Source organism: Apium graveolens, chromosome 8 (genome assembly GCF_009905375.1).
Source record: "Apium graveolens cultivar Ventura chromosome 8, ASM990537v1, whole genome shotgun sequence".
Classification (NCBI taxonomy): domain Eukaryota; kingdom Viridiplantae; phylum Streptophyta; class Magnoliopsida; order Apiales; family Apiaceae; genus Apium; species Apium graveolens.
In genome coordinates, this window is record NC_133654.1 from 241,317,746 (window position 1) to 241,389,834 (window position 72,089).

Below are 72,089 nucleotides of genomic sequence, written 5' to 3' on the forward strand. Positions count from 1 at the left end.
GTTAAATCTACTAAGGTGATTTGATTAATTTATCATCATGTTTACAACATATTCCTAACAATCTCCCCCAATTTATGTCTACTGGAATTGTAGCCATAAATTAAGAGAAACTCGATGATAATAAAACACTCTAAAAATATAAATTGAAAATAGTAGATAAAACTGATAAGTGCTGCAAATTTTACTGAAAATTGAACAATGCAAATTATACAAAGAATAGCTCACAATCATTATCAAGGTGCTCCTCTAGTCTGAGCATATAAGTCTATTTCCTTGATTGTCTAGGTTTCTTCCCAAGCCTCCTGTTGTTCTCTTCTATCTGGTTTTGGAGTTGTCTGTGGAATTTAAGTTCATCAGCTTCTGAGAGATTTAGCATTCCTCGCATTTCCAATAGAGTCTCATTGCTTGAGATACTCAACTGGTCCTCCAATCTGAAAAATCTTCTAACTCCCTTTTCATCCCTAAATTCCATCAACCAATAAGGCCTCAAATGCACTCTCTTTCCTGTGAAGGGAATTGACAGAGTTTTTGGAAGTGCATCTTTGGCTCTATTACTCCTCAGCTCCTCAATCTTCTTTAGAACTAACCTTCTAGCAGTCACATGGTATCCAAATTTCTGTTTAAAAGATGAGTAGATCTTTATTAGCACAGATTGGCTTTCTAAAAGAATCCTGTGAAGTGGCCATATGATCTCTTTTCCTCTCTTATATTTGAATACCAGTCTTTCAGGAAGATGTCTGTGAGAATCAATTCCTCTAACTTCTTCCATTTCATCTAAGTAGAGGTTAATGTCAGAAACTCTTTGATATCACAAATGTACAACATATCTCATTTGTTGACTGTGGATTGAGATTTGACTAGGGTCTTGGATTTGAGAGTCACTGGTTTCACTTTCTTTCTAGCTCTTGTCTTTGTCTTATTTATCTTGAAGATAGGAAAGTTTAACTCAGGAATTGGCAAACTATCCTAGTCTACTGGCTCATCCTTAGGAATAATGGGTTCACCATGAATGTTCCTAGTTGGATCCACCACCTTGAATTCTTTAAATACCACTGAGGGTTTTGATGTCTGAGTTAAAGTTGTAGACATTTTGGGAATGTGGTCTTCCTTTTCCTCATCACTAAAGTCCAATTTCCTCTTGGAATGGAGTTTGTATCTGAATCTTCTTTTCTGCTGTGGTTCTTCTTGCACTTTCAGATCCTTAGGTTCATTAATTACAGTTGGTTGTCCAGGAATTTCTGTTGTGGTTTTTACAGCTTAAAGCTTGGCCAAGATAGCAGCTTGCTTCTTCTTTTGTTTAAGCTTTTTAGCATCTAGAGCATCTTGCTTCTTTTCTTACCTGATTCTTTCTTTCTCTTCATTCTTAGCTTCCACAAACATGGGGTGTCCAGCCACCACATAAATTTCCTTACCATTTCTGTAAATCTTGGCTAGTCTTCTTTTGAGTGCTGAATCGGATGAATCTTTATAAAAGGCAATTGACCTAGCCAACAGTTTCTTCTCATCTGGCCTAGGTGTCTCATACACAGTATCCATAGGATTCCTGTCTGAAAACTTTGAGTAGTTTCTTTTAGGATTTATGATGAAATCTACTTTTGGAGATTTGATGCAAGATGTTTTGCCTTTTTTCAGATAATTCATATTCATTTCATTCACATAAATGTTGTTGACTTGAGAGTGATGAATGAATGTTTTGTCTGGCTTCTGAATTGGCCCAAAATTTTGTTGAATTTCTGCATCTATCTTTCTCCATTTTTCTTTCAACTCCTTCTCAGCTGTTGCTACATCAATCTTTAGCAGTTTGTCATCTGTGTTTAGTTTTACTGCCGCCAGATTTATGATGTCAATGTTGTCCATGGCTGGTGGCTTTGTGAAAATAATTGTTGGCACAATTACTTTGCTGACTTGGATGTTTAGTACTTTCTGCTCCCCCTCACTCCTTGATCCCTCTTGACTGATTGGGACAATAGCACTTTCTTTCTCCCCTTTTTCTTATCAGCAAGTTGAGTAGAGGAAGAGGTTTGTGCTACCACTAGCTTTTGAAGCAAGTCTGTTTGTTATTCTTGATGTAGATGAATAGCTGTTAGAGAAACTTCCATAGCAGTCATTCTTTTATCCAAGGAATCCATCATGGTTACAAGATAAGTGTTCCTCCTTAGCTGTCTTTTAATATCAATCGTTGTAGCTTCTGGAAGTTTAGCATCCAATCTTTCAGAAATATCCTTTTTCATTTGATCAAGCTCACTTTTGATAGAAGTGACATCCTGATTATGTTGAAAGCTTTGGATTTGTTGTAATTGAAGAGAAGCAAGGTGTGCTTGTAGGAGCTTCTTGGTCACATCCTTTTGGGAGGATGCAACTAGTAATGAGCTTAAATCCTTTTTAAGCACTGCAGTTTGTTGAGAAACTGCAGTGTGGCTAGGCTGGGAAACACTCACCTCTCCAACCTTATTCTTACGGCTTCTTTGATTTTCACCCTGTCCCTCACCTTTTTTACCTTCCTTCACACTCCCCTTATTAGGTTTAGTAGATTTTACAATTGATTTCTTTTGAAAGAAATCAGAGGGGGCTTTCTTAGCTTTGGATTTTGGAATTTTTGTTTTGGCAGCTTGGGTAGGCATCTGTCTAGTCATTGGCACAGATGCCATAGCTACACTAGAAGGCAAAGAAATGTGTGAGGTTGGAAGAGTAGAGATAGTAGAAATTACCTCACTTACCTGAGGTCCCTCCATTACTGGAAAATAGTATAAGGGTACCTCCTTATGATGATTTGCTCTATTAAGATATGCAATTATTCTTCTTTCTTGAACCTAACAATTCAGCTTGTTGGTTGGATTCTCAATCACAATATCCTCAATAAGTTGGTTGGCAAGCATCATAAAGAATCTAGCATAATAGACACTTTTACCTCTCTTATTAAGTTCTCCTAACTTAAAGACTAACTTAAACAAAACCGAGTCACTTAAAGACTAACTCAAACAAAACTGAGTCACTGAAATTGAAATACTTATCAGTAAGTAGCATGTAAAGCATGTTAAGCATGGATATATTGATAGAGTCAAAATTGCTAACCTTACCAGAAAACACTTTAGTTACCACATCACACAGATAACTTCATTCTTTCCTAAGACCCAACCTTCTAATTTCACTTAATTTAAAGGTAGTGAGTACATAGCCCATAGAGTTAAGCATGTTAACAATGTCAGTGTTTGTGTGTGAAGTAGTAACATTGTTATCAGGGATTTTAAAGCATGCTTTGACAATATCACTATTTATGCAAAATTGTTTACCTTTTAGAGTGAAAGTGATGGTCTTGTCTGTTGAGTTGTACACTGTGGTTGTCCATATCTCCTCTACAACCTCACAGTAAATAATGGGTGATTCCAGCATGGTATAGTTGAGTTTGCAGTTCTTCACAAAGTCCATCATTTTGTGATAGTCACCAGACTGTTGAATCTCCTTGTTTACTAAAGCTGAGAAGTTATTTTTCTCATAGATGTAACCGGTATGAGAGATGATTTTCACTACAGGTGCCATTGCTAAAGATTTAAAAGTTTGCAGAGGGAGAATTTGATTTTGAGAAGAAAGAAGTTAGAGCAATTGAATCTTGAGAATGATAAAAGAAAAGATTGAAAATGAATTTAGATTTTATACAATCTCAGAAATAAACTGACAAAAATAATAAAGCAAAATAAAGTGACTAATAAAAATTACCTAAAATAGCCGTTTAAAAATGAATAAACTATAAAAATTCTGTCACTAATCCGTCGTGTCATGCTTACAAACTGTAAGTATACTCGATGGATAATGTTCAGAGAATTAACGACTAAGATTGAGACAATTCGACGGATGAGGATAAATCAGTTATCCGTCGAGTTATAAAATATTCCAGAAAAATAATTGATTTTTATTTACAAATTGAATTCCGACGGATGATCAAACTCGATGGATAATGATCATCCGTCGGGATGTAAATTTTGACTTAGCCAAAATTTCATCCAAAACAGAAAAATCAATTAACTTGCTTGGAAATGGTAAAGCTTCTTTGTTCTCATTTTCCTGCTAAACAGGCTGCCACATTCCTTTTGCAAACACCCAACGCATGTGACTGTGTTATCACTGTCAATAGATATTTGAATTGATCATCGGTCGGGTACTTTCTTGACATCCATCGGGTAGCTTTGTTGCTCATCCGTTGTGTAGCTTTATTGATCATCCGTCGGGTAGATATTTGACACTTGACTCCATTTCACTTATGCAGAATTACAAAACATCTTATATTTATAATTAATCAACCTATTCTGCATATCTACTAGTAGTCAACATGACTCATATGCTACTATAGAATCTACACAAAGTTGTTTGCAGAAATGTGCTGCATTACTTTTTGTTATATAAGCTACTCACCCGGTGGATATCAATTAGTCATCCGTCGGCACTATATTGAATCATCCATCAGGACTATAATTGATCATTCATTGGATGCTAAAAAATTCACTAAGTTAAATCTACTAAGGTGTTTTGTTTAGCTTATCATCAAGTACACAACATATTCCTAACACCTACTTTCCCATTTCTATTGTTTTTCTTTTTAGTTTCTGTTTTAACCTCAATCTTTTCTAATCTGTCATTCAATTGCTTGATGGACAGATGACCAACATTCACTTTCTTCTCCTTCTTCACTTGACTTGATTATCCTGAAACAAAGTTTTTGGAAGCTGATCCATATTTTTCATTCAACTTGGAAATTTGGCTTTGCTCACAGGTTTGCTCACAGCCGACGGTTGTGGCTCTTTGTCAATCGATGGATAATCCTTTTGATTATTCGACGGATAATTCTCATCATCCGTCAAGTCCACATCTATTAGAAATCCTTCAACCAAATTGGATTCCAGCTTCTCATTACTCTTTTTCCAGGCTGCATCACAAAAGTATTCAATATCTTGAACTTTAGTGATTTGAGCATGGACATCTCTGGATGATTTCCATGCTTTAATCACTTCCTGTTCTCGTTCAAGCTACTTCTTTAAAATATCTTCTTTCTTCAAGGACTCAGTTAATTCATCCTTAGCAATCTTACACTCAATTCTCAATTTTTCAAATTTAATAAACTGAGACTCTAGCACATTATTCCTCTCACTTAAAAATAAATTGTTTTCTTTAATTTTATCATTTTCCTTAGTGAGGGACTTAAATGTAACAAGCAAGTGATATAATTCTGTAGACATGTCATTGATTGCATCATTACACTCAGCTTTAGATAAAAGTGCTAGGTTAGTTGTGATTACCTGATTACTTGAAGAACTTGTTTATGTTTCATCAGACTTGGTCGTCAAGGCTAGATTGACATAGCTTACATCCTCATCTGCATCCAATCCATCAGCTGCCCAGTCATTTTCCTGTGTAATAAAAGCCCTTTCCTTTTGCTTGAGCAACTCAAAATATTTATGTTTGTAATCAACAGGCTCAAACTTCTTTTTGCTGGAATCTGACTTTCTACACTCAATGGCAAAATGCCCTGCCAAGCCACATTTGAAACATTTGAATTTGGATTTATCCACCATGTTTCTACTTGGCTTGGCTGCTCCAAAGTTCTTTTTGAACTTGAGCTTGGAAAATCTTCTGGAAAGGAATGATAAATGCTCATCAATATCATCCATGTCATCTTAGCTCAAATGATTTCATTTTCAGCTACCATCCCTTTGCCCTTGTTGTAATATTTGGGATATATCGTGTAATTATGTTGTTAATAAATGATTAATATATGTGTTCAGTATCCATTATGTGAATTAATTGTTAAGTGTTATCTGTGTTTGGATTTTTAAAAATAATATTAATTGAGTAATTTAATTTTTATATGTCCAAAATAAAATATAGATAATTGTCATATCTTCCTAATTATTTTTATGTTGATTTATGGATTTATAAGGATCATATGAAATTTATAAAATCTTTTTCTGAGTATTTAAAATCTATTTTATAAAAACGGGAACCAACCGACGTCACCCGTTGTTACGTTTTTGGAGCCCGAAACTCTTCCGAGAACTCCTTCCTAACCTAATTGTAATATTCCGAGCATATTCCATGTTTCGACTTTTTCGATCCGGCGTACGGTTTGTTCTGCGCGGGTCCCGGCGCAACATTTTCGATACAATATTTGTTTCGGTAAATCAATAAAACCCGTATTTTCGATAAACGGGAGCTTTTTATTAAACTATCCCAATTATCACCTCGTAGTACGTGTAACCAGGCGCTGAGACCAAGACCGCAGTACAAATTGTACTGGTTTGGATAATTATCCCGAAAACCGAAACTGTTTGGATCAGTTTTTATCAATAAACGTACCGTTTTATATCCGGAATGATCCAACGGGATACTAATTTTTTGTAATTATAAATAGCCCTTTTCCCGTATTTTATTTCGTATCAAAATCATTTGCGGATAGTTAATTTTATAATTTTTAGAGAAAAACCCTAATTTCATAAACTGTTCTAAGAATCAAACAGCAAAACGAAGGCGTTACCGATCTCTGTTTTCAAAGCTTGAGTAACCAAAACGAAGGATTTGAAGTGTTCTACCAGATTCTGAGCTTCGTTTTACTGCAGAAATCAAGGGTATTTTTCTATATTTTTATTTATTTTCGAATTAATTTTATTAAAAATATGAATTTTTGTTTGGATGATTGTTTGTATGATTTGATGATTGCATGTTGTAGAGCTTGTTTTTCTGATGATTTTGATATATTATACGTCTGATTTGGAGTTCAGTAACATGTTCAAATTTGAGTTTGATTTTCGAATTTTAAAATTAGGGTTTATAACCCGTATGAATGTTCGTAATTGAAATTTGGGGGTTTCTTATTTTGGAATAGATTGATGTTGTGGTATAGTGGGTTGTGTTCTCTGTGAAATTTTCAATCCAGTCGTACAAGTTTCATGAATCAACGAGGTCTGTAGAGAAGGGAGTTGTGTTTTGAAGTTTACGTCGAGCTCGCCGGAAACCGGAGAACTTCTCGGCCAAATTTCGGCCAACTCAGGGATTGTTAGGTTGATTTGATGGTATGGTTAGATTCCTGGTAAATTGTAGATTAAATCTGGAGTTTTTGGTGGTGGAAGGATGCCGAAGTTGAGTTCTCCGGCGAACCCGACTGTTTTCCGGCGATGGGCTGGAAAATTGCAGTTTAGTACCCCAACTTTTGAAAACGATGAAGTTCAGTCCCTGAACTTTCCAGAGTTTGCAAAAGTTAGATTCCTGTTTTAAAAATATTTAAAAATCATATTTCCTATTTATTTTTATTATAAAAATTCAATTTTTAATTTTTGAAAATTCTAAAAATTATTATTTTAATTCCAAAAATTATTTTTAATCCAAAATAAATCTGAATTAATTAGTGAATTAATTTCAGTTAATTTTTAATTGATTAATTGGTCAATTAATTCGAAAATTAATTGATTAATTGATTTAATTAATTATTAATTGATTTTAATTAATTATTTAATTAGATTTAATTATTTAAAATGATTTAAAAATTCCAAAAAAATAGTTTCGAGCTTTAAAATATTATTCTAAATTATTTCCAAGGCTCGATAATTATTATAAAATTGTTTCGGAGCCAGAATTGACCAACCGAACCCTGTTTATTATTCCGAAATTAATCCAACGACCCGTTTTAATTCCGAAAAATGTTTTAAAAATCATTTTAAATACCTGAAAGCCTGTTTATGACCCGAGACTTATTTATAAATGATATATCATTGATTATGTGACATGTTATGTGTTATATGTGACTTGTTGGTTGACTGTCGGCCTTTATATTCGATGTTTACTGGTTTATTGTGTAACTTTCAATCCGTTAATCGGATTTGGGTGAAACGAAGGGTAGATAGAAGTATGTATTGAATAGAATCATATGAGTTAAATATTGATAGATGCTTATGACATGTGAGCAGAAGAGGCAAGGTGTATGAAAGGGAAACAGGTAGTTGAGGAGTAAGACGGTTGAGATTGGAAACGAGTGCAGTGTAGTAAGCTAATACCAGGCAAGTGTTCTGAACTTTCTCGAGATATTGTCGTGATTGATATTCCTGTTTTATATTGTAAGTGCTTTGAAGCACTGGACCCTAAACCTTGATTCCAGTTATTGATCTTGAGCCGTAACCTGATTCTTTCTAGACCATCGATTGTTGTATACCCCAAACACGAACCTCAAATATACGATACTACTCCACAAATATATACAAACTAAATATTAAACACTGAACCAGATTGCTTACACATTCAAACCTTTGTATTTTACGCTTTGAAAGACCAAATCCTTAAAACCCTGAAACATTAATTCATTGTTAGCCAATTCTTTCATTACCTAACATCCAAACTTTGAAAATGCTCTTTTGATCCTTATGCAAATTAAAACCTTTTCATTATGGAACATCAAATGTTGTTAATAATTCTGGATATTGTTTATTATTGCTTATTCTGTTATTATGTTAGAATTGGATTGTTTTTATAAAATTATGGACCAGATTCGTGGTCAGACCATATAATGTTCAAGTTAGGCCAATGTGTGCCTTGGATCCAGTAGTTAGAGCAGTGTTGTGTGCTTTGCTCGGAGTTAGTGCGTGACTGATCAGCAGCCTAACCTTGGTTTTTAAAATGAAAATATAATATCCAATTCTAAATCATAATCCATTGTTCACTTGATATCATAACCATGTTCACCTGATGATCATTATTCTCAGTTTTGTCATTGTGATTTGCTGAGCTAGTTAGCTCATTTGTGCGATATTGTTTCTGTTCTTTTCCAGTTAAAAAGGAACCGATTGGTACTGAGGATCCCCAGTCCAGCATGAGAGCTAGGGGTTCAGGTTGATTGAGCTGAGCTAGTAGGCTTCTTTTGGGATAATTTAAGTTTGTAAAAGTTTGTAATAATGTTTAATACTCAGTTATGAGTTGGATAGTTGGGATTTGAACGGTTTGTAATATAAGTAGATGTGTTTGGCTTGTGTGCATACTTTAACCTGTTGCGGTCCGTGGTAGTTGGTAAGTAGGGTCACTGCATATTATTATTATCTTTATTATTGTTATAAGCAGGTTATGAATAAGGTGTGTGTGGACCCCAAACTTCTGACCCGGGTTTGGAGGGCGCCACAGATTTGGTATCAGAGCTATAGGTTATAAGTCACTGACACAAGCCTAGGTTGACGGGAGTGGGTAGAGGATTAGGATTAGAAGTAAGGAATAGAAAGATAGAACGTCGAGAGGTTGAGTGCTTTGGTATAACAGGTATTAGTGTAATTCGCGTTATGGTTCGAGATTCTTATATTGCGATATGATTTCAGATAGCAGCGATGGCCGACTCTTTTGTTCCCGTATCAGCTGATCACTCAGAGCCTTCAGTTGGAGTGCCGTCTTCGGATCCACATCCTATTGTTCCACCAGTATTGGCTATTCTACCTCCACCTGTGTTGCAGCCCGTACCACTGCAGGCTATTCCACCTCCAGGCATGAGGCCACCTATCAGAGGACCCCCACCTGCTGATTCAGGCTTTACTAGTCATTCAGTTACAGGAGTACCTTTCTAATTCTCTTCCTATCCTGTCCCATATCATCAGTTTGAGGCTTGCCTTATGGAGCATCGATTCCTACAGGGTCAGATCCAGGAGTTATTGCATATCATGCATACCAGAGAGGTTGGGAGTGGTGAGAGGCGACTTAGAGAGAGGCTCCAGGCGTTTCGTAGAGCAGCTGCTGTGAGGATTGCTGAGGCTACACATGAGGACATCACTCTTGATTTCCTAGTAGAGTGGGCTAAGTGGGTTCTAGAGGAGCTTGAGGAGATTGGAGGTCCAGATTTGCCATGAGCCAGAGATTCAGAGATGGAGATACTGAGCAGTGTTATTATGGTCGTGTAGTATGTGTAGTAGTGTGTAGTGTGTATCAGTAGACTTTTGAGTTATATTTATAGACTAGCTATGCTGACTAGTGAGTAGGTTGTTGTACCTTTTTTGCTTTTACTTTTGAAGCGTCTTTACGCTTGTACTACCTAAAACTTTTGGATCTATATATATCAGTACCTTCTTCTTTTCCAGCACTGTCATTTACTTTATTACACCTGTTTTACTTTACCTTATTTATTGCACCAGCTATACCCTGCGATACCATGTACCATGTTTTCCATAACTGTTTATATTCTGTAAAGAAGCATGCAATTTACTTAGTTACAACTGTTTTCAAAAAAGAGATATTTCTGTTTTACAAAACTGTTCTTTTATGCAAAAGATTTGATTCAAAAGCTAAATAAGTTGTTTGATTCTTTACAGAAAAATGCCTCCTAGAAGAAATACCCGCACCAACACCCAGAATGAAGAAACCAACAACAATAACAACCAAGATGATACAAATCCAAATGTGAACCCAGGACCCATGGACCCAGCAATAGCCCAGATTCTTCAAATCTTGGCCCAACAAACAGTTCACCTGGCACAACAACAACAAAGACAGACCAATCCCCAGGTAACTTTCAAAACTTTTCAGGCAGTAAACCCACCAGAATTCAAGGGTTCCTTTGAGCCGATTAAAGCAAATGTTTGGTTAAAGGAAATAGAGAAGGTGTTTGCCTTAGTAAAAGTAAAGGAAGAACAGAAGGTTGAGTTTGCAAGTTACTATCTGAAGAACGAGGCCACCTATTGGTGGGAGATGGTGAAGACATTAGAAGGTACAGATGTTATTACTTGGGAGAGGTTTAAGGAATCGTTTTTAGAAAAGTATTTTCCTCAGTTTGTCCAAGATCAAATGGAGCTGAAGTTTTTAGAATTAAAGCAAGGGAACCTATCGGTAACAGATTATGAGGGTAAGTTTGAGGAATTGTCAAGGTATGTGCCGTCGTATGTGGATACTGACAGGATGAAAGCTAAGAGATTCCAGCAAGGCTTGAAGCCATGGATCAGAACAAAGGTAGCTATTTTTGAATTGGAGACCTATGCAGGAGTGGTACAGAAGGCCATGATCGCGGAGACAGAGAGTGAGATGTCACAGAAGGAGAAGGAAAGCAAGAAAATGAAATTTGAAGGGAGTGAAGGTCAGTCACAATCAGGGAAGTTTCCAAATTTTAAGAAAGGCAAGTTTCAGCCAGGGAGAAATTTTAATTTTAAGAGACAGAAGGCAGGCGACGGAGGCCAGGGCAACCGTCCAGTTAATGCGAATCAGCCGAATCAGTTGAGACTAACTTTTCCAGATTGTCAAGTATATGGAAAGAAGCATGGAGGAGTCTGTAATAAGTTAAATGTGGTATGTTTCAAATGCAACCAGAAAGGGCACTATTCGAGGGAGTGCCAAAATCAGCCAGCAAGAGAGCCAGCAAATAAGGATCAGCCTATCCGGAATCCAGCAGTAAAGGTTCCAGCCATTGGATTTACGTGCTTCAAATGTGGAAAGCCAGGACATATGGCCAGGGATTGCAAGACACCAGCCCCAGTCAGTAATGTATTGAGGATTATGGGATCTACCCCAACAGTGAATAAGACTCCAAGAGCTAGAGTTTTTGACATGTCTGTGAAGGATGCTATCCAGGATACGGATGTCGTGGCAGGTACGCTTAATGTGAATTCTTTATGTGCCAAAGTGTTAATAGATTCGGGAGCAACTCGATCGTTTGTTTCACACGATTTTGTTAGTAAGTTAAATTGTCCAGTTGAGTAATTAAATGAAATAATGACTGTGGAATTGGTAAATCAAGAACAAATATCTGTTAATCAAGTTTGTGGGAATTGTGAGATTGAGATTTCTGGTAGTAAATTTTGTGTAGATTTGATACCATTTAAGTTAGGGGAGTTTGACGTTATATTAGGGATGAATTGGTTATCTAAGCACGATGCCCATATAGATTGTCGAAATAAGAAGGTAATAGTGAAAACGCCAGATGAAAGAATAGTAACGTTCAAGGGTCAGAAACAAGTAAAGAAGTTCTTAACGATGATTCAAGCCAAGAAGTTACTACGACAAGGATGCGAGCATTTCGTGGCATATGTGATTGACAGAAGTCAAGAACCAACAAAACTTGAAGATATTCCAGTTGTGAATGAATTTCCAGACGTGTTTCCCGATGAGTTACCAGGACTTCCTCCAGATAGAGAAATTGAGTTTGCAATTGACTTAGCACCTGGAACAGAACCAGTATCCAAGGCCCCGTACAGAATGGCGCATGTTGAGATGAAAGAGCTAGCGAAGCAATTGCAGGAGTTGTTAGAGAAAGGAGTAATCAGACCCAGTGTATCCCCGTGGGGAGCTCCGGTATTATTTGTCAAGAAGAAAGATGGAAGCATGAGACTGTGTATCGACTATAGGGAGCTCAACAAGCTTACAATCAAGAACAAGTATCCGTTACCCAGAATTGACGATTTGTTTGATCAATTGAAGGGAGCCAAGTTTTTCTCCAAGATTGATTTAAGATCGAGATATCATCAACTGAAGATCAAGCCAGAAGATATACCAAAGACAGCTTTCAGAACGAGGTATGGACATTATGAATTTCTAGTAATGTCTTTTGGATTGACTAATGCCCCGACAGCGTTTATGGATTTAATGAACAGAATTTTTAAGGAATATTTGGACAAGTTCGTTATTGTGTTTATAGACGATATTTTAATTTATTCAAAAACGGAAGAGGATCATGCGAAACATTTGAGAACAGCTTTGGAGATTTTAAGGAAAAGGAAGTTATATGCTAAATTCTCGAAGTGTGAGTTTTGGTTACAGGAAGTTCAGTTCTTAGGACACATAGTCAGTAACGAAGGGATCAAAGTAGACCTGGCAAAGATCGAAGCAATAACGAATTGGGAGAGACCGAGAACACCCACCGAGGTAAGAAGTTTCTTGGGATTGGCGGGATATTATCGTCGATTCGTCCAGAATTTCTTAAGGATTGCAACACCACTGATAAAGCTTACACGCAAGAATGAAAAGTTTATATGGAATGACAAGTGCGAAGGAAGTTTTCAGGAATTGAAGCAAAGATTAATCACGACACCTGTTTTGTCACTTCCAGACGATCAAGGGAATTTCGTAATTTATAGCGATGCTTCTCACAAAGGACTAGGATGTGTTTTAATGCAGCACGAAAAGGTGATTACGTATGCGTCAAGGCAATTGAAACCACACGAACAAAAGTATCCTACTCATGATTTGGAGCTAGCAGCCATAGTTTTCGCTTTGAAGATTTGGAGACATTATCTGTATGGAGAAAAGTGCGAGATTTTCACGGATCACAAAAGCTTAAAGTACATATTCACACAGAAGGAACTTAATATGAGGCAAAGGAGATGGTTAGAATTGATCAAGGATTACGACTGCTCGATTAATTATCATCCCGGTAAAGCAAACGTTGTAGCAGATGCATTGAGTCGGAAGGAAAGGTTAAATGAGTTATCAGTACCTGAAGAGATATATAAGGAATTTCAGAAATTGGAATTGGAGATTAGAGTTTGCAAGCCTGAGGAAGCGAAAGTGTACAGTATGACTTTCCAACCGGAGTTATTGGAAAAAATAAAGAAATGTCATGAAGATGTAATGGATCAAGATATAAATCATTTGGTAGGTGAAGAATTATGCACGCAAAAGGATGATCAAGGTATTCTGAGGTTTTCATCTAGAATTTGGATTCCACCGGTGACGGAGTTAAAGAATGAAATTTTACAAGAGGCACATAGTTCAAGATATTCCATCCATCCACGGAGTACCAAAATATACAGGGATTTAAAGGAGAATTATTGGTGGCCAGATATAAAGAGGTAAATTGCGGAATGGGTTAGCAAATGTTATACCTGTCAGAGAGTTAAAGCAGAGCATCAGAGACCAAGTGGATTGTTACAGCCATTGGAGATTCCAGAGTGGAAGTGGGAACATATTACCATGGATTTCATAGTTGGATTACCAAGGACAAGGGCTAATCATGATTCCATTTGGGTTATAGTGGATAGATTTACCAAGTCAGCTCATTTTCTGCCTATAAATGAAAGATTTTCGCTCGACAAGTTAGTCCATATGTACCTGAAGGAAATCGTAGTTCGTCATGGAGTTCTAGTATCTATTGTATCTGATCGAGATCCAAGGTTCAATTCAAGATTTTGGAAGAGTTTTCAAGAATGTTTGGGAACAAGATTGAATATGTGTACAGCCTATCACCCGCAGACGGACGGCCAAAGTGAAAGAACGATCTAGACAATCGAGGATATGTTACGTGTTTGTGCTATTGATTTCAAAGGAAGTTGGGACGAGCATTTACCTCTGGTAGAGTTTGCTTATAACAACAGTTATCATGCCAGTATTGGGATGCCACCCTATGAAGCCCTTTATGGATGCAAATGCAGATCTCCAGTGCATTGGGATGAAGTAGGAGAACGCAAAATACTTGGACCTGAATTGGTACAGCAAACAAAGGAAGTTGTTGAAGTAATTCAGAAAAGATTGATAGTAGCACAAGACCGTCAAAGGAAATATGCAGACCAGTTAAGGAAGGACATGGAATTTGAAGAAGGAAGCTTGGTATTACTGAAAGTATCACCATGGAAAGGACTAACGAGATTTGGAAAGAAAGAGAAGCTAAGCCCAAGATATGTAGGGCCTTTTGAAATCCTAAAGCGCGTGGGCAAAGTAGCTTACGAGTTGGCGTTACCACCGCACATGGAGCACATTCACAATGTTTTTCACGTATCGATGCTCAAGAAATATAATCCAAACTCCAGGCATGTAATAGAATATGAGCCAATAGAGCTTCAGGCAGACTTGTTATATATAGAGAGTCCGATAGAAATTCAAGAGGAAAGAGAGAAAGTATTGAGGAATAAAGATGTTACAACCGGTATTTTCGTGTAATATTATTTGTGGATTTGGTATAATATTAAAGCCGAATGAAAATATATTCAATGATTGTACATTTGTGTGAGTGAAAATTTCTGCATTATAAATTTGCTTTATGTAGTATATGATTTTTCAAAGCAAGAGTTTATTTAATTGCTTTATTTTTTATTTATAAGGAATATTCTAAGCCTTGGAAAATTTTTCTTTTAAAAGGTATTTTGTTCACAAATTTTGAAAAATGATTTTATAAAGTCTCTAAAAATCCAAGTTATTTTATGGTATAAATTTTATAATTTTTGAACTTGTATTTTATTTTATAAAAATAAATCATTATAAATTTTAGTTGTCATATTTAGCAAATTACAAGAAAGCCCTTGCATGCAAACCACCCTCTCATTCTTTTCAAGGACAAAGAGGATATTTCCAACCCCACTAACTCTTATTTCTCTAGCCAATTTCCTTCTTTACCCTTGCATGCAAAATGCACCAAGTATAAGTGGAGGGATAGACTTGTCAATTCTCCTTTCCACTCAAATTTTTTCAAATCAAATACCATAAAAACAAGCAAATGTCATGATCATTCTCATACTCCACCCACACCTCACTCTCTCCTCCCTCCCTTTTCCCTCCTCTCGGCTCTCCCCTCTCACTATCGGCTAAAAGCCGAAACCCCCCTCCCCATTTTTTTTCTTCAATCCTCAACCAAGCTTTCACTCTTTACACAAGTAAATGTTACTTCCCATACCATGATCACTCATATTTCAAAGGGTTTTGAGTAGAAAGTTTAAGTTTAAAGGTTGCATGTAAAGGTTTTAGTGAAACTCAAAATACAATCTTGATTCTTATGGATTTAAGGTTGTTTTTGAGAGGACTACAAGGAATGGATAAGTGCCAAGTCTTGAGAAGGAAACTCTTGATGATTAAATGGCCATTCCCTTCCAATTCATTCGGCCATGACCATATGGGAGCCGAATGAATGGTCCTTGAGATCATTCTTGTTGTTTTGTTCAATTTTTGCATATTTATGTGATAATGACTTGAATTTTATGGTGAAAATTTGATAAAACTCCTTTCATGCTAAGTGATCATCTAGGTATATCTTATGTTAGGCTTGCATGTCAATTTTATGATAGAACATATGTAGAAAATGTGTTGTTTTGGTTTGCAAAACCCGAGGACATGCATGCATGTGGATTTCTCTTAGAATATTGGAAGATTTTGATCATTTGGAAAGATTTTGTTAGAGAGCCTTAATTTCAGTAGGAATAATGTGTTAATATTGATTTATGCTTCTTGTTGCATGGTAATAATTCGTAGTTATCTTTTATAAAAAAATATATATACCTTGTTGTTACAAAAGCATGAAGATTTGTGAGTTGTGAAGTGTAGCTTCTTTTGTTTTGCCATAATTGTACCTTAGGTAAGGATGATCTCACCCAAGGGTATTTTGAGAATAAGGGAGTTAGTTCAGTAGATTACCATGTATAAGTTTTGGTTTAAGTATTGAGTTGTTGTTAGTTGAGTTTGTCAAGTCAAAAAAACCTTGGAGAAAGGAGAGTTATAGTTTCTGCAGAAAATCAGTTTAGTACCCTAAGGTTTAGAGTGAGTTTTGACCATGTCATTGATGTGCACTTTGAGGCCCAAGCCACCAGAAGTTAGTATTGGGAGTATATAAAAGGTTTTAGATGTTGGTTGGAGGTTTGCATGTCATTTGGTTAGGTGCACAAGTAGAATAACAAAATCTGTCCAGCAGGGGACAGTTTTTTTGCAACTTAGAAATAGGAAGATTTGACCATGTCATGGGTAGGCCCTCATTAGGCCCTATTGGGCCTTAGTTATAGGGAGTGTCAGAGAAGTTTTTCCAACCATAGTTCATAGGATATGAGTTAGAACCATGTGTCACAAGTTAATTCAAGTCAGGGCGTTTTTTGCCCAGAAAAACAGGGGAACCTTGGACTTTTATCTTAGGCCCAAGAAGGTCCAAGCCAGGCCCTTGAGCCACATCAAGCTTGTGAGATGCCCTTAGGTCAGGAGAGTCTTGTGTAAAATTTTTGAAGGAAAACTTGTAGTTTAAGAGTGTCTAATGTACTCAAGAAACTATAGTTGTCATTCTGAAATTTGCACCAGTGAGCACCTTCACTTATCACATAGTTTTAGAACACTTAGAGGTGAGTATTAGGTCGACCACCATAGTTGTAAGATGGTATAAGGTCAGTAGAGCTAAAGGCACAAGTGAGGGTCAATAGGTTTTGGATAATTTAGGAAAGACACATCGAGTTAGGAAGCAAAAATAAGAAGACCTTGTCTAGTTTAGCGACCAAGTGACTTAAGTGGTGAGTCGAGATCATTCAAGCCTAGTGTTGCATTATGGTATATATGGTGTTATTTGGTGTTAATATATGATATGTGAATATGTGGCTATGTGTGTACTTTTGTAATTTAAAAGTGAATATAAAATTAAGTGTGTAAAGGCCTAAGTGTCATCCGTGTTTAATTTCAAGTTGTAAATAGGTTAAGATGGTAAGAATATATTATAATGAGGATTATTATTATATTGTAGGATCGCGAGACGAGGGAAAACTTGCCATAAAGGTCGAGTGAAGCTCCAGTTGCTCCTACCAGTCAGACCAGACCAGCCTTTCTCAAGGCAAGTGATTCAACTTGACCTTCATATTTACTGTTAATGGTTCATACATTGCTACAACTATCCTGTGTCATTTGATATATTAAATCAAGTGTATCTTATGTTTATCTTTGAATCATATAGAAATGCCATGAACCCTCGAGTACGTATTGCAAGTAGTTCAAAAGTCTTATCATGACAGTATATTAAAGTAATTTGAATGCCATGATAAAATAAAGAGTTGTTATAATACTTGATTGATCCTCTTGATTAACATGCTAATGATTCTTAAGTAATGATATCTCATCCTGATACTTGAATCCCTATAGAACCTTACCTTGATACCTGAAAGCCAGATATTTATCAAAGTTGTCCCTAATTGATTGATACCCCTCTTTCTTATCCTAAAGCTTATCAATTATGATATATCCTGAGCTAAAAATCATTTCTTCATACCTTAACACCCTTAGTATTCATGAAGCTTACATTCTTGATGATCCAGCACTTGAACCTTGATGAGAAACCATTGCTTTAAGCCCAATTTGGAACTTCCTTTCATGATATCCAATAGCCTCACTAAATTTCCTTGTCCAAACTTTGATACATGAAAACCATTCAGTTACCCTAATAGAGTTTAGTTTTGTGATTCATGGCTCTGAGAGTTCGCACCATTTCCCCGTGTTTCGAGTTGATCTATAATCCTTTGATAAAGATGTTTATTGTAAAAAAGAGATTTTGTCATAATTCGGCATCAGTTTTTGAAATAAATAAAATGTGGGTTTTTCAGTCTCAAAGGGGGATAAATGTTTTCTTTGAACGGTGGATCTGGACTGAGACGCGAGTCTTTTCCACACTTATATTAGGCTTAAAAGTTGCCTAGGGATTCCCATTAATGTTTTAGAACCCAGCGAGGTTCGGGATTACTTCGCGGCTGATCACCGGCTGTAATCCGTAGCGTCATAAAATGATTTTGATTAAGATATGATTTTGAAATTGTTTTGATACAAGCAAATGATGCCATCACTCATAGTTTTATCCCTCGTTATCACTAGTTATGTCTTTCCATTGTCATTCTTTAATGAATATCTCGATTTATGTTTTGTATCGTACTGTTAGCACTTGTTGAGCATTTGGCTCACTCCTTGCTTTACCCTGATATTACAGCTAGCAGCTATGGTTAGATTCAAGCAGACTGCCCGTAAGACCTGTGATGCTGATGCTTATGTTCGAGCTCAGGTAGAATAAGTGATAGTAGTTTGTGTGAGGACTCGGTATTCAAAATCAGATGTAATAGTCGGTAGTGTTGGGTTGTTCCAAACCCTAAACTGTAAGATCTTGGATTTGGTTGTGTTATCTCTTTTAAAATTTTGTAATAGCTATATTTAATTTGCTGTTTAAGTTGGGGGCGTGACAAAAGTGGTAAAGTTAGTAAGAGTATTGTAGAGAAACCCAAAGGTTGAAGAGTCAACCTGGGAGTTAGAAAGTGATATGAGAGAAAAGTATCCTCATTTATTTTCTTAGGAGATTCTGAGGACAGAATCCTTTTAAGGGGGGAAGGATGTAATATCCGGGATATATCGTGTAATTATGTTGTTAATAAATGATTAATATATGTGTTCAGTATCCATTATGTGAATTAATTGTTAAGTGTTATCTGTGTTTGGATTTTTAAAAATAATATTAATTGAGTATTTTAATTTTTATATGTCCAAAATAAAATATAGATAATTTTCATATCTTCCTAATTATTTTTATGTTGATTTATGGATTTCTAAGGATCATATAAAATTTATAAAATCTTTTTTCTGAGTATTTAAAATCTATTTTATAAAAACGGGAACCAACCGACGTCATCCGTTGTTACGTTTTTGGAGCCCGAAACTCTTCCGAGAACTCCTTCCTAACCTAATTGTAATATTCCGAGCATATTCCATGTTTTGACTTTTTCGATCCGGCGTACGGTTTGTTCTGCGCGGGTCCCGGCGCAACATTTTCGATACAATATTCGTTTCGGTAAATCAATAAAACCCGTATTTTCGATAAACGGGAGCTTTTTATTAAATTATCCCAATTATCACCTCATAGTACGTGTAACCAGGTGCTGAGACCAAGACCGCAGTACAAATTGTACTGGTTTGGATAATTATCCCGAAAACCGATACCGTTTGGATCAGTTTTTATAAATAAACGTACCGTTTTATATCCGGAATGATCCAACGGGATACTAATTTTCCGTAATTATAAATAGCCTTTTTCCCGTATTTTATTTCGTATCAAAATCATTTGCAGATAGTTAATTTATAATTTTCAGAAAAAAACCCTAATTTCATAAACTGTTCTAAGAATCAAACAACAAAACGAAGGCGTTACCGATCTCTGTTTTCAAAGCTTGAGTAACCAAAACGAAGGATTTGAAGTGTTCTACCAGATTCTGAGCTTCGTTTTACTACAGAAATCAAGGGTATTTTTCTATATTTTTATTTATTTTTGAATTAATTTTATTAAAAATATGAATTTTTGTTCGGATGATTGTTTGTATGATTTGATGATTACATGTTGTAGAGCTTGTTTTCCTGATGATTTTGATATATTATACGTCTGATTTGGAGTTCAATAACATGTTCAAATTTGAGTTTGATTTTCAAATTTTAAAATTAGGGTTTATAACCCGTATGAATGTTCTTAATTGAAATTTGGGGGTTTCTTATTTTGGAATAGATTGATGTTGTGGTATAGTGGGTTGTGTTCTCTGTGAAATTTGCAATCCAGTCGTACAAGTTTCATGAATCAACGAGGTATGTAGAGAAGGGAGTTGTGTTTTGAAGTTTACGTCGAGCTCGCCGGAAACCGGCGAACTTCTCGGCCAAATTCCGGCCAACTCAAGGATTGTTAGGTTGATTTGATGGTATGGTTAGATTCATGGTAAATTGTAGATTAAATCTGGAGTTTGTAGTGGTGGAAGGATGCCGTAGTTGAGTTCTCCGGCGAACCCGACTGTTTTCCGGCGAAGGGCTGGAAAATTGCAGTTTAGTACCCCAACTTTTGAAAACGATGAAGTTCAGTCCCTGAACTTTCCAAAGTTTGCAAAAGTGGGATTCCTGTTTTAAAAATATTTAAAAATCATATTTCCTATTTATTTTTATTATAAAAATTCGATTTTTAATTTCTGAAAATTCTAAAAATAATTATTTTAATTCCAAAAATTATTTTTAATCCAAGATAAATCTGAATTAATTAGTTAGTTAATTTCAGTTAATTTTTAATTGATTAATTGGTCAATTAATTCGAAAATTAATTGATTAATTGATTTAATTAATTATTAATTGATTTTAATTAATTATTTAATTATTTAATTATTTAAAAATGATTTAAAAATTCCAAAAAAATAGTTTCGAGCTTTAAAATATTATTCTAAATTATTTCCAAGGCTCGATAATTATTATAAAATTGTTTCGGAGCCAGAATTGGCCAACCGAACCCTGTTTATTATTCCGAAATTAATCCAACGACCCGTTTTAATTCCGAAAAATGTTTTAAAAATTATTTTAAATACATGAAAGCCTATTTATGACCCGAGACTTATTTATAAATGATATATCATTGATTATGTGACGTGTTATGTGTTATATGTGACTTGTTGGTTGACTGTCGGCCTGTATATTCGATGTTTACTGGTTTATTGCGTAACTTTCAATCCGTTAATCGGATTTGGGTGAAACGAAGGGTAGATAGAAGTATGTGTTGAATAGAATCCTATGTGTTAAATATTGATAGATGCTTATGATATGTGGGCAGAAGAGGCAAGGCGTGGGAAAGGGAAACAGGTAGTTGAGGAGTAAGACGGTTGAGATTGGAAACGAGTGCAGTGTAGTAAGCTAATACCAGGCAAGTGTTCTGAACTTTCTCGAGATATTGTCGTGATTGATATTCTTGTTTTATATTGTAAGTGCTTTGAAGCACTGAACCCTAAACCTTGATTCCAGTTATTGATCTTGATCCGTAACCTGATTCTTTCTAGACCATCGATTGTTGTATACCCCAAACACGAACCTCAAATATACGATACTACTCCACAAATACATACAAACTAAATATTAAACACTGAACCAGATTGCTTACACATTCAAACCTTTGTATTTTACGCTTTGATAGACCAAATCCTTGAAACCCTGAAACATTGATTCATTGTTAGCCAATTCTTTCATTACCTAGCATCCAAACTTTGAAAATGCTCTTTTGATCCTTATGCAGATTAAAACCTTTTCATTATGGAACATCAAATATTGTTAATAATTCTGGATATTGTTTATTATTGCTTATTCTGTTATTATGTTAGAATTGGATTGTTTTTATAAAATTGTGGACCAGATTCGTGGTCAGACCATATAATGGTCAAGTTAGGCCAATGTGTGCCTTGGATCCAGTAGTTAGAGCAGTGCTGTGTGCTTTGCTCGGGATTAGTGCGTGACTAATCAGCAGCCTAAACTTGGTTTTTAAAATGAAAATATAATATCCAATTCTAAATCATAATCCATTGTTCACTTGATATCATAACCATGTTCACCTGATGATCATTATTCTCAGTTTTGTCATTGTGACTTGCTGAGCTAGTTAGCTCATTTGTGCGATATTGTTTCTGTTCTTTTCCAGTTAAAAAGGAACCGGTTGGTATCGAGGATCCCCAGTCCAGCGTGAGAGCTAGGGGTTCAGGTTGATTGAGCTGAGCTAGTAGGCTTCTTTTGGGATAATTTAAGTTTGTAAAAGTTTGTAATAATGTTTAATACTCAGTTATGAGTTAGATAGTTGGGATTTGAACGGTTTGTAATATAAGTAGATGTGTTTGGCTTGTGTGCATACTTTAACCTGTTGCGGTCTGTGGTAGTTGGTAAGTAGGGTCACTGCATATTATTATTATCTTTATTATTGTTATAAGCAGGTTATGAATAAGGTGTGTGTGGACCCCAAACTTCTGACCCGGGTTTGGAGGGCGCCACACTTGTTCTCACAGACCTTTGAAGTAGACTCAACAGCTTCTACCTTCATCTCTTTCTCTTTCTCTAACTCAGCAACCAGTGTTATGGACCCTCCTTTCTTCCTTCCTTTCTCCATCCTCTCATCTTGCACTATTTCAAGCTTATAAGTCTTCAGGATGCCATACAGTCTCTCCAAGATAAATTCCTTATAATCCTGAGAATTTCTGAATGAGACTGTCATTGGTTTCCACTCCTTTGGAAGAGATCTAAGGAACTTGAGGTTAGAGTCTTTTGTCTAATAGACTCTTCCATTCAACTTCAGAGCATTTAGTAGTTTTTGGAATCTACTAAAAATATCAATGAGAGACTCACTATCTTCACAATGGAAGTGCTCATATTGCTGAATTAGCAGCTGCATCTTATTCTCCCTTACTTGCTCAGTACCATCACAAATAATCTGGATAGTGTCCCAAACCTCCTTGGCTGTTTTGCAGTTAATGATGTTATCAAACATGTCACCATCAACTCCATTGAACAATATATTCATGGCCTTCTTGTCTATCCTGACTTGCTCAATATCAGGATCTGACCATTCATGCCTAGGCTTGGGAACAGATGGTTCATTGCCAGTTGCAGCTCTCATTGGTATATGAGGTCCTCTCTCTATGCAATCCACATAGGCCTCATCTTGAGAAAGAAGATGTAGATGCATTTTCACCTTCCAGTGGTGATAATTGTCTTTGTCCAGAAAATGAATTTTAACTCCAACATCCTTCTTGTTCATCTTGCCGTTTGTTGTGATCTTTACACTCTTTGTACTTCAAGAGATTGCTCTAATACCAATTATTATTCCCTAACAATACAACAAGAATTACAGAAGGGGGGTTAAATGCAATTCTGGCTTCTTTTTCAAGATTTAAAAACAGTTCTTAACTCGACAAATATATATGTGTCTTGATTTGCAAAGTGCGGAATGAAATGATTAAATAAATCAAACACAAAGTAATAAAAACTCAAGTCTTTAAAACTTTCTGGTGGATTTGAATGTATCCACCATATATATATATCAATTTGAGAACTCTGTGAAGCTCAAATTGGCTCACAGCTGCTTTACAAGTTGAACAAAATAAACTGCTGAGAAATTCTTGACAGATACAGCTTTTTCTATTTCTCTTCTAAAATGTGCTTGCTTAGTAGTTTGTTCTACTAGCTACACTTAATTTATATATCACCAAAACCTATCAAATCTAACTCCGAAGCTGCTAAACAGGCTGCCACATTTCTTTTGCAAACACCCAACGCATGTGACTGTGTTCTCACTGTCAACAGATATTTGAATTTGATCATCCGCCGGGTACATGCTTGTCATCCGTCGGGTGGCTTTGTTGAACATCCGTCGGGGAGCTTTGTTGATCATCCGTCGGGTAGCTATTTGATACTTGACTCCATTTCATTTATGCAGAATTATAAGATATCTTATATTTACAATTAATCAACCTATTCTGCATATCTACTAGTAGTCAACATGACTTATATGCTCCTACAAAATCTACACAAAGTTGCTTGCAAAAATGTGCTACAATACCTATTATTACATAAGCTACTCACTCGATTGATGTCAAATCATCATCCGTCGGGACTATATTGAATCATCCGTCAGGACTATATTTGATCATCCGTTGAGTGCTACAAAATTCACTAAGTTAATCTACTAAGGTGATTTGATTAATTTATCATCAAGTTCACAACATATTCCTAACATAATTCATCCTAATTAAGACGAATTAGCCCCGACTAGAGCAGATTAGCCTCGATTAAGGCCAATTAGGGCATTCTAGCTTAAACCTAGGCTATTTTAAACCTAATTAGCAGCTTATACAGGGAAATTAGCCCCGTTTAGGGCCGATTAGCCCCGGTTCGGGCCACTTAGCAGCTTTCACCCTATAATTAACCTTGACAAAGGTTAAAGGGTGATAAACGCTCGCTTTTTAGTCCCGATTAGGATGGTTTAGTGTCAAACACTATCCAATTAGCCTGTACAAAAGCCTTAAGTGTGTATACTCGCACTATATAATTCGTTATAAACGTGTCGATCACTCCACACTTTACGATAAAATAACGATACCCATGAAGAGCCGATACACATAAAGGGCCGATACCCGAGATGGGTCGAAAGTAACTGAGTAGCAAATAGACTATTGGAACTTCCACGAAAACTCAGGTAGTTTCCCCGGAAGTTGGGGGAAAACGATATGGATATAAAATACATCCTAAAGATATATTAAATGTCACATTACTTAAACTTGGAGTTCTTGTCCACAGCCCAGTACAGACCAGGCTGGTCTAAGCTCATATCAGGCTAGAGACGACCCAAACGGTCAAAGCCCACTAGCAGAGGTCGTCAAGGTCTACGAATATGAGCTATTCACGGACTAGGCCCAATACGGCCAGAAGAGCAGAGACGTGTGTCCAAAATGAAAATAAATCCGTACAAGGAAGGATCTGGAATTCCTTACCTTACAGGAGTCCTAATTACCATCTAAGTAGGAGACTTGTCCACCAAGTCTCCCAACACAAGTCTAACCCTAAACTTATCTCTATATAAAGGGCTCTACCCCTCAACATAGAACTACGTTTTGGCTTGATTCTCTACAACGCAGAGATACGTAGGCATCTTGCGAGGACAGCTAGTCCCCACCGCGAGAACAGCCATTAAAGTTCGAAGCTCACAAACCATAGCACCCTAGTTTTTATTCCACAATAGAGTCCATTCAAATTTCTCACCTGTACGAGTGAGTCTAGTTAATGTTGTGGCTATTTTTAAAAAGTCCTTCACAAATCTCCTGTAATACCCTCTTAACCCAAGAAAGTTACGTATTTGAGAGGGAGTCTTTGGTGTGTCCCAATTTGATACCACTTCAACTTTAGATGTGTCGACTAAAATTCCTGCGTGACTGATGATGTTTCCCAAAAATTGTATTTCTCCGACCAGAATTCACATTTTGAATATTTTACATACAACTTTTTTTCTTCTAAATATATCAAGTATTAATCTCAAATATTTTGCATGCTCTTCCCGAGTCTTCGAGTATATTAACATATCATCAATGAAAATAATTATAAAGTTATCCTAAAATATCTTATAAACTCGATTCATTCAATCAAATGATCAGAAGTAATAAATTAAATACTAAAAATACAAACAAACAATATATTAATATTCGAATTTCGTCAATAATATAATGCAATAAATATTTACTTAAAAATAGTGCTCGATATTCCGAACACGTTCTCAAACTTTTTTAAAACCCGGATAAAATCCGGTCCCTTTCATTTCTAAAAAAACTAGGTTATTTACGGTACCGAGAAACCCGACGCTGACGGATTTTTTTTAGTGCTCTAGTTAGAGCCGGCCACACGGTCGGGCCGACCGTGCCGGGCCGAATTTCCGGCGGTCCGGTTCACCAGCAGCTTAAGTCGTGAACGACCTGTATAGCTACACGAATCGTGCCGTGCCGTACCGATTTGATAGAACTGGAAGCCGTGAACGGCTCGCGAATTAAACGATTTTAACGGTTCCGGCGAGTCTGACGGTTCGGGCCGGTTACCAAATAAAACTACTAAGCAAACACAATTCTAAACAAACACAGAAAGATGGTTGCTCAACAAATTCCTAAAATCACTTCTAACAAATTTGCCGGAAAACTTGTTAGCTCGCCGGAAAATTTGTAAGCTCGCCGGAAAATCTGTTACTTGCTTGGCTTGTTGTGCCTTGTGAGTGTGACTGTGATTTGTGAACTGTGTGTGGATGTGCGTAATTAAAAGTGAATTGTGATAAAGAAACAGAGAGATCAAGAGTTGAGAGTTGTATACATGAGTGTGGATTGGAAATACAGGAGTTGAACGAATAGGTGGGCCGTGCCGAGCCGATTCAGTTCGTCTGAATCATCTCGGTTAGGCGGGCCGTACCGAGCCGGCTACGGTTTACCAGAATACAACTCGTATTCGGTTCGTATGTACAAGCGGTTAGTGCCGAATTCAGAACCGGCACGTGACGAGGCGAATAACACGAATTTTAGGCGAGTCGAATTCCGATCGGGCCGAGCCAAACCGCTCGTTTGGCCGGCTCTAGCTCTAGTTAGTGCATGCATGATGATGATCTTGAAATTTTAAGATTGGATTGGATTGCGCACAGAGTTTGGGCAGTGTATATTAGTTCTCACCAGACTCAGAGTCACATACCTGAGTCACCCATACCTGCAAACTTGAAAATTAATTAGGAATCTTTAAAAGATACTATTGAAGACGAGGAAAATGAAAATGATAATACACAACTCATTTAGCTCATTTAAGATATTGTAATAGTTACTTGAAAATATATGAGAAAAGGTGTAAATATATGTTAAATTTAAAAAATTATATAAAATTTTCAAACAATAATTTATTTATCTAAAACATTTGTTTTCAACTTCAAAAATAAAGTTAAAACAAAAATAATTTATTTAAATATATTAAATCAGATATCTAATATAACTACAAACTCTTTGAACTATAATCAACTTAACTTCTAATTAGCCTAGACTTTTTCCTAACCTCTTTCACATGAAACCAACCACTTCCAAACTTAATTTTAATAAATCATATTTTAATATTAGAAATAATTCATATTTTTAATTCTTATTTTAAATTCGTCAGTATCACCATACCTTCAAAAGTTAATTTCTTTAATTTCAATAGTACAGTATTATTTTATTTTATAATTTACATTTATATAATAAACAAATTGTAAATATTATAATTAGCCCAATAGGCTAGTATTTGTAACACACACCCAACTTATTTATTTCGGGTTAACCAGATAATAACTCATCTATCATTCAGTTTGCATTGAGTTGGGTTTTTTGAGTTAAAAAATAGTTGGGTTGGATTGGTATAGTAGATTTACTCGATCCATGTACAACCCTGGTTAGTGCCCGACGATGAAATTGTAAGATTGGATATTCCTTCATTTGGTGATGTGCACAGAGTTAAGGTTTAAAAAATGGGTTAGGCCCAATCCAAAAAAGCCCGGAAAAACAAAACTAGGTCCGATTAAGTAGTGTCCTGTAGTTCTCGCCAGACTGAGAGTCAAGTCAACCATACCCGCAAACAACCTAAGCACAACCAATAACAAGCTGCCACGTTAGCCAAATGCTCTGTATAAAACGTGTCATCAACCAAATTTACAAATAAATAAACACACACACATACATTGTCAAAATCTGTAACTACTTTTCATCTCCTTCTCACACACTATCCCATTCATTTACACACACATATACTTACATACATATCACATGGCGGACGACAAGTACAACCGTAAAAATCCAGCAGTAAAAAGGATTTTACAGGAGGTTAAAGAGATGCAATCCAATCCCTCTCATGATTTCATGAGCCTCCCTCTTGAGGTACTTATAATACATACACATCTATGTATCTATACTCATCCTCATATATTTCTAATTGTATCATTGATTTGATTTTGTTATTGTGTTTTGCTTATGTAATTGTTGTATTTGAATTCATTAATTGCGATTTTTGTGTTTCGAGTTGATAATTAGTAGGATTGTTTGTTAATTTGTGTGTTTGTGATATGTTTTTTTTGTAAATGAAGACGGTTTGTTAATTGGATTTTTTTTGTGATATGTGAGGTTTATGTATATTGTATGATGTATGATTTGTAGGAGAATATATTTGAGTGGCAATTTGCGATTAGAGGACCGAGTGAAACTGAGTTTGAGGGAGGTATTTATCATGGAAGAATTCAGTTGCCTTCGGACTACCCGTTCAAGCCGCCTTCATTTATGTTATTAACGGTAATATTACGGTTTTATACATAAGTGTTTGGGGATTTTTGTTTAGGAAGTTGTTTTTGGTGGCTTTGGTTTGCTGATTGGCTTAACTGTTGTGTTGTTGTAGCCAAATGGAAGGTTTGAAACCCAAACGAAGGTATGTTTGAGTATATCGAATCATCATCCCGAGCACTGGCAACCATCATGGAGTGGTAATAATTTTCCCAATTTAATGATATATCAAATTTATTGTGTTGATAGTGTAACTGTTGGAGTACAGTATGTATGCCTGATGCATTTGCCAGTTGAATTTGGTTGTTTGAGGTGTCTTTCTACTTTCTATCAGCTATAACCAAGTTGCTTTTTCGGAAATTAAGGAAGTTAGTTGGTTTTGAAGATAAATACTCCTTAGACAGTGTCTTGGATTCAGTTCAATGGATTAGTGAGTCTGGCCAGTAGTATTTACAATCTTACTTGTGTTAAAAAATTTGCTTAAAACAATTTATCTACTTATACATTATTTATCTTGTCTAGCCAAAGGGCCTGTCAGCTGGTCTCTGGCTTAGTATTTTGTTTTCCAAGTTTGTTCTAGTTTGGTATGTTGGTAAGGCCTGAAGATGCTAATTGCCAAGGAATTATGCAGTTTTGTTTACTGAGTTGAGAACAGAATTAACTTAACGTATTACCTTCCAAGTTTAGGCATTTCTTATATATTTTTTGATTTTTTTTAGTCCAGCTTTCTTTATTCTCTCAGATCATATCAATCAGACTCTGTAATCTGTAATCATCCTCAATATTGACATTTAAGCGCATGGTCAGATCAATATATATTTTGTAATCACAAGTCGCAACATTGGAGGTTCATATTAATATACTTCTAAATACTGCTAATATTAAATAAGGACTCTTTGGTTGAATATGCATCTCATTTACCTACCCAAGGAAATGATCAGGAAATCAGATAGTTATCAACTATTGTGTGCCTGCAGCTGGCATGCTTGTATTGCATCTCGAATAGAATTATATTGTTAAGTTTGTACTTGCTTCCTTGATATTTATAACAATATGTCCCTTTGTTATGGCAGTTCGGACAGCTTTAGTAGCACTTATTGCATTTATGCCAACCAATCCAGGTGGGGCATTGGGCTCACTAGATTATAAGAAAGAAGAACGTCGTGTTCTTGCTGTTAAATCCCGTGAAGCTGCTCCAAAATTTGGAAGTCCTGAACGTCAACAGTTGATTGATGAGGTTTGTTGTTAATTTTTGATTGTCAGATACATTGTTATATATAGGGCTGTCATTTAACATTCATATAATTTGCGTAGATTCATGCCTATATGCTGAGCAAGGCACCCTCGGTCCCTCAAATAAGCTCTGGGGAGGCTGGTGAAGAAAACTCAATGAATGGAGAGGGGGAAGCACAGGTCAGTATGGAAGATGCTGGTACACAAGTTGCTGATGGTGGAACTTCTAGTCCTATGGCAGATGATAGGATAGTTGAAGACAGGCATGAAGCTCCTCTGAATGCAAACCCTATCCCTGAGAGAATGGCTGTTCCTGGGCAGGTTTTTGATGTGCCCTTAGGTGGACAGCAGCAGCAGCAGCAGCTACAAAGGCCAGATACTAGGCTGCAAAAACCTGCTGATGATCGCCTTTTTACGTTGGCTGCAGTAGGGCTGACTATCGCTATTGCTTTTCTTCTTTTGAAGAAGTTTCTGAAAGCAAGTGAATATGGTGCTGTCTTCATGGATGGATCATAATTATTTTGCTGATTAGAAGGTGAATCTTCCTATTGCATCTTGAAGCTTTTAAATGTACTTGTAAAAATAAAAACTGTAAATTACATACACAGGTCCTCATGCTTCAGTTATATGAAATAATATAGACCCGAAACATGCTGGGAATTGTATAGCGTATTGTATTTAGTTAGCATGTTTGTGGTTTTTTAACTGGCAAGAGGATATGATTCATATCGAGAGTACTATGTATTGCAAGCCTTTATACAGATAAATCTCCCAGTGTTAACAATTAAATGGTTTGTAATTTTGTATATCTATTTTGGAGATGAATTGGTTAATCAGTGCAATGTGCATATAGAGCTTCTGCAAATATCTATTTGGTTTTATATATAATGAAATGATTTGGTTATTCAGTGCAATGTGCATTGAGAGCTCCTGCAACTCATGATCTGAGTTGAGGCGAGGGCCTTGATGCAATGCAAGGTCAGGTAACCAAATGAAATCAATTTATGGTATGAAATTATCTTTAAACGATGGACAGAAAGCCCGAAACTTTGCACCTAACACCTAAAGCAAAAATAGATGAAATACTGCGATGTATATATAGAAAGGTCTCCAGCAGCTGCGAAATTCATAAACAGGCAGAGCTGATAAGCTCCATTTTATTGCTATAAACCTATTCTATTCTAAATAACTACCTACATTTGTCTGTTAAAGAAAGGCAACAAACTAGAACACTTTCAAATACAATAAAAGTACAGGACTAGCCCCCCATGAATCCCGAAAAACAATATTATGCGGGAGGCTTATTCATCACATCAACTATGGCGAGGCAGTTGCTAGCCATCTTCCTTAGCGTTTCAGAAATAGGAGTCAACGGGGTATCTCTTCCTTCTAGGGCATCCTTGCAATCCTCGACATTTGTTAGGGCAGCACTAAGCATAGTATTCATGGTCCCTATGTCTTTTAGAGGAAGCGCATCAGCTGCATTCTGAAAATTATATGCGACATCATCATAACTATCTTTACAATCTTTAAACGCTTCATCTGGCGGGGTCCCTGGTTTGGTAGCCAAGTTATGAGCCGTTTCTATTGCTGTTTTGGCGGAATCGGATCCAGCCTTTATTGCAACACCAAGTACAGATGCAGCATCAGATGCAGGGCCAGCTAAAGGACCAAGTGTACTTAAACAGACATCGGGATAATCAGTGGAATCGCATATCTTTTTTAGGCCTGGATTGTCCCCGCCTCCGCCTGGTTTTGGAAGTGCAGACTTTATAGCATCAATTGGATTTTTGATAAATGACGGATTGGCGGTTGGACTTGGTGCTTTGGGAGCCGGTGATGAAGGTGTTGAATCGTTGGGTAGAGATGATGGTAATGATTGAGGTGGTGATGAAGGTGTAGGTAATTTTGGAGCTGGTGATGATGACACGGGCTTCAAAACTGGAGAGGAATTGGGGTATGGAGTCGTGGCTGAGCGATTGCGTGGAACACAGATAGCATGCGCGGAATTAAAGAAGAAGAGGGTGAAGGGGACAATGAAAAACATGGACTTCATTTTCGAAAAATTGAAGGGGAATGTATGTCAGGAACATGAGAAGGGGATGTAGTAGAGGAAGGTTAAAAATAGGAAATGTGGTGAGAGGGAATGGTTGTTAGTAATTTGTTGAAACCATTGGTTAGAAATGAAAATTCAAATCAGGGCCCTGGGAACAATATATCTTATCTCTGTGTTAGCCTTATTTAACGGACTTCGCCTCAATTTCCCAAAGCAGTGTTGTACCATCAGATCAGATCATATGAAGTGTGTAGACACATTAGGTATCATATGAAGTGTACAAGACTCTAATATCACTATTTTTCCAAGGTCTTCGTGTAATAATTTTGCATGCAAGGCTGAGAATAGTTATATTATTCATGCATGATTCTAAATATCTATAGTTATATACAGTGACTGCGTCCAACTGAGATGCACAGAATAAGGAGGTACTGTATATACAAAATTAATTACTTATCAAGGAAACAAAATTTATCGCCGGTTATTCATGTCAACCACTTAATACCACATATGTTGATACAATTGGCCATTCAGAGTTGTACATCTCCCTGCTACATACGTTGTACTGCGAAAACAGAAGTTGCATTAGTGTACGTAGCATCGTTGTTGGTCTAAGTTGTTTGAGAAAGGAAAAGAACAAGTGTAAAGAGATGGGTGATGAATCAAAGGAGAGTAAAGAGATGAAAAGTGCAGATAGGAGAGTTGGTGTAGCGGTCGACTTCTCCAAGGGCAGCGTGAGAGCGGTGAAATGGTTGGTGGATAACATTGCTCGCAAGGGGGATTATGTCATACTCCTCAACATTCGTGGTCAGGGTAAATATGAAGATAACCAGATGCAGCTCTGGAAATCCTCGGGTTCTCGTATGCTCTCTGTTTCCCTCCTCTTCTTCCTGTTAACCTATCATGTCCAGCTCTCTCTTTGTTCATTTAGAGCTTACGATATAGTCATATTAAATTATTCGATTTCCTAAAACGTTAAAGTGTTTAGAATCATGAGTTTGAGTGAGTCTAATAAACAAATTTGGTGCATTTGCTTTCAGTCGAGTGAATACCGTATTGTTTTTGACAATGAAAAATTCGAACATATGGTTGGTTATATTCAGTACATATATTGAGTGTGCAAGTAGTATTAGCTAGTGATTCGAGGTTCTTTGTTTTATAATTAGCTTGAGTTCCTCATTACTACTTCTTCATGAAAATCTTGTCATTTTTAGTATGATTTCTTTCTTTCGATATGATAAATTTGAACCACAGACTATAATTAGATCATAGTGGCAAAGATGCAAATTAGACATTATTTGTCATCTGTGAATGGGCACAAAACCTGAAGCACTCATTGTGCGGACAAGATAGTTGCCAATATTTTACAATGTATATAAACCAGTCATCCCCTACCCTTTACATATGTAAAATAAGAACTGCTCATCCCCGGTTACTAGGATCGCCTGCTGTTGGAGTTGGTCAATTTTTCAGAGACATAAAGAAGGAGAGATGGAAGCAGAGAGGAGAGTGGGCGTGGCAATAGATTTTTCAGAATGCAGCAACAAGGCGTTGAGATGGGCGGTGGATAACGTTGGCCGAAAAGGGGATCACCTTATCCTTGTTTATATTCAGCCTGAGGTTTATTACGAAGAAGGAGAAATGCAGCTTTGGGAAACAACTGGTTCTCGTATGCCCCCATATATCCTTGATTTCCCACACACATAAATAATTTAAAAAATATTTATGGAGAAGCGAGGAATCAAACCTCGAACCTTGTTTCAGCAAGAAACAAACAAGATCACGAATGATGCGTATCGATAAACATAGTTATTGCTCTACCAATTGAGCTACTTCCCCGGTTAGGATGAAAAACTAAAATCTAGTAGGTGAAACTACAATAGCTCTCTCAGAATTTCAGGCTTCTACCTGGCTTGGTTTTCTCCTATGTCATCCTTAAACAAACGTTTGATCACCTTTGGTGCGAGGGCCGGAGAGATAGCTATAAGTACTACCACTTCTGATTAGATATTATTATAGAACAAGTGATTTTAAAAACAACAGAAGACTACAAGTTTCATTCAAAATAGATGCTCATAATATTGTATTTTATTTTTATCAAATTAAAGCACAAATTTCAAAGCAGTTACAAAGCATTTAAAGTAAACTAAGCTTAAGAAAGTTTGATATTGTTTTATATACAGGATTTGCAGCAGTAATGTTGTGTAAAACTCGTTATTGGTTGATAAACTTGTTTAATTTGTTGGAAACAGATGCAATTTTAATAGACGTTCATATTTCGTAATGATTTATATATCTTGCAGCTCTTATCCCTGCGAAAGACCTTTCTGACCCAGATTTGATGAAGAAATATGGGGTGAAACCTGATGACGAGACACTGAATATAGTCAACACTGCTGCTTCTCAAAAAGAGGTATATATCGACAGTGTTCATTACAGAAAGGTTGTAAATTATTTAGATTACATAACATTCAGCTTGTGAACATAAACCAGTTTGTAGTATTGATGAAGATCTACTGGGGAGATGCTAGGGAGAAGTTATGTGAAGCTGTGGATGATATTCCATTGGATTGCCTTGTCATCGGAAACAGAGGGTTTGGCAAGCTCAAAAGGTTTGCTTCTTCCGGAATAAATTTATGACTAAATTCACTTTGGTTGTGACTTATGTGGAAGATTGTGATACGTTTGTCGTTGATTCTCAGGTGAAATTAAATATCTCCACTTAGCGAATCATGTGTCTTAACTTTTTGAAAAGTGTTTTAGAACATTAGTATACTGTTAATCTACGAATTGATTTTATGTAGTCAATGATTTCGATTTTGTGTTTAGAGTCGATAAGTTGTTTCCTACATTGTGGAGCTTGTTGCTAATGGAGGTATTTCCGGTTCAAACTACTCTCCTAAAACGACCAATGTAACTGCTCGTTTAAGTTGTACAAGTAGTTTCGACTTTTGATATCTAGAACCTCTGGTTTTTGGGTTGGGATTTTCCCCTTCTAGTCACCTCTGCTGTAAATAAGGAGATGCCTGTCCCTTGGCTTCTGGTTTGTATTTTGTTTGATCTGTATTTCCATTCGAAAAAATATCAGTCAAAGCAGTGCTAGGGGGTAATCTTTACTAACTGTCTTAGATTAACAATCGTCATTAGTACAACACGATGAAGAGGGGTGGTACTATAACATTTCATAGTGGAGATTAACAATCGTCAATAGTACAACACCACAAAGACTAGAGGGTCGTACAATAATTCCTTCCAAATAAACTAGATGGCAAAAAATGGTCCTTGGTCTCTGGACTACTTCGAAGGGTTAAGTAGGCTAAAATGAGACAGATTTGTTAAATTTTCTATGAATTATTGTCCAGTTCAACAAAAAGAACTATTGATGCTTCATTGTCCTCTTTCTAGGAACTATTCTGTAATTATAGACTTGCTCATTTTAGTTTCTAAACCATTTTAACCATTTCATGTACGATTCATAATATGTGGTGGATCGAATTGCAGGGCTATTATGGGAAGCGTTAGCAACTACGTCGTAAATACTGCTCATTGTCCCGTTACTGTCGTTAAAGATCAGCGCGAATGATGCTACATGTGTATCGCAAGTCGTTGGATTCAGTTCTAGCTAGGTTAATAAATATTTATGATCCTGCATTCAGTAATGTAACAGCGAAGGTGGTGTAATTCTTCTTGTATATGTTGATGAATTTTGTTCGTAACTTTTGTCCATAGATGTTTGCAAACTTCAATTAGCTAATGTGAGGAGAGAGCTAGAGAATAAACATGTATTCCTCTTCTTGGTTAAAAACATCTATACAAAGCAAAATATAATTTGGTGCTAAAAGTACCAAATACCAAATTTTGGTACTTACTTGACATAAGTATATTCTCTATCAACTTTATTTTTAACACAACTCGATTTCTATTATTTGTAAATTTTATTTTCTTTTTAGTTAGTGTTCATCCAATCGCCTTTTTAATTTATAAAATAAAAATATTTTTTAAACGATTTATAAATTATATTAAAAATTTATTAAGTTATGTTAAATTACGTAAAATAACTAATATTTATTTTTAATTTTAGAAAAACTACAAACTACTAACACAAATTGACTTATATTTTCTTTAAACTTTATTTATTTATAAATTATATTAAAAATCTATTAAGTTACGATAAATTAAGTAAAATAACATATATTTACTTTTATTTTGAAAAACTACTAACTACAAAGTAAACTATTAACACGAATTGACTTCTATTTCGTGTAAATTTTATTTTCTGTAGTATTACTTTAAAAATAATTAAGTAATAGCAAATGACTTTATAACATTTATTAGCTTATTAACTGAAAATTATTAAGCCCGCAAGGGTTGACTCAGTTGGTTAAAGAGGGGATAACTATTTTCTTGGTCACAGGTTCGAATTCCCATGCGGTTTACCTTGGTTCAACGCTATTGCGTGAGCCCGTATTACCCGGTGCGCACCCGAAGGGTAGCGGCTGTGGGTTACCTACGATTAAAAAAAATTATTGATTTAACGATCGTATTTGTTACTGTCCATCACAATGTTTATATACTTTAAATTAAAAAAAAAAAAATTAACTGGTACAAATTTATGGCCTGTATTTAGATTATATTTAGTAATATTAAATTAAGTTTAATAACATCTATTTACTTTAAATTTGTAAATTATTTTTTATCGATAATTAAGTAATACTATTAAATAAACTATATTAAAAAGGCTAATTATAAGATAATTATCAAATTATATTAATTAATATTAAATTGTCTAAAGAACAGATATTTGGTTCATAAGATAGAGGTACAATTCATTTCACAAAAATAAAACTAATAGGTTAGATTTTTTTTTATATCAAGTAAAACAATGCAAAACTAGAATTATAATGAAAAATTTCATAACTAATTCGATTCTTTTTAACTACATAACTATTTTTTGCAAGTACCAATTTAATATTTGATATTAATATATTAATTTTAATTCGTGTTTCGCACGGATTATGAATAATTCTCTACAAATATTAATTCAATATTTTTAGTCTCGATCTCATGTTTCGCACATGTTATTCAATTATCTATACTAATAAGCGAAATCATGTTTAGATCCCAAATCTTGGTACTCACTAGAAAATTATACAACTATTTTTAAAATTTTATGTAATAAAATCTCAACTGACAAAAATTAACTTTTACTCTCTGTAAATTTTATTTTTCTTAAATTTTTATTTGTTGATAAACATCCAAGCGTCGATTCAATTTAAAATAATCGTATTAGTAAGTTAACATGTCAGATTTATATAAGTAAATAATTAGGTGCATGCATAAGTAGAACTATACGGTGAAATTTTAGAGTTACACTTAACTTCGATTCTTTTAACTACATATTTTAAAAGCCTTATATTTATATATTATATTTAGATCTGTATTTTGCACAGATTATGAGTTTAAATTTTATGCAAATAATAATGTGATACTATTATTTTTTAATTTCGGACCCGTGCAAAGCTAGTATAAGATTTATATGAGAAAATGTGTTTATTACTTATATCTTCAGAATCATTGTCCATTTGAATCTTTTGTAGGAGAGGAAGATGAATAATTTGTGAGCTAGTCGACGTAGTGGCGATATGCTTAGAATATTGTGCGAAAACAAAATTTTAAAAGAATTGAATGAATTAAATGTCTTACATTTTGAATGCATTAGATAAAGTCAGGTACATCGAGAGTAATCGTCTACAATAGTTAAAAAATTATGGCAACCACTGATACTAGGAATATAAAACGGACCCCAAAACTCGCAATGCATAATAGAGAAAACATAACTAGATGAAATTAAACTTTTATTAAATGGTAATTTAGTATGTTTTGCCGATGAGCAAACATTACATTGGAAATGAAAATTTTAACTAATAAAAGGAAAAGAGCCACATAATAATTTGAGATGACCAATACTTGGGTGTCCAAGACGACAATGCTAAATATCCATATACGGAGAATGGCATAATTTATTCACTGAATTAATTCCTAAAAACGGCTCAAGTTGATAAAGTCCAGATATACGAATTCTTCTACCAATCACCATTTTCGTGGTGCGGTCCTAAAAATAACAATTATCTAGTGAAAAAGAAGCAATACAATTTAAAGATTTCCTTAACTCAGTAACGGATATTGAAATTATAGTGAAATTAAGAATGCGATACACATTTTTAAAGATAAAATGAGGAGAAAAAATCAATGTTCCAATGTGTTTAACATTGGCTAATGAACCATCTGGACCACTTGTTGAACTTACTAAACATACCTAACTTCACATTAGTATGATATTGTCCGCTGTGGGCCGAATTCGTATGAATTTATTTTTGAGTAACTATCAAAATACCTTATACTAATGGAGTTAAAATGGTTACTTATATACTAGCAATCTTCCCCTTCCAGAAACGATGTAGGACAACTTCTAGTAATCTCCCCTTCACACATCGGCCTCGAATTCTATCGGATTTGCCACATGATTGTGTGATCTGCTCCCCTGGACCAATACTGAAATCCTTATGATTTTCTGATTCCCTTAGGCACATACTAAAATGTCCACCTGCCTTTTTCCTTGAGCTCATACTGGGTAGCTCATCTACCTCCTCCTAGGTCCATTTTGGAAACTAATCTGAGATTGTTATGGACCGTTTATAACCATAACTCTGATATCACTTGTTGGACTTGCTAAACAGGCCTAACTCCACATTATTATGATATTGTACTCTTTGGGACGAGTCCGCACAGATTTATTTTTGAGTAACTCCCAAAAGGCCGCATACTAATGGAGTTCAACTATCTGCTTATATATTAGCAATCTGCACCTTCCACAAACAATGTGGAATAACTTCTAACAGTAGCACTGTGATAAGATTACCTACTATTTTATTTTATGAAAAATTGAAAATGCAGTGATATCATAGGAGATATAGTGGGTTGCCCCATAATCGATATATCATAGAGATGTATTAACAATAGGATTAAAAGTTGAAATTACTTGAGTAGAAAAAGCATTGTTAGTACCTGTCAAGTTGAATCGTGCATTATTATCATCCGGTTGGTTGATGCGAGCTTGCAAACGATTGCATAGCTCAACCGTAAAGGAAGTTGTAGGTGGTGTGACAACATTAACTGATGACAGAGTACGATCAGTAGTACTGGAATTATTTGCAGGTTGACTGTTGGAACGGTCAGGGAAGGCATGGATGCGATAACAAGTAGACCTAGTGCGGCCATATCGAGTGCATTGGTCACAATATGGTCATTTCCGCTTAGCAGAATTGTTAGAGTGTGAAGGAGGACGATGATCAGACTGTTTCAGATTCAATGTGATGGAGTCAACCACAGGAACATTGGAGCTGTTAAGATATGTTGAGTTTCTTCTTGTTCAACGAAGCGCAAAATTTTCTCTGTAGATGGGAGAGACTCCATCAATATTATATTGCTCTGAGTGGTGGAAAAACGATCATAAAGGCCCTGGAAAAACTCCATGGCTCTATTTATATGATCAGGTTCAATGATTAGTTTACTTGCAATCCATATGCAGGAAGCAGATGGCTCGATGAATGAGAGTTCCGCCAAAAGGGCTTTTTTGTGTATTAAACAGTCACGGAGAAATCTTCCTGCTTCAAAGTGACAATAGCTGATTTCAATAAATATATCTTCGTAAGATTGGATTGAGAAAATCTAACCTGGAGTTATGTCCATAACTGGAGAGCGAATTCAATAAAGAGGCAGTTTGGCGGTCGTATGTCAGTATGAATGAAGTTAATAATCCATCTCCTGATCAAATCATCGGCACATTTCCAGTACATCAACTCTTGTTTATTTGTTGGTGCAGGTAATAATCTATCAATGAATTCGATCTTTCCTTGGCATTGAGTGCCTTTGATATCCCTTTGCCTCATGCGGAATAGTTGTCTCATGTTAGAACCGGAGAGAAGAAACAAGGATGGGATTCTCCGATGGATGAATGGAGTATGGATCTGTCTTACTAGTAGCATCAACGGTGATAGTAGAATGCTTTTTTGTGATCGAGGGAGTGGATCCATCTGGGAGGGATGATGATTTAGGTGTCAATTCCATTGATATATAAACCCGGTCTCTGATACCTTATAAGATTTATACGAGAAAATGTTTTGATTGATTGTATCTTCAAGTTACAATGTATATATAGGGAGATTGCAAGTACAAGATAAAGATTATAAGTAAAAGATATGCATATATATGCATTCATAAACTAACTCAGGTAAAGTCCATCTATTTGTGGAGATAAATCTGATCTCAAATTGTTGTAGTAGCAGCAGCGTGTTTGTTGTGCAAGACATGCCTGTACTATAACAAGACTAAGTCAAATTGACAACCCTAATTAAGTTGTATGGTAATCTATGTTTGCATTGTGTATTGTAACACTTAAGTCTGTAAAATTGTAAATAGGCTAGACTGAAGTATTTTTATGTAAACAGTCTCAAGCCTAAGAATAAGCTCTGGAAGAAGATCATGAAGATCATGCCTCAGAAAAAGTATAAAGAAGCTTGGAGTTGAATAAATCTGTTTTGTGAAAAACATTCTAAGTCAATAAGTCTACAAGTCACAGATTTTGTGTTATAGAGAAGTCATTCGAGAACTCCAGAATGACTTATCGAGCAGTCAAGAAAAGCTACTAGAGAACTCCAGAATGACTTATCGAGAAGTCAAGAAAAACTACTAGAGAACTCGGAGATATCGACAAGCAAAATTGAAGACATAAAGAATAGAGATATCGACAAGTCATTTCTTCACTAGAGAACTCTGAGTTATCGACAAGTCAAAATATCACTAGAGATCTCTGAGATATCGATAAGTCAAATTATCACTAGAGATCTCTGAGATATCGATAAGCCAATCTGTCGCTAGAGAACTCAGAGATATCGATAAGCCAAAGTGAAGACATGAAGGTAAGAGATCTCGACAAGACAAATTCTCTTATAGAGAACTCGAAGACTTCGATAAGTCAAAACAACTATAGAGTGATGAGAAATCTCGATAAGCCAATATACTTATCGAGATGTCAAAATCTATATACCAAACTGGAGATCTCGAGGTAAAACTCAAAGTACAAAGTGCAGACCAGTTAAATATCCAAGATTATCAATCGACAAAGAATCCAATTAATTGGATTAACAAGTCTACAAAAGCAGCTTGAAGAGTACAAGACCAAAGGCCAAGATTAACTAGCAAAGTAAAGTTACAAGCGTGCAAGATTAGCAAAGATACACTAAGTTAGAAATAGAAAGATTAGGTTATCCAAAAATAGGGTTTAGTACATGCTACTGTATACTGTGTAATAACCAGTGTTTACTGTTCTATAAAGTAAATACTGAATGCTTTGATTTAAAAAAACAATTTAGATCAGAAATCTTGTATTCTCTAAAGGAAGATGTTAAACTCTTTATCAACAAAGAGCCTAGCAATTTTGAAGCAAAACATTCTTAATTTTAATATAAAATTAAGTGAGTTTTGAAATATCTGTGTTCACTCTTTTTATTTGTTTAAATTTAGTACTAACACATTTCAGATTTCACTATAAGGTTTTAATTTACTTTGTTCATCACCATAAACACTTCAAGAAAAGCAGAAAAATACAAAAACACATTCACCCTCTCTGTGTATGATTCATTATCTAACAATGTTAATATTGATCAATATGTTTCTGTTGTAAGCTTATCCTCTAGAATTGATACATGAAATATTATTGCAATATTATCGCCTAATAAAACATGTAATAAAACTAAGCAACTGGAGCGTCTCTTTTATTGAAAGATCATACGATTAGTAGTTTTTTGTTTTTTTATATGGTTCTTCATCCGCTTCTTCCTCGTACAAGCTACATATCACCACCATTAACACTATGATTACTAATGTATAAGGGTGTTTGATCACATAGTTATATGCGGTGTGTGCTAAAATTATCATTAAACTGAAATAAGTTCCAGATTGTGAACGGGGAAAATCAAATAACGATTACATACAGTGCGGTACTAGCCGTAGCCTGGAAGGACAGTAGTGAAAAGTCGAAGAAGTTAAGTCGGAAAAATTGAAAATAAATTTGTGTGTATTTTTTCTTTTCAGAATTCTTTGCGAAATTATCAGCTACTTATTTTTATTCAAATTCAAGTAAAATGTAATATATCCCTAATGCTAATAGTTATAATAGTTGGCTAAAAATATTAAATAAAAAAATAGGGATGATAAGAAATGGGCTTAGTTATAGTAACGAATAGTTATAAATTTTGATAAGGAAAATTTTGATTTAGTAAATATAGCCAATAAATCATGATTTTTCACATTTTTTTTATAAGAAGTGTTTTGCATTAAAGTATTACTTTTTTAACATATTACGTAAATATTATAGTTAATGATTTTTTTTATTGAAGATGCTCTCACAGCGGTGTAAAATATTATGTTTAGTAACATAATCATTAGTGTTACCATACTTATATTAAACAAAACAACCGATGCAAATTTATCATATTGTTCTTTTTTGTAGTGTGTGCAGGAGGAAATTTTGATAATATTTTTTTGCGCAAAATGCAACTTAAAAGAATACTAAACGATGTGAAAGAACATGGAGGAGTGAAAGGGTGGTCAGGTTAAAAGGATTATGTTGATTAATGTGAAAGAGTAAACGCATAATTAAGAAGTTTTTGTGATTTGTGATGAATTTGACCATAGCTCTTCATATCCTTTCCAACTCAGCCGACCCCAAACGGGAATGCTCGTTCAGCTTTGTTATATATTTAATGGCATTTCATGCCTCACATCAGTAGTTAGTACAGCTAGCTAGTGTGATTTCTATCTTAAATTGAAATAGTATTAATTCTTATCACCATGTTCAAATTTGGGCCATCGTGGGGTAATGGATATGCCTGGGATTACAAAGGCAAAACTGAAATCGCACAAATCATCGTTTCACGGTCTGAAACTCGTATTAATTCAATCAATGTTCTTTTTGTTGAAGATGGAGGTAATAAACTTGTCATGGCCCGGAATATTGATGGTGATAGTACTCATTCCTTAAACACAGTAAGCAACTTCGTTTGTAATGATCAATTTATTTATTTATTTATTATTAATTTATTTTTCAGAACGGTGTCTATGATAGTTAAATAATCTTATACATAATGATGTTAATGCAGATTAGTTTGATTATCCACATGAGGTCATTATTGGAGTAACCGGCAAATACGGAACTAATGATTTATATGGCTTAGATGGAAAGCATTAGAGATGTATTACTATTGTTACAAACAAATGCAAATACGGACCGCTAGTAGTAAGCTCAACAGCATTCAAGGAAGTGGAGTTACAAACAGTATTATTTATGGGCAGTGTTGATGGTGGTAGTATTTTCTTGAACACAGTAAGCACCATTTCTATCGATCATGAACAATAGATTACCTATAGCTTCATTGTGAACTGTGTTTGCGATAACAATATATTTAAATAAATTACTGCAGATTATGCTTGATTATCCACATGAGGTCATTACTGGAATATCTGGCAAGTACGGAACTGATCTAAATGTCCATGGATCAAAACGCTTGAGATGTATTACTTTTGTTACAAACAAAGGCAAGTACGGACCGCTAGAAGTAAGCTCAGCAAAATACAAGAGGGAAATTGAGTTCGAATATGATGTTGGATGTAAGCAATTCGGTGGATTTTTTGGCACCTTCACTTCTGATGGCATAGAGACTATTGGAATGTATTTGAAGCCCCTTGAAAAGCTTACAATTCACCCAGTCAAAAAGGAGTGATCAAGCAGAGTCAGATAGTTTCAATTATTTATGTTGAGTAATTAGTGTGTTCTTTAACATAAGGGCTAATTGTTAATGAAAAATTTTATTTGAATATTTCCGAATGATCCTATGTACCTGTTATGAATCTTAACTCTTATTGGAACCTCTAATAATCAGGTAACTTTTATTTAAGCATTTTATTAATTTAAGCTTTATGTTAGTGGTTAATGTTATTGGATTTTATTCTGAGTAATACCAAATCAGTCAAGATATCGACAACATAGCGATACCATAATTCCAAGAATTGGTGGACAACACGGGGTTCATAGTTATCTACACCCATCGACTTAAGAAGAGTTTTGACAATCTTTGCATCTCTAGGCAAGTTTTCCTCTCCATCTGTCATATTACACCTTTAACTTGTTTTCTGTGTGCAGAAGAAAATATTTGTAACGATTTTTCAGGCATATGGCCAAATCAATACTCCCCATTTAAGACATGGAACTTGTTGATATAACACAATTTCAAATATAAAAGTCTATCGGCTAGACAGGCTCTCTATCCCATTTCTAGCTCAATATAACAATTAATTACTTTATTTATTTTTCAGAAATACCTTATAAACCTTATTTCCTAACAAGTCATAGCCGGATGATTGGACGCTGATCAACAACTATAGTTAAAAATCTGGATACATGAATCTTATCACTAGAAAGATATATATAAAAAAAAAACAAATATGACATTACATAACGAGAGATTGATCAATAGTAAGGATGAAAAGCACACAAGGCTTCTAATCTAACAAGGTAATAATGTGATGCAAGTAATTCAGAAACTACATATAAGATTCATTATTTATTTAATCGAACATTCTGAAAACATTACTGTCGTAACCATAAAGTACCTGCTTTCTTTCATGATTAGGAAAATATCAAATAAAACACTAGTCATAAATTACAAAATCAGGGGCAGATATCAAATAATTTCATTGCTGGTACAAGTAATTTTTCGAACATCACAAAAATTAAAGCTTTATTCACACGAGAGGCTGAGAAGGAGGTGCTGTCGCCAGAGAGGTAAACACAGGAATTAACGGCCTCGTTGCTGACCAGCTAGCTTTGTTCGTTTGGGGTTTGTATAACCTGGCGATGGGCCTCTGTCATAAAATATGACCATTAGTAAATTAGAAATTTAGGTCACCAAAATGACCAATGGAGCTATTCATACAAATATAATCATATTAATCACGGTAAATGTCATAAAATCACTTTATAAAATTTTAAAAGGATTAATAAATTTATATAAATACTTATGATTATTGAGTCGAATTTATAAAAATAATTTTGAAAAATAAATAAATATTATTATTGAATTAGTATATAGAGAAAGATTGAAACTATTCACGAATTAAAGTCGTCAACGATTAAAATAACGCTATATTAATTCCTATACTATAAATTATAAAACAACCATGTACAACCTATATCAACACAGTTATCTATAACATATTATCAAATACATATCTCATACGACATACATATGTTGTTCAGTACAATCTTGTGCGAACATTTTAATATGATATCAATTACTGTACACCCATACATTAAGTTGTACGGAGACATGGTAGATTTCAAATAAAATTAGTTTTAATTACCGTACATCCATAAAATATTGGACATACACAAACTACAATTACTATCGACAAATCTTTAACTCAAATATTACATCTATTGAGCAAGATTGAAGTTGTATGCATAACTTAACAATGCTGGTTTGAATAACTCAATATAAAACAAAGAATTTGAAAATAATCTATATTCCACTAGAATTAGTACAAAATATTTTGTAGGTATATACATAATGATTTTTGGTAACTGTAGTGAAGAAGACGTCAATACAGATCCGTATGAAGTTCATTAATATGTTTTAGACAACGAATGACTAAGGTTAAAGTCATTTGAAGCAGTTATTAGGACTAGTGTGAAGACCTGAAGAATTTTATGTTGGGAATACGGACTATTACACCAACATAGAGGCAATTATATATCACTAGGGACTTTTTGCCCGCGCTACGCGCAATCCAAATTTTATCCATTTTGAATTTTTTTTTCTCGAAGTTTGTAATTTTTATAACATAAACGGTTATCTTCTAGTTTTATTTAATTTATTTATTATAGTTATTTAGGTTCCGTTTATTTTGAAATATAAAATTGATATTATAGTTTAACGTTAAATCTCAATATTTTATTTTAGTTTTCGCTCTCTCACATTTTAACCAATTAAAAATCTTTTAACTCATATTTTAACATTTCTCTTTTACGTTTTTAGTAGTCAATATTTTAATAATTTGTACAACAAAACTGAGTAATTTTTTTTAATTAAATACTTTTTAAAAAAATCCAGTAAATATTACATAACATACAATTTATTGCAATATTTTATTTTAAAATCAAAAAAATACAAAAACCCGCTTATATTAAAACATAATATATAACACTATTTTGTAAAATTGTTTTTTTTAAATTATAAAAAATGAGAAAATATGAAAAGAATTAAAAAACTCAAACAACCCAAATAAGTTGACTTTGTGATATATTAAACTCCTGTCTCATCCAAGAATCATACAAAAGATAGTAAAAATTAATTTTACAAATTGAAACGTCGTAGATAACCGTAATCTTGACAGCAAAACTCTTTTGACATCCCCTTTCGACGATCTTTAGAGAATCAACACACGAAAATTGTCATTACTGATTTGAAAAATATAACGAACACATATTGGATATGTATATAATATGTACAAACATATATTACTAAATCGCGCGAAGAGGAAGAAAAATAAAAACAAATAGAGAAAATGAGATGTTTGAGATCTAAAATCAAATGGTTGGTGTACATAGCCCATCTCCATCTTCTGCCTAAACCAAAACTAATATAGGTAAAGAATAATAGTACAAACATATTAAATCTATACAAACAACAATACTAAAATTACATAAGGGAAGGAGTGAAGAGAAAAATAAAAAGAAAAATGGAAAAAGAAGATATATGATTTACTAACCTATTTGTTCATTGTGCTGCATTAGAAAATGAAACACAATTAAAGTCCGCATATAATCCGCAAAAAGAAAGAAGAAAATGAGATTTTGAATTTAAAATTTAAGAGAAGAAGAGTAATTAACGTGTATATATCAATTTAATTTAACCGAATTTACAAATCAAGCAAGATATAAATTAGTTATAGTTTCTATAAATAAGTAATTTGAAATTCAAAATTCAAAAATATAACAAATAAAGGAGTAGGATAATTAGTGATATGAGAATATCATGACAATATCTTGAATAATAGATTCAAATTTGAATTTTAAAAAATATCTAGCTTGATTAGTAAATGGGTCAAAATTAATTTAATTGGATAATCCATGAATCTAGTAAAATATGTTAATTGATTATATTTGATGTATACAATTTCCAAAACATAAACATTAGTACATTAAAATTATTTTTCTAATGGAAAATGTTTATTAAAAAATTCATTTTAATATTACTGATAGCCATCTTACAGTGACACCTCGTAATTTAAACATTATAAAATAAATTCTTCAAAAAAAATATTATAAAATTAAAATATTTCTTTTCTTGACATATTTTGCTCTAAAATATTTTAAAATTAATTAAAATATTTGAGTTATGGTGTACTATTGAAAATATCTCTTATTTATCAAGAGGATATAACCTGTCATTGATAATTGTCAAAAAAAAAGAAAAAAAGTAATAAAAGTTTCATAATGTAGGATTCATATTAGTGATATCCTCTGTTATAAAAATCGGCCGATTTTTCAAAAATCGCCGATAAATCGCTCAAAAATCGGTCAAAAATATTTGTCCGATTTGACCGATTCCCGATAAATCGCCGATTAATCATCCAATTTTTTAAAAAATGTCCGATAAATCGTAAATCAGTACCTCAACCGAATAATTCCGATCTTCGAAATCTGTAACACTGGTGATATCATGTATTTTAAACCTTAAATACCAAAATATTTAGAAAATATAAATATACATTTTTTAACGCAAAAGATTATGAAATTTTTAGAAATTATGAGTGTGCTTTTATAAAATTCAAAAAGCATAATTTATCATTAACGTTTTTCTTCTAAAAAAATATATTCAAAAGGTGATTACATAATGAAAGTTTAAAAGCTGACAACTATCATTTATCTATACTAAATATTAGAGCACAATAGTCATTTTGCTTGTTGAATATATAAAAGTCAGTCGGATAAAAAAAAATTATACATGCCATTACACATAATATAATTTATTTTAACTCAAGTTTAATTAAATATTGACATTGAAATAATTTTTCTATATAAAATATATAATTTTTTTCTTAACATAATTGGAAAATAGGTTACTGTAATTGATGTGCATAAAAAATTGTTTTAGAACTATAAAGATTTAAATATTTTAAAAATTGTTAAACTGAAAAATGTAATGATAAAATATAAGTAATTTGAAATATTATAGAATTAGAAGATTCAATACAAACTTCTCGACCCACGCCTCACATTTTAAATATTATTAAATTAAAAAATATAATTATAAAATATATATTAAATCGTTAGTTACATTTATAGCTAAACTTCTTTCATCCTTTTTTTGACAGTGCCAAGATACACATTAACAAAATAAAATTATAAATTTTTATATTGGTAAATATATACTATAAACAATTGAAAATTATATAATTATTTCCAAATTTTGCATGTTCCTAAATAAAATCTAAATTTGTATATTTGTAAAGAAAATATAAAAGATGATAAGTAAATATAAAATTAAAAATTTATATTTTAATATGATTGAAACTTAGGGTAATATTATTATTAATGTAACAATCTCTACTCGTTATTCAAATTTTTGGATCTCTTCATTAATTCATTCACGTTAGAGATTTCAATATCAAAATACAATAGATTTCATGATCTTTCATAACATTATGTAAGTTTACCTTGTCCACACTTTTTGATGATATTACTCAACATAGCTGACTCCTATAATTTAACTACTATAATTTAACTGAATTCTTTAATATTTAATCTTTTTATCATTCATTTGCTCACTCACGCTTCATATTCACTAACAGTATTCACATCCATATGCTTAACCTACCTTGTTAATCTTTATATTTTTCATAGTTTTTCAGAATTTTAAATTTCAATCTTCATTCCTAACCTGCTAAATCATAACTACACCCTTGTTCTCTTCCTTAAAAACCTTTGTAACCCTTTTAATCTTGGACTTCACATTTGATACAACCACCACATTTTTTAAATTATAGCAAAGGTGCATCTTCTTATTACTTTTCATACAATAAAATATATAACCTTAAAATTTTAGAAACACCTCAGATATTGTAAATTATTTTAAGCATTGTCAAATTAAAATTCACAATACTGTACGTTAATAAAGAAATTTTCTAAAAAAAATAGGCTTTAAAAAAATAAAGTCATATGCTCCTAATACAAAATTTTATATAAAAATTCAGTTCAATATTTACAAGTGTCGCTTTAAGGTGATGCCAACTTTTCAAACACAAAATTTAAGTTATGTTAAACGCAGTTGGTAATTTAGTTCAATGCATAAATATGCATAAATTGGCTAAAAATATGTAGCAAACTATTCCAAAATAATTCATAATATTTTCCACATTTTATTTGAGGTAAAACTTAATTTTAGTATTCTCTAAATTTATAAAATAGTCAATTTTTTAAACTATTATCGGACTTACTATGATTTTATAATAACAAATGTAAGTTAAATTTTTCTACATTTTAAGTTTAGAATTGGTAAAAAACATAAATATATAAGAATTTAATGTTAATTGTATGTATGTAGTAAACAAATTTCAAAATGAAATAAATGGGACTCATGGGTAAAAAAATATCATAATATTCAAAATAAAATAATGTGATAATCAAGTTTTTAAATATTAATTATTTAGTTAATCTCGTGTAACTTCTATTATCCTTATATACCTTACATATATTAAAGTGAAAAAATAATAGGAGAAAATAAGATATATATTTAGGATTATAGTTAAAATATATTTAGTATATGTTAATATTTAACATAATTTCTAAAAATAAGTGTGTACATGTGTAAGATTTTTTGTGAATTTGGTCAATCAAATCAATCTTTGAATATAATATTTGTCACATCAACTGCAGGTGTGCATCATGGAATTGTGCATCCTATAAATGATATAGATTTCATTTGCAATAATGATTACATATTCAGCTAAATAACCTACAGTCAACAAATACAAATTCTATCTTAAAGTCTTTATAAGTGTTCATCCAAGTGTTAGACCAGCAGACAACATCATACAATCTTATTAATTTAACAATCCATATTTATATTATTTACATGCATCTTACATTTCTACTTCTTATAGTATATCCACCATAAACTCGTCTTTCAAACCAACAGAATCAAACGTCATTAGGGCAATCACTACATTCCCATCTTTTTCCGTATGTAGGATCATAACCTTGGTATTGCATTAGTGTTATATGCGAGCGACCAGTATTTTGATGGACTCTACTTCTGAAGTTTAAGTTACCATGTAAAGGCCAACCCCTGTCCGAGCTGGTCTCTTCATCCAAATATCCACCACCAAACCGTTTGGTTGAAGCAGGTCTCTCAAAGTCCATTCTCTGTCTTGGTGCACTCTGAGACCCAACTTTAGCCTGATATGATTATGTATTGGCCATGTAGTTTGGGTGACCCCTGTAATTGCTAAATAGTTTTATGAAAATTCAGTACTAACAAGGGTTGCGGGTCCTCTTCTACTATCCTATTCTACTACTACTACTACTACTACTCCCCGGTCTAGATGATGTTGAGCATGCTCCGGGGCTGTTTTTAGCAGCCCATGCTGCTGTTTGATCAATTTCATGACGCATTTGCAGTGATTTCAAATGTAAGATCTCCTGACGAATTGAACCTGGGTTTGAACTCTGTGATTGTATTGAAAGCCTTGAGAGAGAGTCAAAAGGCATGGACATGTTTTCATTCTTATTCCAAGCTGGAATATGCTGTGAATTTTGGAAGACTTTGCTACCTTGCCTGATATTCATGCGTGGCTTCAAAGTGTGAACTTCAAGAATTTTGTCACTCTTCTCATCATCAGTGTGGCTGATTTTAGATAAGGTGTCCTTGTGTCTGTTTCAAGAATTTTGGTCCATTCATTGGTCTAGCCAACTTGAGCCAACATGAATCCCCTCTGGTCTAATACTGTCCTTGATACCAGATTTTAAACTATTTCTCTGCAAACTTTTTAAAATATAAATTATAGACATGCAAAATTTAAGAGTCATATATACAACTTTAAGATCAAAGCTGCATTAAGTTATCATATCAGAAGATAAATTGCATACCTTGAGAGGTGACTTGTTTCTTTTACCATATGTACGGATCTGATGATCATGTTTCATGAGGTGCGACTCCCTGTTGGCAATCCATAATTTACAGCAAAGTCCATTAAAAATATAATAAAAGAAAGAGAAGATACTCAAGGAAATGAAAACTTCTCAGATAATTATATCTTTCATTTAAGTTTATATGAGAAACTTGACATACAGTTTGGTGCGAGTGGGATGACTTGTTGCTAGAATATGGTGATTCTAAAGTGTAAACCTTGCTCGAGCCTGGATTCTGGCCATCGCTTGCATCTGATGGAGCATATGTGTACTCTGCTTTCGCATAATGTGGCCTCTTGCCAGTGCTTGGAGTTTCACCAATGATTTTAGTGCCTTCAATGTCCTTCTTGCCTAGAGTATAGCCATGGACAAACTCATAATCAACATATAGGACTCAACACTAACCAATACAGGAACACCCAATACGAAAAGTAAAAATTATCGAATTAATTATGTTATTTTTTAGGCATTGGTAGATTATAGGAAACATTGCAAGGGGGATTAAGTTTGTTGTACATCATGTTCAAACATCAAAAAGCTTGCATACAATTACATAGATACATTAAGCTATATATTTTTCCTCACATCTAGTGGATGTATAAGATCATTACATAATCTTTGATCAAGAAGTGCAAATTACTGCAAAAGTAAGATACAGTTTCAAGACCAAACTATTAAGGCGTCAACAAAATATAAAGGCAAAAACAGAAGTGAAGTGATAAAATAACAGAAAACATACGCATAAATTATTATGCAGCCAGTCATCATGTCCGCATTATACAATCTTATTAATTTAACAATCCATATTTACATTATTTACATGCATCTTACATACTTCGAGTGGAATATCTAGATACTTTGGTTATTAGCTAGGAAACTAATTTATTAACAACTGTTATCGTAAAACAGTTTAAGTACATAGTAGAAATTTTCTAGCTGATGATATTGAATATTAAATAAACAGAGTTGAAAATATTTTACTTGATGAAAACTCTTCTAAAAGCGTTGTAGCATGGCCTCAAAGGAAGTGAAGCATCAGAAGTAGTGGTTTCTTTCACATTAAAAAATTCAAAGTTTGACAGAATCATCTTATATTAATATATAACATTGGTACACACCATTAATATACAAACTGTATATTAAAACAGATTAATGTGTAGATTATAAAGCTAAACAGATACACTGATTCATTGTAACCACTGTTGCATGATTAATAAACACATCATCCTAAGCTGCACAAATCAAAAAACAAACATATAAAATCAATATGTTCAAAAGTATAACTTTGAATTTTGCTGTAAAATTAAAAGTACAAATCAAGTTATTTTGAAATCAAAATATATTGTAAGATTGAAAATTATAGATCATGCGATGATATAATCACCGGTTAAATTTGTTAAGAAGTTTACAGGATTGTGGTCGAACCTGTAATAAATTTTTTAAATGTACCAAAACATCTAACCTGTTATAAATTTCAACAAAATTAAAAGCCTCAAATTCATTTCGTCAAACCTAATTTGAGCATTTAGTCTAACATGTTACATGTGAAATCTCAAGACTCAAATAAAAAGTCTCAAAATAAAATATTCAAAAACTCTTACATATCTGCAATACAACATTACATAAAGATTTAATATTTATATTTATGTTCTCAATTATAATAGTCTCATACATAGTATTTGTAAATGCAGTTATCAATTGCACGTACATGACAAACATAAACATATTTGTATTTAGTAAAAATGAAATTTAAGAATCAAATCTACAAAGTTAAAATGTGCAGAGAATCAACATAAGGAAAAATATAATAAAAACAAAATCATCTTATCCAAATATCATACAAAAGATAGTAAACAGTAATCTTACAAATTAAAACGTCAAAGATAACTTTAGTTTTCACTAGAAACCTCTTTTGATATCATTTCTCATTTGTTCTGTAGAGTGAAATACACAAAAAAGTCAAATATTTTTCTTTAAAACGTAACAAAACACATACTGGATATGCTGATAAATATGTACAAACATATATTAATAAATTGCAGGAAGAGGAAGAAAAATAAAAACAAAAAAATAAATAAAGAAAAATCACATGTTTGAGATTTGAAATCAAACAGTTGGTGTACAAACAGTTAGTCTACAAACCCGTACGTAAAATTAAAACTTAATAATTCTTATAGTTGTTCTTAATCATACACATTCATCAATCTGCAAAACTCAATCCAAAAAATTATAAAAGCATATAATTTGTATAATAAAACACATACCTCCGTTCACGATTTTGTAAACACTGCTGCACAATTTATCAACATATCAATCTTCTCTGCAAACCAAAATAAATCTAACTAAAGAATATCTATATAAATATTTAAAATCAATATATTTAACAAATATTTAGATCACAGAAAAGAGAGATTATGGATATGAAGAAATAGAGCTTTTTAAATTCACCTTCTTAACCATTCCTACACTTTCTCTTCTTTGGTGCTTACAATTTGTCTTATTTGTGAGTGCATCATCGAAAAATAATCTACAATAGTATATGAAAATAACTAAGCAACTATACAGATGACAATCAACTAATAAATATCTAAAACATGCAGAAAACATAAAAATACATGTTCCTGAGTACTACATAAAATCAAAGAAGCGAATCATGTAGAATCCAATCCATCACCGACATCAACGAAAACTTGAGCAAAAACAAAATTTATCAACAGTTGGTATGCATACGGCTAGTCTACATATCCCATGTAAGATTATCAAAGTTGAATAATACATGTAGATGCTCTTAATCTCACATTCATCATTCTCAAAACGCAATATATACAAACATAAAACGTGTTGGTTATAAAATAAAAATGCTTACCTTGATTAGCGATTCTTAACCACTGCTGCAGAAGTAATCAACACAGCATCATCATGTGCCCAAAACAAAATAAATATAGATTAAAAATGTTTATACAAACATACAAAATCAATACAAAAAAATAATACTAAAATTACAAAAAAGAAAGAGTAAAAGAGACGACATACAAATCAATACAAAAAATTATACTAAAATTATTAAAAAAAGAGATAGAGTAAAAAGTCGAATAAAAAGAAAAAAATTGAAAAAAGAAGAATGAGAGAGATAAATGTCTGATGTAATTTGAAATAGTGATTTTTGAAGGTAGATATATGTGAATAGATAGTTTTATCGTGGTTGAAATTGTGGATCTTGAGTAGCACACATATAATGTAGATTGGGTAATTTGATTAGATATGAGATAATTAAGGAAATTTGAATTTAAAAAAAACAATTGGATGTGTAAATATAGTAATTGGGCTATCTAATTTGAAATTCAAAAATAGGCAAATAGTAATTAACATGGGTCAATTGAAACTAATTGGATAGTTCATGGATAAAGCAAAATATATAGGATTTGGGTCATGGGTAATTTTTTTTACCCATGGGTAAATTAAGGAGAATTCATTAAGAAAAGTAATTATATTTATTATTAATTTGAGAAAATTATGCAAATCTTTCCTTAGATAAGATGTTTAAATTTTAAAATTCAAAAAAATTCCATGTTTAGTGTTGTGATAGGTAAAAAATGGGCAAACTTATATGGATATATCCATGGATATATAGATTTTATACTTAATATGGGTCATGGGTAAATTTATTTACCCATTGGTTTTGTGGATATATCCATGGATATAGTGATTTTATACTTAATATGGGTTATGGGTAAAAAAATTTACCCATTTGGAAAATGGGTAAATTAAGGAGTACACTTTAAGAATATATATAGATAATTAACAAGCAAAGGCCAATATAACAATTAACAAAACAAAACATGTAGGTAAACAACATGCATATCAGTAACTGTAAGAACGAAGAAAGAACAGAAATGTACCAATAACCATAACTTTTATATAATGAAAAAAAACATAAAAGCGGTGGTAGGCAACAGGTACAATGCAACAAGAATATAATCAGTTGAGTCGCGAGGCCTTGCTCGAAGCTCTGACTGCTCTTGAAGAGATAATTGCCCCCACCTGCTGCGTTGGATGCTTGCAATACCTTCTCCAGGATAAAACAACTCAGGATTTGATATTTATAACAACAACAAATCCAACTTCGACTAACACCTCAGTCGCCGGAAAAAACAGCAGCTCAGAACTTGTGTTTTGGGAGAGAAAAGAGAGCAGAGAGGAGAATCAGAGAATGTAGGTGTGGTTTATTTTCATCAACAAAAATTTGAAAATAAATTCATTTGATCGATATAATGTCATCAGGCTAAAACAAAAAATAAACTAATTAAAACAAAATAAATTGAAAGTAAATTCGCTTGCCAGATATAATATGATCAGACTAAAATAAAATTATTCAAATTATCAATTCGGTCTAAAACGCAATAATATTCATTCCGGGCTTAAATGAAATGAAACAAAAAACTAAATATAATTAGTTGGATTTGGTTGACATAACGGGTCTCAGATTAAAATCAAGATTTTCTATTTCATGCTAAAACAATATAACAAATACTACCGAGCTAGCTGAAAAATATTTTATCAAAACGGATTACAACATAATGTCAGCAAATTAAAATAAAATATATTATCTATTCGGCTTAAAATAAAATAATATTTAACTAGAGCTAAAATAAAATTAAATGTAAACTAAATGTAATTTAATTTATATACTATTATATTAAAAACGAAACAAAGAAAGTTGGGTTGATAGTCGGTCTAGTCATCATAATTATAATAATATTTAAAATAAAACAGTCTCATAAATAGATTACAATTAACAATATAATTATATAAATACAAATAAAATTGTAATATGTCTAATGAATTTGATTTAAACAAAATAATATATAATATTAAATAAACTTTATTATTGATCCAATCATAAATAAAAAATAAAAATAAATTAAGTACACTTAGTTGGATTTGCAGCCTCAGATAAAAAAAAAAATAAAGACCAACAAATTTTTTAAAGAAAATTCGTTTGATTGATATAATGTCATTAGGCTAAACAAAAAAAATAAACAAGCTAAAATAAAATAAATTAAAAATAAATTTATTTGGCAGATATAATGTCATCAAACTAAAATTAAATTATACATATTATCAACTCGGTCTAAAATATAATAATATTCATTCCCAGCTAAAATGAAATTAAATAAAAAACTAAATATAATTAGCTGGATTTGGTTGACATAACAGCTCTGAGACTAAAACCAAGATTTGTTATCTCAGGCTAAAACAATATAATAAATACTACCATTCTAGCTAAAAAAATATTTTATTAAACTGGGCCACAACATAATGCGTTGGTCAATATAATGTCATCAGAATGAAATAAAATATATTATCTATTCGACTTAAAATATAATAATATTTAACCAGAGCTAAAACAAAATTTAAAATAAACTAAATGTAATTAGATGGTCGATAAAGCTAAGGCTAAAACAAAATAATGTATATTATTGATCTATGCTAAAACTAAAGTTCAATTTAAACTAAAGGTAATTCTTATATTATTGGTCCGTGTAAAAATAAAATAAAGTCTACATAATTCATTGTCAGGTATAATGTAGATTTATGATTGTGAGATAACTGGGATCCGACACGAATAGCCGAAACATTAAAAATTTGATTGCGAATCTATGAGTAAAATGTTTGGGTTTATATAATTACGTTTTTTTTCAATTTCTCTGATATCCAAAATTATTTTAATAAAATGAAATAAAGATGATTTCTTTGTTAGTATAATTGTATCGGGCTAAAATAAATCAATACATGTTATTCATCCACGCTAAAAAATTATACAATTAATTCATGATAAATCAAAATTAAAATAAGAAAACAACTATACCAGATAAAATAAAATATTATGTACTTTTATTCATATTAACATAAATTTTTTATTATTGTTACATAAATTTTTTATCATCAATCCTGGTTTATACAAATTAAACCAAAATAAATTTGAATATAATTAGTTAGATTTGTTCGGTATACCAAGGTAAAGATAATTCGTTTATTGTCGGTGTGAGCTAAAATTTATATTTTAATTAAAACATAATAATCTTTTGTAAACACGCCTATGAATTTCAACAAAAATAAATCTTTCAATTAGTGATATTTTTTAAAAACTAAAATTTCACTAAATCATACACATACATATTTTAAATAGTTATCAAATCATATTATCAAATATTTCTAACAAATAAATTTTAGAGCTTAAATTTTTCACTTCAAATAAAATTCAAAAATTATATAATATTAAAAATAATCTGTGCATCGCACGGGTTTTAGGCTAGTATAATATAATAACTGGAACGAGATATATTCTGATTAAACGATTATCCTCTTATTTTGGTTATTAAAAATAAAAATAAATAGTGTTATACACATGCTAAAACTACTAAATTACTAAATCACTAAATATAGTCTCATTATCCCGCTAAACTACGACCAAAACTTATCTTACTAAACTACAATTACAGCTTCTTCCTAATTCATTTATTATTTTTATTATAAATATATAATTATTATATATATAAATATATTAAAATTAATATATTATTGAATAGATAAAACTTAAAATTTATTTTAAATATTAACGAAATCCGTGCACGTCACGGGATTTATGCTAGTATTTTATAAACCAAAGCCTCCCCTATTGGGATGGGAATTTAACGTAACCTGCTTAACCCACGATCTAATCTTCTTTTTATTATTATCGCAGGAAACCCGCAACCGCTATCTTTCGGGTGCGCACTGGCTAAACCCCACGAGTTCACGCAATAGCCTGCAAATCACGTAAACCAAGGTAAACCACATTTAAGCGACATGTTCTGACTCAGGAGCCATAATCATAAATTCTCCTTTTGTGAGACTTGAGCCCCGATCCGATCTTTCAAATTGGAGATTTAGAAATATTTTTGGGAACAAGGTGGAAAATCGGGAAATTTTTATATTTTTTTGCAAATCAGAGCGAGATCATGGATTAGTATATCCCGTCCCGATTCTCGACCCCGATTATATATATTGAATTAAATAAATTATTAAAATGCTTTAACATTAATAATATTAATAAAATGTAAATGTAATCTATAATTTATCGTTTATTTATATTATAAATTAATTTTAATATGATTTAATATTAAAAATTTGAGATAATTATAATGTGCTTGTAAATTATGATTAGTAGAATATTTTTTATTTAAAAATATGTTATATAGTATAAATTTCTTTTAAAGAAAAAGGAATTTCCTCAAATTTCTGCGGGAATCCCCATCTTTCGTCAGGGACGGAAATCGGAAACAAAACAATCTCCATCTGAAATTCAGGGCGGATTCAGGGTTTGGTAAAAAATATTTAAATAGACAAACTATACTTAGAACATAACTTCACCTTCACTTTCATCATCACTCGCCCAAAACTCATTCACTCTGAAAACCCAATTTTAACCACTCAACAACAAAACCAAATTTCATCTTCTCCAAACATTAATATTAACAACAACAACTTAGCTTTATTACAATCCCCATCAAACACAATTGATCAACAACATGTTGACGGAAGAATCTGGTAACAACAAAGTTTGAGGTTTCTCGCCGGAATTAAGATCTATGACGGTGGTTCTTCGCCGGAAAATCAAGCGGTGTGTGGTGGTTGTGTGTTAATTGGTGGCTGAGATTGATTAGGGCAAGTGGTGGCTCTTTTTCAGCTCTCAACTTCTTACCCCTCTCAATGTGCCTACGTACCCTTTATATAAGTATCAAGCCTGACGTAGTTCTTGAGGAACAAGAAATCTAATGGGCTTAGACTTCTTATTCCTAGGCCTGGTAGAAGCCCATCCAGAATCCGTCTCCCGCTAGCTTTAGGAATGTTCAACTATGAGGCCCAACCGCAAAGACCCAAGGCTCGTCCGTAATCGCAGGACTTCACGGATAGTGCATCTCCCTACGCAAGGATAACACTCCGCTACAGCTATCTCCCTTGATTTCCGGACGCAGGTATAGCCACGGTTCACCCCAAATGTTAGACGCGTCCCTGGCCCCCGAATGAGGATAACCCACCAGATAGCAGGACAGGTGATCCCAAGCTCTTGGGTGTAAAGAGCAGGATGACTCCAAAGTTCTCCAATGAGGACACCCATTGAGTACAAGAACAGAGTTCCCAAAGCACACACCAAAGTTAACCCCGCATCCCCAACGAGGACACCCGTTGAATACAAGAGGAGGCCTTAATCATCAGGCATACCCCTGGAGGCCTTCAAGCTTTTCACGGACATCCCCCTCCTTGACCGTCTCAAGGAGGGAATTCTTCAAAGAGTACCTGCAACAAATACATTATTATAAATAATACTCCATTGCTCCTTCCACGCTTGCCTTGCTTTAACCTTACTCTTGATCATACATTCTTTATATATAGGATGCGTCCTGAACGATTGGGCACGTCCTGACCCTACGAACTCCACATATTGCTACATCTTCCAAGTATCTCTATCTGCTTTGTCTTGAGGTCACCCTTGAGAATGCATTTACCACGCATAGGACGCGTCCTAAGATATTGGGCGCGCCCTAACCTTCATAAACTTGTATTTATTCTTCCAGCAATTACCTTTCCTGACATTCAGCATATCAGGGCGGGTCCTACCTCCTTGAGCGCATCATCCAACCTTCATTGTTTAGAAAACACAATCGCTAGTTACATCCACCAATGTGGACGCGTCCACAACGCCTGAGCGCGTTCTGACCTAATCACGTGCCTTCAAGCTTTCTTATTATAAAACCATCCTTCACAAAACACACCCTCAAAGTGGGGCGCATCTTGTATGCCTTGACGCGTCCTCACCTTCTACAACACAATACCGAGTTTGACCGTAATCAGTCTGCGTTTGACCCGCATTGATCCAATACCAAATTTTGGGTATAACAACAACCCCCAAATTCTATTTGCAGTTGAAAACAAAATTGGAATTTTACTTAAAACTATAAGCAAAATTTTGGATTGCCCTTCTATTAAACATCAAGACGCGTCCCCAATCCTGGACGCGCCAAAACCTTACATCTTCAAAACTAACCGTTATGTGACAGCTGTTTGTACACATCAACTGTCTCCTTTACCTATTAATATCTCTCACCAACCCATAATTTCACTTTATTCGCTTCCTCTCTCTAAAACCGCCGCCATTATCAAGCAAAAGCTTTGAACCCAGAAATCCGGTGATTCAACCGGCCATTCTTCGAGTCTTTACAGTCAATAAAACCCCCAAGTTTCAAGGTACGCAAATCCTTTTTCATTTCTTCATTTTATCAAGTAAATCGACTGTAATAGATAAAAAACCGTTCGTGTCCCCCCTTTTTCTCTTTACTGTTCTTCATTTTCCACTGTATGTATAAGTGTATGTATATGTAAAAATATCATGTTTTGCTCTTTTGATTCTCTAATTACATATTTTTAGAGAATTCATAGTCGATTGAAATTCGGCCATATTTCACTATTGTGGACGCGTCTACCTTATAGGCGCGTCCGACATTCTTTCTCTGTTTAGTACATAATTTATTTGTCACAGTCCTAAATCGTTCCCACAAGGGTTGAGTAGACGCGCCGTCAAACTAGGACACGTCATATGATAGGACATGCTTTAGTGCCTGCCTAGTATACAGAGATTAAGGTCACGCGACCATACCAGAATGTGTTACCTAACAAAGACGCGTCTTCATATTGAATTTCTTTGTTCCACTTTCCTTATTCTTTCTTTTACTACTTTCAGTATCTTTTCTTTTGTACCATGGATGCGTAAGTTTTCTTCCTTCTTATTTCAGCTGGAGGACGCGTCTTCATCTTCTCCTTTCCACCCGTTCAAGGTTCTCAACAAACGCCTTGAGATTTATTCCCCACCTTCTATTTCCTTCTCACCTGAGCTCCCCAAACTTCATAGGACAAATTTCTTTCTTGGAGCAGAAACACGCGTCTTTGAACTCCTCAAATCAAAAACCTCAATCATGTCAGATTCCAGTTCTGGTTCTATGGATCATGTACCTATAAGCTCTAGAATGAAGAAGAAAGGATTAAAAAGAAAAAGAACCCCAATCCTCAATACCAGGGCGGCTATTGAAGATTGGACCAATGATGAAATCCATCCATCCTCTAGTAAACCCCAACAACACAAAGCCATTTCTAATGAGGACGCGTCCTCACCGGCTGAAAAAGCATCTCCAGCTAGGGGCGCGTCTCCTGTTGAGGACGCGCCTTCTCCTCATAGCGAAGGTGAATTTGGGAAGAGAATTCCTCAGCCTGACAAGTACCCCCATCTCCCCTCAACAGTCTGTCTCTCTACTGGAGCATTGGGAGCCAAGCGACGTAGAGATCAATTTCAATTGGAAAGATCTAGAAGACCTCCCTGAGATAGAGAAGAATGTTTTAAGGAAGAGAGAAAATAAATTAGCCTGCGTTGGCATGAAATCTACTACAACAGATCTGGAAATTGGTTGGACGTTGAAGTATTATGATATGGAGGGCATCTGGGCGCGTCCTCTTAGGATGATGAGACCCCACATCTTCAACATGGAGAATCTAAGGATCCCAAGTATGGTCCTCACCCCGAAACTCATTTCTTTGGGTGTGGGCGCGCCCTTACACCCGTACATCAAGAAAATTCTGAAGTGGTACGATGTGGCTCTAGTTTAACTGTCCCCAAACTCATAAAAGCTAGCATAGGCCTTGTACATTATGTACCATAACTTGGGATTGGGCGCGCCCTCAATGAAAGAGCTTAGCTATTTCTTCAATATTAGGAAGTCCATTCTAGGGTACCACTTCTTGGTTGTCAACAAATGGTTTAACAACAAAGGGTTTAATGAAGGTAAAATCAGCCATGAAAGAGACTGGAAAGAACCATTCTTCTATATTTATGACGTGAAGAGAGCTAGTGTGCGGTTCAATCTAGAAGCAAGTAAGAAACACCGTCAGGGCGCGTCCTCTTTTTTGGGGCGCGTCTTATCTTTCACTGCTTTTTATTTTTTTCTCTTATAACCCTCTTCTTCATTCCTTAGATAAAAGAACTCAGAAAGAGCTGATAGGAAGGAAGAAAAAGAGAGCAGAGAAGGTGTTGAAGTATGCTGAGAAGCATTTCAACCTCAAGGATATGATTACTGAGGAGAACTTGAAGAAAATAGGAGTTTTGTCCCCACGAGTGGACTCTCTTTGCAAGTTTTGAGATTTTTAGAACGTGAAACCCGTTCTAACTGCATATGAGAAGGCCAAAGGGCTCAATACCACATGAATTGTCCAACTAGACATTAGTAGGCAAGTGGACTTAGAGCAAGGTAAAGAACCATTAGGGATAAGAGTCATCATACGTCTATGACGCGTCATTCATGTGCTCGCCCTTTCTCCTATATGCATAACTTTAACTTAATCTGACTTGTAAATATTTCCCACAACTGTGTTTTGCCTCGGGCGCGCCTTAATACCAGGGCGCGTCTTCTTATAATATTTATGATTGATGCCACTAGCCTGTCACTTGTACTTTCCTCAAGATCTATGTTATAGTTAATGTATCCTTTAGATAGGACGGGTCATATTGTCAGGACGCGTCATCGTTGCTTAGTTTTACACATTTACACGCATTCTCCATGCCTTTACATATATTTTACTTGACATATCTTCATGCATTTACATGCCTTTATATTCTGCTTTTGACGCGTCTTGCTATTAGGACGCGTCTATATGGCCTGGCTAACACATTTCCCTGTTTATGCCACAGATATGACTTCTCTTCCAAAAGGATTCGCTATTGGGGCCACCAAGAAACTGAGAACCAGGAAGCAGGCTCCTGCGAAGTCTGACCCAAAAGTTAAGAATCCTACTCCGGTTGTGACTCCTTCCCCTCCACCAAAAATCATCGACGCTACGGTGTTGGACATCCCTGAGAAGGAGGACGCGCCCTCAAAGCGTCAAAAGACAGTGCCAGATGAACAATCATTCGTTCTCAGATATATAGGCGCGTCCTCGGCTGGCGACTTCACTGAAGATGAAGTTCGAGGCTGGACTTTCAGGACAGAAGAGCAAACAGAGCAATCCATGGTCAGAGCTGCAGCCGAGCTCCACTTGCACGCTAGGCAAAGCGCCAACATGGCCGCCAGACTCAGGGCGCGTCTTGCTGTCACTGACACTGCTAAAAGTCAAGCTGAGGACTAGATCAAATTTCTGGAGAAGAACACTGCTTTGCTCATCCAAGAGAAAGATGCCGAGATCAAGCGGCTATATGAGGATATGACGCGTCTTGAGGGGGAGAAGGCGGTGCTGGAAGGTAATGTCTCCTCTGTGGAAAAGGCCATGGAAAGTGTGGTAGCCTTGAATTCTTCCATACAACTGGAGCTGGACACATTGAATGATGATATGTTGCATGGATGGAAGGAGGAGAAAAAATTAGTTTACTAGAATGGTTTTGCAGATGGGTTCGAAGAGTGGTGTTCTGGGTTCATAGCCAATGACCCATAATACACCTTTTCTAAGTTTGATGAAGACACCCAGAAGTGGGTAAATGACTTCAGAATCAGGGCCGCAGACTCCATCAGAATCAAGAGAATCATCCTTGGCCTGGAAGAAGATGACGCGTCCCCGGCATTTTCTCTATTTCAGACTCAGCCTCCTCCTCCAAACAACCAGGACAAGCCCCAGGACGCGCCTCCTACTTAGGGCACGTCTTATATTTACTCATGTAGTTTTATCTGAACTACTTTAAGGGTGTGGGCCCCTTGAAGCCTTGCAAATTATAATGATTATCTTTGAATTCCGTTTGCTTGCACTTTTTATGATAATTCTCTTTAATTACCTTTATGCATATCTTTTACTTTCTTAATCTTGTTTTGTCATAAATATGGGTGCGTCCTATGCTGAGGACGCGTCACCTTTGAAATCTTGTTGTTATTCTCTCTACTATCACATGTTAAGTAGATGTCCTTAATGAGCGCATCCTCTTTAGTTGGGCGCGTCTTTGTTTGTTTTGTTTTTGAATTGTCTGGATAGTATATTCTTAATGAGCATGATATCATGTTGCACTTGTGTATTTAGATAAGGCACAAAGTATGAGGGGCGCGACCTAGTGTCTTGGCGCGTCTACCATTTATTTCAAAAGATATTTTTAATCTTTCAGACTAGACGCGTCCTTCTTGAAGACGCGTTCAAATTTTTAGTTATGGAGTGCCAAAATTAGAGCACAAAATTAAAGGAGCATCAACCATGATTAGTTGGGCGCGTCCTTAGTCACAAGACGCGTCTTAATTCCATTTTTACTTGAGTTTTGTTGTTCACTTTACCAGTCATTGCTTCTACCAATATATGTATAAAACTACTCCTCAGGGCGCGTCCAGTGGTTAGGACGCATCATACGGCCAAGCAAATCAACAAGTAAACAGCCCTTTGGAAAATTTCAATATTTTTATTAATAATGCGCTATGGTGTCAAAAGTGCACCAGTCCCACAGCTACTATGCTCTGTGGGGAATTTATTCAAAAAAATGATCCTTCAACTAGTCCTAAGGTAAGTAGTACATGCACTACCCCCTAGGCTAGGAGAAATTTATTTACTTCTAGTCTATAATCTGGGCACAACCTTAAGTAAAAAATATATGTAAGGGGCCAAAGTCGCGCCTTACTGATAATACTTCCGGAAATGTTCCGCGTTCCAAACTCGCGGAACCAGTTTCCCTTCCATATCCTCAAGGTGATAAGTCCCTTTCCACAAGATTGCTTTTATCTTGTATGGTCCTTCCCAATTAGCTCCAAACACTCCATGCTGGGGATTCTTTGTATTTGGCATCACCTTTCTGAGCACCAAATCCCCTAACTTCAGCAGTTGTCCCTTTACCTTCTTGTTATAGTACCTTGCAACATGTTGTTGATAGCCGCGAGCCTCAGCTGAGAATTTTCCCTCGCTTCTTCCAAAAGATCCAAATGAAGCCTTTGATTAACCTCTACATCTTCAACCGTGTAACGGTCCCTACGAAGCGACCCTGAACCAACTTCCACAGGGATCATAGCTTCATAGCCGTAAGTTAACATAAACGGGGTTTCTCTCGTAGTATATCGCGAAGTAGTGTTGTATGACCACATCACTTTTGGGAGTTCCTCAGGCCAATTCCATTTGCGCTCTTCCAGTTTGGCTTTGATGGTATGTTTTATTATTTTATTCGCAACTTCTGTCTGTCCATTGCTTTGAGGATGATAGACAGCTGTAAACTCCTTATTTATTTTCAAATCCTCACACAGTTGTCGCAATTCCTTGCTGTCAAACTGATTTCTGTTGTCAGATACAAGCTTGTAAGGGATTTCAAACCTGCACACGATGGAGTTCAAAACAAAGTCTCTTTTTTTTCACGGTGATAGTAGCCACGGCATAGCCTCTGCCCACTTAGTAAAATAATCAACCGCGACTACCGCATACTTGACATCCCCTTTAGCCTTAGGTAGTTCTCCAATAAGATCTATTCCCCACATGGAAAATGGCCATGGGCTTACCATTGATGTCAAGAGCGTCGCTGGCATAGATGAGTAGTTTGCAAAGCGTTGGCAGCGATCACATGATCTGACAAAATTCGCGATATCTTCTTTCATCATAGGCCAATAATATCCTTTGCATAAAACTTTTATTGCCAATGAGCTACCCCCCGAGTGATTACCACAAATTTCTTCATGAACCTCCCTTAAAATATAATTTCCTTCTTCTTCATCGACACATCTGAGCAGCGGTTGATTGAAACCCCTCTTATACAGAACTTCATCGTACACCACATACCTTGCAGCCTGATAGCGGAGTCAACGAGCCTTGAACTTATCTTCCGGGAGTGTTCCCTTGCGAATGTAGGCAAAAATGGGTGTCATCCATGTTTTCTTGGGTGCCTCATCCACTTGCATCATCTTCACTTCCAGGATACTAGGAATCTCCTGGATTTCTAGGGGTATAGATCCCAACAATACAGCTTCCTGCTGCGACCCCATTTTCACCAGGGCATCTGCGTTGCTGTTCTTCTCTCGTGGTACACATTCCAGTCTAACCTCTCTGAATTTTTCAATCAGGCGCTGCATACATCTCAAGTACAATTCTGTCCGTAGTCCTCGAGCTTGATGAAAGGAATATGTCCTAAGTCCAATCATATATGAGGATTTAGAAATAACTTTTATGTAATCTGTTTTGATTTCATTGATATTAATAAAAGACTTGTTTTGTTTTTTATTACGGGCTCTATCTATTTAAGTGTTTAAATAAGTTATACCATACTCTAGAGTAAAGCTTTTTATGGATTATGATGAGATCATAATAGTGAGACCTAAAAGATGATAACTCTAAACTTAAATAGTTCCTGGTCATAGGATTACTAACTGGTAATTAATAATCCGCAAAGATCGGTACATACTATGCTTGCTTCATTATCAAGGATGTCTGTTCTCATATATATTTGTGTGGTGACACTATAGCTAGTATGTAGGTGCTTATTATAGAATAAGTTCACTGAACATGACTCGCACAGCTTAACAACTGATGGAGTTCACTCACGTGTCAGCAGTTGTTCACATAGTGATACTTGTACAAGTATCCTTAGACTTGAGGTCATCATAGTCATCTTGTGTACACTGAACTATGCTTTGGTTTAGTTCTTAGTCTCCAGGGACAATTATTAGGGCTCTACTGGGTATAGGAATTTGTACACGAAGATAGTGAATGATCAATAAAGGATCTACCCCTTCCAGTGAAGGAAGAGAATGTTCAAGGCTGATCCACTTATGCTAGTTCAGGAACTCTGGCCAGAGTGAATGAAATTAGAAAGGTGTTTCTAATTTACATAGAACTGAGCATAGTAAATGGGAAAGCAAATGATTAAATTAGATAGGCTTGACACAAGTTCCATGACTTATATTTAATCAGGACATTGTAGGGTAGAAGGAGTTAATTGTACGGTAACTATTCACTGAATAGGTTCTTGGTATTCTAAGTAGTGAATTCGTATTATCCGGATAGTCGCGATATGCTGAGAAGTATCCCTCACGATGTAGAATAAATATGATTAATTAATTAATTATATTTAATAAATTAGAGAATTTATATAAATAATGATAAAATAGTTTTATTATTATTTATTTTTACTATTGGCTTAATATTGAACCTACAGGGTCACACGATAAAAGAGAATGATTTAATGGTGGAGGAATTAATTAATAATGGCTAATAATTATTTATTTATGAAATAAATAATTAATTGGCAAATTTAATAATTGATTAAATGAGATTTAATTGATTATAAATTAATTAAGAAAAGTTCTTAATATTATTAATTAAGAATTTAATTTTTGGAAATTAAATCAAGAGAGAGAATTATTTCTAAAGTGTTTAGAAAAAGGATTAATAATTAAAAGATGTTTTAATTATTAATGTGAATAATAAAGGGTTAATAATAATAATATTTTATGGGAAAATTTCAGCTGAAAATTTTGCCTATAAATATACTATTATAAATCTTATTTTTATTCTAACCCAAAATTTTTTAGAAAAACCTAATTCTCTCCACCTCCTCCTCCTCCTTAGCATCGTTTTCTTGGTGGATACCGGTGGAGTGCTTCATATTTGAGGAGCAGCTGCTAAGGATCTCCGATCATTGCTTTTGGATCGCTATTAAAGGTTAGTAATCGATTCATATATTTTAATCACGATTTATATGCTTTTATTTGGATTTTATATGTGTAAAACTGTTTTACCATTCTTCCGCTGTGATTAAAATCCAACATTAGTATCAGAGCATAGGTTGTATGCATATAGATCTGTGGTAAAAATTTCAGAATTTTATGTGCTTGTATGAATTAATTATGATTTTTACAAGTTATATTATGAATTAATTATAACTGATGAGAAATCTTTTCTCAGAATAATTTTGAATGTTGATCTGGGTTCTACAAGTGTTGTAGATCGTCTGGGTATTTTTCTTATAATTTTATGATGTATAGATTATTTATTATGAATTTTTGAAGTTGTTGTAATTAAATTCGTAATTAAATAATCATATATATATATATAAATTGTTAGTATGTATATATATACATTTGCTGTTGTTTGTTGATTTGCACGGAAAGAAGACAAAGACAGAGACAGCAGCACGGTTTTCCGTGCATGTAAAGGCGGCGGCGACTCACAGAAGAGGGGAGGACCGCGCGTCTGCCATGCGCACGTGGGGATCACGCGCTGGGGGGCCACGCGCGGCGCGTGTCAGACACGCGCTGGTCAACGGTCTGACGTCATGCTGACGTCATCAGATGATGTCATGCTGACGTCAGCACAGGGGTTTGTGCGCGTGGGGCGCGTGTGCGCGTGGGGCGCGTGGACGAGATCCTTACACGCGCCTGAGCGGCGCGTGAGTCACCTTCTCGGGGCGCGTGAGGGCGCGTGGAAGCTCAAAATTGGGCGTTTTTGGTGCCGTTGGATTCGTCTTTTCGAGACGCTTCTAATGGTATATTATATGATATTTTATGAAATTATTTCGAACTGTTTATAGCTAACAGAAGTGTTTTAAAGCTGTTTTTGACTGTTTTAATTGCCTTTAAATGCTTCATGTGATACATAGAGATGTATAATGCTTAGACCAATATGCTAGATGATGTAACATGCCTACCTTGACGTTTATTCATGTTTATATATGTGATATATGCTTAGTTTATCATGCGATGATAGATTTAGGTGAACTTAAATGAATATAAGGCGTTTGTTAGACAATCTAGTATAGTGAAATTGTTTCATAACCTTAATAATAATATTATGAATACAATCATGAGATTCTTGTGTTTATGAAACACGTAATTGAATATGAATTTTCAATATGAGAGAAAGGATGATTCTGTCAACAACAGATTTCTATCTGTAAGAAAGGGTTATTAAGTGACGCCTCTTGACAATGCTCCACCCGATCTGGGAATCATCTGATTATTGATTATTGATTTGAAATATTTAATTTAAAAGGAAGAATCTTTTTATAATATGATTATGATTGTAACTTAATATAATCCCTCTAAAATTAAATAATATCAAGTAGTAATTGGCCAATGATACAACGGGCTTGTGTTGGTCATAGCCTTCCAACATGATAGAAAGTAGTTCTTATTTTTGAATCATTGTCGGTTCGTGCTACAGCCGAGGGCTTTGATTTCGAAATAAGAAATACTTGTCTATTACATAGAGATGTGTACATTGAATTAGAATCTAAAGGTCGGTACGTGCCACAGCCGTGGGCCTTTGGAGACTGATTCAATTGTACGAAATGTTGGGTTAGACTTGACTTAGAATATTGAGTTTGTCGTGCCACAGCCGTGACTCAATTATTCAAGAGGCTAAAGTTTGATTAGGGAATAACATAAGATGTAATTGACAAGAGTTGTCTGCCTATTGAACATTACATGGTGGTTCGTGCTACAGCTGGGGTTGTGTAATGGAATGTAGGATCCCTATTCCCACTAGCATTATAAATGCTTAATTTTTCACGTAGGGGGTTGAATAAATTAGATAAACTAGTGGGAGCTACTTATGAATAAAGACCCGATTCATATAGTGTTTTGAAATGAAATTGAATATTTGCTAAGTGTTGTTATGTGTTTATCATTTACAGATTTACTATATATATTATGTCTTCTGCACTATCACTCAGGAGCATACTAGATGCTCACTAGTTGACTGGTCCTAATTATGCTGACTGGCTTCGAAACTTGAGAATTGTTCTCAGGGTTGAGAAGCTGGAATATGTGCTTGACTCATCTAAGCCTACTGAACCTGCTAGCGATGCACATAATGATGAACATGTTGTGTATCGTAAGTGGATAGATGATGCAAATGTTGCTTAATGCATCATGCTAGCTTCCATGAACATTGAGCTACAGAAGCAACATGAGCATATGGATGCTCACACTATCCTAATGCATTTACAAGAGTTGTATGATGTGGCGGGGAGGACAGCTCAATATGAGATATCGAAGGAGCTGTTCGGTTGTCGGATGTCTGAGGGATCATCTGTGAATGACCATGTACTTAAGATGATCAATTTGATTGAACGTCTTAGACAATTTGGTTTTGCCATGGATGGGGAGCTGAGCCAATACTTGGTCTTGCAATCACTTCCGAGTTCGTTCTCGCAGTTTGTTATGAACTTTCACATGAATAAGTTGGATGTCAGCCTGCCTGAACTCCACAACATGTTGAAGACTGCGGAATTGAATTTTCCCCCTAAGAAGAGTTCTGTTCTTCTAATTGGTGAAGGTTCCAATCCTAAGAAAAGGAAGAGGAACCCTTCCAAGAAGAAGAAAGTAGGTGAAGAAAAGCCGGTTCCACCAAAAGCTGAAGACCCCAAGAGCAAAGTTGTTTGCTTTCACTGTAACAAGGTGGGGCACTGGAAGAGGAACTGCAAGGTTTACCTTGCAGAATTGAAGAAGAAGAAGAAGGGTAGTGAGACTACCGCTTCTGATTCAGGTATGTTCATGATAGAAGTGAATATGTCATTAAATCAAATTTCTACTTGGATATTAGATACCGCCTGTAGTTCTCATTTCTGTAATTCGTTGCAGGGACTAAGGAGAAGTAGGACTCTTAAGGAAGATGAGGTGATTCTACTAATGGAAAATGGAGCAAAAGTTGCTGCTGAAGATGTAGGATCATTTCATTTACATATGCCTACGGGCAAGGCTATTGTTTTTTTTAAATAATTGTTATTTTGTTCCCTCGATTGTGAGGAATATTATTCCCATGTTAGACTTGGCTGAATTTTCATTTATTATTGAGAATAATGAATGTTCTATTCTTAGAGATAATATTCTTTATGGACGTGGTACTTTAAATAATGGTCTGTATGTATGTGACATAATTTACTTCAGATTGAACAAACTAATAAAAGAAAAGGGATGATGAAAATCTCACTTTCTTTTGGCACTGCAGACTTGGTCATATTAGTGAAAATAGATTGCGGACATTGCATAAGGAAGGGTTACTTGACCCCTTTTGATTTTGAATCATATCCTACATGCGAGTCTTGTCTATTGGGTAAAATGACCAAATCTCCATTTAGTGGACATGGAGAGAGGGCTGCAGATTTGCTAGGATTGGTACACACATATGTATGTGGACCAATGTCTACGCAAGCCATGGGTGGATTTTTATACTTCATTACTTTCATAGATGATAGATCTAGATTCGGATATGTGTTTGATGAAACACAAGTCTAAAGCCTTTGAAAATTTCAAAGAGTATAAGTATGAAGTGGAGAAACAAACCAAAAATGGTATTATAACTCTTCGATCAGATCGAGGTGGTGAATACTTGAATGGAGAGTTTCTAGATTATCTCAAAGAAAAGTGTATAGTCTCTCAGTGGACTCCTCCAGATTGGTATCTGAAAGGAGAAATCGAATTCTGTTAGACATGGTTCAGTCCATGATGAACTATGCGAATCTTCCAGTATTCCTATGGGGTTACGCATTGGAAACCTCATCATATTTACAGAATAAGGTGCCTTCCAAATCTGTTCCTCAAACTCCATATGAGATATGGAAAGAAAGGAAACCGAGTCTTAAACATGTTAAGATTTGGGGATGTCCAGCTTATGTCAAGAAAGTTGACCCAGATAAGCTGGAATCTCGATCCGTAAAATATAGTTTTATGGGATATCCTAAAGAGACTTTAGGGTATTACTTTTACACCGATCATCGGGTGTTTATCTCCAGACATGCTACCTTCTTGGAAAAGGAGTTTATCCTTGAAGGAAACAGTGGGAGCAAAATTGAACTTGATGAAGTTCAAGGAGCACAAACTACTACGGTTCAAGTGGAAACACCTGTTCAGACTGAACAACCTTCTGTGGAACAGCCCATTAGTAGGTCAGAGAGAGTGTCTCGCCAACCTGAGAGGTATTATGGCCTTGTCATTGAGAATGATAATGAGTTGTCAATCATCGATGAAGACGACCCTGTGACCTATAATGAGGCTATGAGTAGTGTTGACTCAGAGAAATGGCAAAGTGCCATGAAATCCGAAATGAAATCTATGTATACGGTATACAAAAGAAAGATTAGAGCAGATGGCCAGGTGGAGACCTTTAAGGCCAGGCTTGTGCCAAAAGAATTCAAACAAAGGCAATGGATTGACTTTGATGAAACCTTTTACCT

General features: G+C 34.6%; 4 protein-coding genes across 5 annotated transcripts; 3 read left to right on the forward strand and 1 right to left on the reverse strand.

Annotated features, from left to right (window-relative positions):
* Window positions 1–27,676: 27,676 nt before the first annotated feature.
* LOC141678316 (ubiquitin-conjugating enzyme E2 32-like) lies at window positions 27,677–30,362 on the forward strand. Its single transcript, XM_074484603.1, has 5 exons — window positions 27,677–27,896; window positions 28,173–28,304; window positions 28,408–28,492; window positions 29,366–29,529; window positions 29,607–30,362. The coding sequence occupies exons 1-5, from the start codon at window positions 27,786–27,788 to the stop codon at window positions 30,039–30,041; spliced, it is 927 nt and encodes a 308-aa protein (XP_074340704.1). The 5' UTR covers window positions 27,677–27,785; the 3' UTR covers window positions 30,042–30,362.
* Window positions 30,363–30,599: 237 nt separating this feature from the next.
* On the reverse strand, window positions 30,600–31,707 carry LOC141678640 (uncharacterized). Its single transcript, XM_074484989.1, has one exon. The coding sequence runs from the start codon at window positions 31,579–31,581 to the stop codon at window positions 30,814–30,816; it is 768 nt and encodes a 255-aa protein (XP_074341090.1). The 5' UTR covers window positions 31,582–31,707; the 3' UTR covers window positions 30,600–30,813.
* Window positions 31,708–31,844: 137 nt separating this feature from the next.
* On the forward strand, window positions 31,845–35,297 carry LOC141678538 (universal stress protein PHOS32-like). 2 transcript variants are annotated; one of them, XM_074484886.1, is made up of 4 exons: window positions 31,845–32,442; window positions 33,885–33,994; window positions 34,075–34,193; window positions 35,083–35,297. In XM_074484886.1, the coding sequence occupies exons 1-4, from the start codon at window positions 32,232–32,234 to the stop codon at window positions 35,162–35,164; spliced, it is 522 nt and encodes a 173-aa protein (XP_074340987.1). In that variant the 5' UTR covers window positions 31,845–32,231; the 3' UTR covers window positions 35,165–35,297. The 2 variants fall into 2 exon arrangements, with proteins under 2 accessions (XP_074340987.1, XP_074340988.1); XM_074484887.1 differs by lacking the exon at window positions 31,845–32,442 and adding an exon at window positions 32,924–33,250.
* Window positions 35,298–42,492: 7,195 nt separating this feature from the next.
* Window positions 42,493–43,421, forward strand: LOC141680504 (jacalin-related lectin 2-like). The gene is made up of 2 exons (XM_074486712.1): window positions 42,493–42,687; window positions 43,122–43,421. Exons 1-2 carry the CDS (start codon window positions 42,493–42,495, stop codon window positions 43,419–43,421), a joined length of 495 nt encoding a protein of 164 aa, XP_074342813.1.
* Window positions 43,422–72,089: the final 28,668 nt, after the last annotated feature.

Bases quoted from the DNA above. Each gene is read 5' to 3' on its own strand.
- LOC141678316 (XM_074484603.1), top strand. From the start codon at position 27,786: ATGGCGGACGACAAGTACAACCGTAAAAATCCAGCAGTAAAAAGGATT. The intron at 28,305-28,407 runs GTAATATTACGG...GTGTTGTTGTAG, and splicing joins CTTCATTTATGTTATTAACG to CCAAATGGAAGGTTTGAAAC. The intron at 29,530-29,606 runs GTTTGTTGTTAA...TAATTTGCGTAG, and splicing joins GTCAACAGTTGATTGATGAG to ATTCATGCCTATATGCTGAG.
- LOC141678640 (XM_074484989.1), bottom strand. From the start codon at position 31,581: ATGAAGTCCATGTTTTTCATTGTCCCCTTCACCCTCTTCTTCTTTAAT.
- LOC141678538 (XM_074484886.1), top strand. From the start codon at position 32,232: ATGGGTGATGAATCAAAGGAGAGTAAAGAGATGAAAAGTGCAGATAGG. The intron at 32,443-33,884 runs GTATGCTCTCTG...TATATCTTGCAG, and splicing joins CTGGAAATCCTCGGGTTCTC to CTCTTATCCCTGCGAAAGAC. The intron at 33,995-34,074 runs GTATATATCGAC...AACATAAACCAG, and splicing joins CTGCTGCTTCTCAAAAAGAG to TTTGTAGTATTGATGAAGAT.
- LOC141680504 (XM_074486712.1), top strand. From the start codon at position 42,493: ATGTTCAAATTTGGGCCATCGTGGGGTAATGGATATGCCTGGGATTAC. The intron at 42,688-43,121 runs GTAAGCAACTTC...AAATTACTGCAG, and splicing joins GTACTCATTCCTTAAACACA to ATTATGCTTGATTATCCACA.